This window comes from Hyperolius riggenbachi, chromosome 1 (genome assembly GCF_040937935.1).
Source record: "Hyperolius riggenbachi isolate aHypRig1 chromosome 1, aHypRig1.pri, whole genome shotgun sequence".
NCBI lineage: Eukaryota > Metazoa > Chordata > Amphibia > Anura > Hyperoliidae > Hyperolius > Hyperolius riggenbachi.
Window position 1 is genome coordinate 19,986,507 of NC_090646.1, and position 72,089 is coordinate 20,058,595.

Below are 72,089 nucleotides of genomic sequence, written 5' to 3' on the forward strand. Positions count from 1 at the left end.
TATATTTTCTTGCTGGCCTTGGCCTTCAAGCTAAGAAACATGTCAACATCTTCTAAAACTAAAACAATCTCACAAGAAGGTTTCACAGACCCAAATCATCACTAGCTTTTAAATATATTTTAAAGTAATAGATTCTATTATATAGGGTTTAACAATAACTATTTATTTCTTTAAAGGGTCTGTATTGATCATTAATATTTAGATTAATAATATCTGTGTGTAATAAATATGTGCATTTATAATTACAGCAGTAATGTAAGTTTAACTTGCTTTTCTGTCTTCACACAGAAGCCTCTTTAAATGTCAAGGCTACGCACAAGCATAAACAATAATGCTCTGGCTTTTTGTAACCAGTACGTCTATTATCTGCCAGCTTGCAAGTTAAAATAATCTCATAAGCTTTACAGCCTAAAATATGCTCAGATGTCACATAGCAATATTTTAAAGAAGTAACCCAACTTTACAGTTTACAATGAAATTTTGCATAGAACATTAAAACTTAACACATATACATATGACATCTTTTCCTGCATAAATAAAACCGCTAGAATTCCGACAATACTAGCTGGAATCGTCTTTTAAGCATGCACTGCTTCATGAACCATTTGTTTTGTTTTGTTTTTTTATCCGTTATGCAATTACTGTATTGCATTTTCTTTATGTATGTTACCCTGTGATCTCTGTTATATTTATTGTGTGTACTAAGCCCTGTTTTTTTGCTAAAACCAAATCCGGGCACGATCCAGTTGTGCTTGGCGAAAATAAAAATGATTCTGATTCTGATTGTGAAAAGTATTTCCAAAAGTCTTGCTGTTCATCAGTCCATGGTAAGACAAATTGTCTATAAATAGAGAAAGTTCAGCACTGCTACTACTCTCCCTAGGAGTGGCCGTCCTGTAAAGATGACTGCAAGAGCACAGCGCAGAATGCTCAATGAGGTGAAGGAGAATCCTAGATAGAGATGCCCCGAACACTTCGCCAGCGAGCACTATTTGTCGAGGATCAGGTATTTGTATTTGACGCAAGCGGCGCTATTCAACCCTCCTCCATACATCATCATTGGGCTAAACTTGGACCCTTTGAATCACAGTCAGCTGGCACATGGCAGCCAATCAGCCTGCAATCCCTCATGGCCCCCTCCGCCCCCTATAAAAATGCTGCAGCATCCACCATGTTCCAGTCTGTCTTCGGATGGAATAGTGAGAAGATGGGACAGAGTTTGCTGGAGATAGGGAAAGCGTTATCTAGGCTTGTTTGTTTTGATCCTCGCTGAAGGATAGCAGTTTATACACCCCAAACAGCCCTTCGGAGGGCTACTTCATCTTCTGCTGTTTCTTTTTTCTTTGTGTGTGTGTGTGTGTGTGTGTGTGTGTGTGTGTGTGTGTGTGTGTGTGTGTGTGTGTGTGTGTGTGTGTGCGACACTCAACAGCCCACAGGCACCCACCATTGTGCCCAATGTCCACTATAATTGTGTGTCAGTCACAATAGACACAAGGACAATAGTGATCTAGGGCCTCTGTTATTATCACTAATTGTGTTTGAACTGTTTCATATCCTCAGTGTCTGTCTGATGGTACACACACTGGCACTGACTCCCACCTGTGCCCACTTCTAGTGATGTTGAATCGTGTGCCACATAACAGCACACAAGCAAAGCACTATCACCACTGCCCCAGGCTCTGTGTTATCAGTGTAATGTGTTTGACCTCACCTGTTGCATATTCTCAGTGTCTGACTGATAGTCCATACACAGAGCCCACTGGCACTGACCCACACCTGTGCCCACTTTCAGTGATATAACTGTGTGCCACACAACACAGACCTGTTAGTGCTTAATCTCAGTAAATGCAGCATTTAGTCTGGCAGTGTGATGCAGACAAAAACCTTACATTACCACCATGAACATTTAAAAGCACCCCTTAATTCCTCAAATGTAGGAATGTACTGTGATTTCTGCCCGTTGGGGATTAGAACCAGTGATGCTCACCACGACCTCGTGATCACGGAATAGCAGTGATTCACAAACATCTTTTCACTATCCGACATCGTGATCCCAATTTGTGATCGCCTCAGATTCAGTTCCGAATGCACTCGTGCTCATGGTCCAAATCTGGGTCGTGATTACGGCCGCGATTAAAACCGCCAAAACCCGCTGACTTTAGTGGTTAATAGGCAAGCTCCCTTACAGGCTAGAAACACCACATTTGCAGGATATGTTAAAAAGAACAGTGGGAAAACATTTTATGTTCAGAGGGTGGGAAACGTAAAAAAAAAAATGATGTGGGGTCCCCCCTACCCAGCATATTTAACCCCTAGTCCCCATGCAGGCTGGGATAGCCAGAATGCGGAGCCCCAGCCGACTTGGGCTTCGCACCCTGAGCTATACCAGGCCAAGCCTTTCCCTCCCCCCCCCCCCCGGAGGTAGGGGGCGGCAACTCCCAGGGGGGGGGGTCACAGTGGCACCTGGGAGTCCCCTTTAAGAAGGAGACCCCAGATGCCAGCCCCCCTCCAGGAGAAATGAGTGTAGGGGTACAAATTACCCCTTACCTGTTTCCACAAAGGGTTAAATAAAATAAAAACGCAACAATGAGAAAAGTTTGATTTCGCATTGTGATTGCAAATTTTGTTGCGAAATGATGTCTATGCAAAATGTGTGCTCATCACTAGACATACAGTGCATGCGCAGTATGTATGCCCAGGGCAAAGGAAGTGAAGGCTGAAAACGGAGGCGGAGTCACTACACCTCCCTACACACTAATATAGCTTCCCTATTTTATTTCTATTTCAACTATGGTATCCTTTAAGAACTAGATGTCTTTGTCCTCAGTTGGGATAAACAGTGTCAGTCTGTCAATGCATACAAGTAGATATTGGTGAGAGATTAGACCAAATGCGTTGAAGTCTTTAGACATCAAAAAAACTCATTGTCACACATGAGCATATATATAATAATAATACTAACATTTGTATAGCGCTTTTTCCATGTCGGGCTCAAAGCGCTCAAGAGCTGCAGCCACTGGGACGCGCTCAGGAGGCCACCCTGCAATGTTAGGGAGTCTTGCCTTGAACTCCTTACTGAATAGGATTCAAACCCTGGTCTCCCATGTCAAAGGCGGTGCCCTTATCCAGTACACTCCCCAGCCACATATATATGACAATGTATGCATTTTTGACCATTTTATATATGTGCTTGCTTGCTTGGGTTATGCCAATATTAATATTCAGTGTTGGACATTTATGTAAATCAGTGGTTCTTTAGCACGTGTACCCCTTTGTGAGTCATCCCTAGGGAAAAATAACCCCTACCGAAGGTGAAAAAGTGGGTGTGACCATTGCATTATGTGGGTGGAGCCAAATACTAGCGAAATACAGGTAGTCCCTGGTTAACAAATGAGATAAGGACCGTGTCCATTTTTAACCCAAATACATTCTCTTTTGTCCCCCTCTGTTCTCTCTATGCCTCTTTTGTCCCCCTCTGTGTCACTTCAGTTTGTGCCTTTTTTTTGTACCCCTCTGTGTCACTTCAGTTTGTGCCTCATTTGTCACCCTCTGTGTCACCTCATCTCCCCGTATTATATCTGTTCTCCCTGTGCCTTTTTGCCCCCCTTGTAGGTCCCCCTGTGTCACCTGTTCACCTCCTCTCCTAGCTAGCTATAGGTGCCCAGAGTAAAGGTAGCGAGCTATATGTGCCCCAGTGTAGGTAGCCAGGTACAGATGCCATAGTGTAGGCAGAGAGGTATAGGTGCCCCAGAATAGATAAGCCAGGTACAGGTGGTGCCCCAGAATAGATAGTCATGTGTAGGTGGTGGCTCTACTTCTTTTCTCAATTTGAACCCCAGTCACCCAATAACCAACTGTACCAGGTTTGAGGCTTGTCCCATTAACAGTGCAAGAATGGTAGCAATTACATATTACCCTTGAAAATCAATAGGTGAATTTTGATTAGCTTTTGTAGGCTCCACCCACTTTTCTGAATATTAATCCCAGTCACCCAGTAACCAACTGTGCAAAGTTTGAGAACCCTACCATTAACAGTGTAGGAATGGCTGCAGTTTACATTTTCTCAGTGAAATTTGTATTTGTCTCCGCCCACTTTTTGGTTATGGGAATAAAAAGTATCCTATATGTTATTCCAGGTTATGTACTATGTGTGTGTCCTAAATTTCATTCCAATCAGTGTCATCAGTGGGCGGAGACAAATACAAAGTTCACTGGGAAACCGTAAAATGCAGCCATTCTTACACTGTTACTGGTAGGGTTCTCAAACTTTGCACAGTTGGTTAGTGGGTGACTGAGATAAATATTCAAAGAAGTGGGTGGAGCCTACAAAAGCCTATTGATTTTCAAGGGGAATATTTCATTGCTGCCATTCTTGCACTGTAAATGGCACAAACCTCAAACCTAGTACAGTTGGTCTTTGGGTGACTGGGGTCAAAATTCAGAAAAGGGGGTGGAGTCAAAGACAATCAGATTTGTTTTTTTATGCAAATTATTGATGCCAAAGACCGCCAAGCTCACAAACCCTTTTCTAGTCCTTAGCAGGAGCTAAACCATACAGTCATAGATGATGTCATGATGGATTTGATGATCACAGTGTAGAACTGCACTATTAATTTTTGTGGTAGGTCAAAGCTTTTCAGGTGTCGTAGGTGGTACATCCTCTGTTGCGCTTCCTTGATGATAGTGACATTTTAGGTTGTTGGAGATTGTTGACCCAAGAAATGTGAATGACTCTACTCAGGTAATTACTATAGATCCATTTTTAGTTAGGGGGATGTGTTAGGGGAAAAACTAAATGATGAATGGGATTAAATGGATACTGGTATGCTAAAAAGCGTTGGATCATACGAATGGCTGGATCATACAAATGGCTGGATCATACGAATGCACTGGGGCTCTCCCCTCTGCGCTCCCCCTCCTGCATCTATCTATAAGTGGCAGCAGTGGCGGCGGCAGCAGCTATAATTACCTCCATTCACCACGGAGGTCTTCGATCTGCAAGGGCTTCACATAACTTCCTGTTTTAACAGGAAGTAATGTGAAGCCCTTGCAGATCGGAGACCTCCGGTGGTGAATGGAGGTAATTATAGCTGCTGCCGCCGCTGCTGCCGCTTATAGATAGATGCAGGAGGGGGAGCGCAGAGGGGAGAGCCCGAGGTGAGGGAGGGGGGGCCTCCCCCCTTCCCGCTGATATGCAAAGCTGTCCCCTCATGCTGCAACCCCTCCTGCCCCCCAAAATGGCCATGAGCGGGTCCCAGGAAGGAGGGGGGCCCGCTCAAATTCTTGCAGGGGGGCCCGGGGACTTCTAGTTACGCCCCTGTATGAATGGCTGGATCATACGATAGGGGTTTGGTTCCTCCATTACTGGTTCCCTCCAGTTTCATAGAGTTGTTTCTATGTTTGCTTTCTAGATTTATCATCATCTAAAAAAAATCAATAATTCATTTGTTTCAAATCAGCCACTTTTTGATAAAAAGGGAGAGTTTGTTTATCACTACAGAATCACAAATGGGAGAGCTTTTGGAGTTTACAATATGACTTTTAAAGTAGTGGGGAATTTCACCACCTTGGCTCCTGAGACACAGCAGTTCCATATAAATGCCGATGACATATTATGGAAGCACAACAATAAGGTGAGAGCACAGCATTTATATGATAGTCATAGAACAAAAAATACTCTTCATAAATAAAAAGTTGTAGAATGGTACTAGAAAACATGGAGGAGTGACAACCAGGGCTGCTCATCACTACCTCGGGATCGCAGGCGGCATAGCCGTGAGTCATGAGCATTTTTTCACTATCCGACATCGTGATCCGAATCCATGTTTGCCTCTCAATCACAGATTCAATTACATGCCAGAAACACCAAAGTTGCAGGTTATCTTAAAAAGAAAAGTGGGAGCAAGGAGAATTTTTTTTTTTATCAAAAAGACCATATACAGTACTTTTTGAGAAAATCGATTTTAAAATTTTAAAAGAAAAAAGTATACATTTAAATGCGATAAAAAGATGATAGGAAAAAAATATTACTTTCTTATTTTTTTTACTGTTCAGAGTGTGGGAAATTAAAAAAAAAATGATGTGGGGTCCCACTTCCCGAACCTCTGTAAGCCCTTGTCCCCCATGCAGGCTGGGATAGCCAGAATGCGGAGCCCCGGCCGACTGGGGCTTTACACCCTGAGCTATACCAGCCCGCATGGTCCATGGTATGGGGGGGGGGGCTCCGGGAAAGAGAGGCGGCCACGACTTCCCCTTCCCCCCGGAGGGAGGGGGCACTGAGGACAGGATGGCTGGCAAATGGGGTCCATTTGGATGATAATAAGCATTGTTTGTATGGCGAGCTATAGATATTTTTTGCTTAGCTCAGGTGATAAAATAAAGGCTAACTAGTTTAGAAATTATAGGAACCAAATGTAAACAACACAAACAGAACTCAAAGGCTTTGAAGCAGAACAGATTGTCCAAATGATTGTGCAATTACTGAAGAAAAATTACCTACAGATGTCTTTGGCTAGTTTGCTGGCATGCTTTAACCCCTAACTTGCTAGCAAGCTGCTCCTGTGTGGACAAATCACAGGCAAATCATTCCTGTCCCCAGCCTGTGCCTGACGATTCTACAAGCAAGGATGGGGGAGAGACATGCATATAACTCCTTATTTCAGTACCAACGCATTGCTAGAGACTAGAACTTGCGTTTTATAGACAGGAAGTTTTGAACCAGGATAATTATCTTGATTCAAAACTTCCTGCCTGTAAAATAGATGCTCAACTTTATTGGCTAATTTAAAAGAAAAATCTTTCAGGTAGAAAGCCCTCTTCAGACTCTATATCTGTTGGATCATGAGGTACTTATGGCAAATAGACCCTTGGTTTACTTAACGCTTACATAGACTCAGGCTGACACAGAGAGATTTTTTTACAGACCCTATCCTGTTCAGTGAGCGCTGCTTGAACCTGGAAACCGGTAACTATATATTACTGAGCAGGGGGGGACACTTGGGGGGAGGGGGCATAGTGAATCTCGGTGGAGGCAGTTCCCCAGGGTGCCCCAGTGTAGCACCACCACTGAGCAGAACAGTGGTAACAAAAGGAAACACAATCAAAAAGTCCTTTTAGTTTTTGAGAAAATCCATTTTAAAGTTACAATAGGAAAAATGGCTTTAAACACTTCACCTCGAAGGGTTTTTTCCCCTCAAAAAAAAACAGAACAATTTTCACCTGTCAGCACTCCTTCCATTCATTTGCCTATAACTTTATTATTACTTATCACAATGAAACATTCTATATCTTGTTTTTTTTCCAATAAGGCTTTCTTTGGGGGGTACTTTTGCTAAGAATTATTTTATTATAACTGTGTTTTAACGGTAATAATTAGAAAAATACATGGGAAAAATGTGTTATTTATCAGCTTTCGGCCATTATAGTTTAAAAATTAAACATGCTACCATTATTAAAACCTACACATTTTATTTACCAATTCATACTAGTTATTGCAACATTTAAATTTTTCCCCTAGTACAATGTATGGCGCCAATATTTTATATGGAAATAAAGGTGCATTTTTTTCAGTTTTGCGTCCGTTCCTAATTACAAGCCCATAATTTATAAAGTAACAGTAATATACCCACTTTACACACATATTAAAAAAGTTCATTCCTTAAGGTAACTATTTATGTTTTTTTTTTAATTTGTATTTTTTTCACAGATGGCTGCGGTCATTCGCATGGGGACTTAGATCAATGAATGGGAATGATGTTCCCATTCATTGATCTAGCGGTTACGATTGGTGGTGGTAACAAGCGTGGGAGGAATGGGGGGGTTGAGCAGGGACGCATAGCGGAGGAGGAACGTAGTAGCTACGTCCCTGCACAGAGTTGTGGCATTTTGCCGGGGGAGGGTAAGTGGTTAAAGTGTGGTTAAATGACAGATAATGTATCTATCAATCAGTATTACAATTTTACATATACTGTATATTTAGACACAGCAGTGAGTTTCCAGTGAGGGTTTCCTAGTGGTCATTAGGGCAAAAGGCAGTGCTTTTGCCATGGAATGCTGCACAACATCTCTCCACTGGCTTCCTATCCAGTCCAGAATCAAATTCAAGATACTGTGTCTGGCCTATAAATCTGTCCACAGAACCTGCCCAACCTCCATTTACAATCTTACTCAGAGGTACACACCCAGCCGCTCACTCCGCTCTTCCAATGAACTTTACCTGGCTGTGCCCCCCTTCCCGCCGCATCACCCAATCCCATGCTTGCCTCCAGGACTTCTCAAGAGCTGTTCCAATACTATGGAACTCCCTACCTCCCCCATTAGGATCTCCCCCTTCTTCAACATCTTCAAGAAGGCCCTCAAAACTCAACTTATAACTTTGACCTTTCTCCCCCTCACTGGAGCTCTAAACCCTCAGCTGAGCTCTGGTCTACTACCTTTCGTGACCTCTCCCTCTAGATTGTAAGCTTTTGGGCAGGGTCCTCCTCCTTTTGTCTCCTACCTGTTCATGCACCTCCATTACCGTACACTCATCCTATGGATCTGAGTGAACTCTTGAGTGAACTCGACTTGCCTAATCTCTATGCTCCCATCCAGTGACTAACTAAGCTTTACCTTGTACTCATACCGTGCTGCGTGATCTGGTGTGCATGTAGTATTCCTGTGTTGTCTTATTGCTGTATGTCACCCCTAAATATTGTCTGTAACCTTAACCAATGTCCAGTGCTGCGTAATATGTTGGCACTTTATAATAGGGTCCTATGTTCGATTCTTGGCCAAAACACTAAGGGGATACTGGGGGTATATGGCAATAAAAGAGACACATAGGGAAGGTGGTCAGGGCTGGCTTTATTAGGAACTCTGGGGAGATATAACAATAATTGGCAATGCTGGGGTGACACATTATGGGCATGTCTATACTGAGGATTCTGCAATACTTGGGGATAGCACCACAGATTAATAGGGAACATTATTGATACACCCTATCCTTTACCCCAACTTACCGTTTGGGATAAAGGAGAGTGGAAGAAGAAAGGGAGGGGGGGCGAGCTAACAGGATTCTGTATTCTCCAGCATTTGCTGCTACCAGATTTCATCTTGGCACACGTGTGTAGAAGCTCTGTACTGCTCAGTAATCTGACCTGTTGCTCAGCTTTTAGTAAAACAACAATTAGCTTGCAACCAAAACAAAATGTTTTTTTTTTTCTTTTCTTTACCTAAGCTAAATTGGTCTGTATAGCCGGTGAATTAATGAGCTGATAACAGAAGAATTTAGCTCTGTGACTGAAAAAAAAATGCACACCATTTGAAAATCTCAGCATGGAATTTTGGAACTCTGTAGCTTTTTTCCTGTGCAATGCACACTGTTAGTGTCAGTGTAATGTATGTTGCTCAGCAAGGATGGGAAAGCCCCCCCTCACTTTGGGCCTCTTACTATGCTACTGGTTGTGATGCCCTAATAGTAGCTCTGCATGCAAGCCTGTACTATCAGGTGGCTCCAATTACCATCATCTTCCATCAACTGGGACTGAAGCCTACCCTCCCCTGCCCTGCCTGCAACCTCTGTCCCTTCACAGGGCAGGATCTTAGAATGTAGCAGAGGGTCTTTAGAGTCTAACATAGTCTGATGCTCATCCATCCTCATCACCAGCCCACTGCTCTCTGCCCTCTTTAACTCTGCGCACTAGATGTAGGTAGCAAGGTAAAGGTGCCTCAGTATAGGTAGCCAGGTATAGGTGCAGCCAGTATAGGTAGCCAGGTATAGGTGCCACAGTATAGGTAGCCAGGTATAGGTGCCACAGTATTGGTAGCTACTGTAGGTATAGGTACCACAGTATAGGTTACCCAGGTATAGGTGCTGTAGTATAGGTAGCCAGGTATAGGGGCTGCAATATAGGTAGCCAGGTATTGGTGCCTCGGTATAGGTAGCCAGGTATAGGTGCCACAGTATAGGTAGCCAGGTATAGGTGCCACAGTATTGGTAGATAGGTATACGTGCCACAGTATAGGTTACCCAGGTATAGGTGCTGCAGTATAGGTAGCCAGGTATAGGAACTGAAATATAGGAAGCCAGGTGTAGGTACCACAGTATAGGTAGCCAGGTATAGGTGCCACAGTATTGGTAGCTACTGTAGGTATAGTTGCCACAGTATAGGTTACCCAGGTATAGGTGCTGAAGTATAGGTAGCCAGGTATAGGGGCTGAAATTTAGGTAGCCAGGTATTGGTGCCTCAGTATAGGTAGCCAGGTATAGGTGCCACAGTATAGGTAGCCAGGTATAGGTGCCACAGTATTGGTAGCTAGGTATAGGTGCCACAGTATAGGTTACCCAGGTATAGGTGCTGCAGTATAGGTAGCCAGGCATAGGGGCTGAAATATAGGTAGCCAGGTGTACGTGCCACAGTATAGGTAGCCAGGTATAGGTGCTGCAGTATAGGTAGCTAGGTATAGGTGTCACAGTATAGGTTACCCAGGTATAGGTGCTGCAGTATAGGTAGCCAGGTATAGGTGCCACAGTATAGGTAGCCAGGTATAGGTGCCACAGTATTGGTAGCTAGGTATAGGTGCCACAGTATAGGTTACCCAAGTATAGGAACTGAAATATAGGAAGCCAGGTGTAATTACCACAGTATAGGTAGCCAGGTATAAGTGCCTCAGTATAGGTAGCCAGGTATATGTGCCACAGTATAGGTAGCCATGTATAGGTGCCACAGTATTGGTAGCTACTGTAGGTAAAGGTGCCACAGTATAGGTTACCCAGGTTTAGGTGCTGCAGTATAGGTAGCCAGACATAGGGGCTGAAATATAGGTAGCCAGGTGTACGTGCCACAGTATAGGTAGCCAGGTATAGGTGCTGCAGTATAGGTAGCTAGGTATAGGTGTCGCAGTATAGGTTACCCAGGTATAGGTGCTGCAGTATAGGTAGCCAGGTATAGGGGCTGAAATATAGGTAGCCAGGTATTGGTGCCTCAGTATATGTAGCTAGGTATAGGTGCCACAGTATTGGTAACTATGTATAGGTGCCACGGTATAGGTTATCCAGGTATAGGTGCTGCAGTATAGGTAGCCAAGTATTGGTGCCCCAGTATAGGTAGCCAGGTATAGGTGCCACAGTATAGATAGCCAGGTATAGGTGCCACAGTATTGGTAACTAGGTATAGGTGCCACAGTATAGGTTACCCAGGTATAGGTGCTGCAGTATAGGTAGCCAGGTATAGGGTCTGAGATATAGGTAGCCAGGTGTAGGTGCCACAGTATAGGTAGCCAGGTATAGGTGCTGCAGTATAGGTAGCAAGGTATAGGTGCCACAGTATAGGTAGCCAGGTATAGGTGCTGCAGTATAGGTAGCAAGGTATAGGTGCCACAGTATAGATAGCCAGGTATAGGTGTCGCAGTATAGGTTACTCAGGTATAGAGGCTGCAGTATAGGTAGCCAGCTATAGGTGCCACAGTATAGGTGCTGCTGTATAGGTGCTCCCCCCCAGAAATCCCTTGTGTGACCCTCCCTCCCTGCAATGATTCTCCCCAGCAATCCCCTATCCGCCATCAGCATCCTCCTCTCTCTCCTTTCCAACTACCCTGCAGCTATCTCTTCCCCTGCCTGCTATAAGAAGGGGGTCTCAGAGTGGGCGGGGGAAGATATAGGTGCAGGGTGGATGGGAAGAAGAGAGAGGAAGATGCTGGGTGAGGCCGGTAGATTGAAGGGTGGGGGATCGCTGTGGAGGGGGAGTCACTGCGGGTGGGGGATTGCTGAGGAGGATCGCTGCAGGGAGGGGAGTGCTCACTGCGGGTGGGCGGGGGATTGGCAGGAGGATCGCTGCAGGGAGGGGAGTGCTCACTGCGGGTGGGCGGGGGATTGGCAGGGGGGATTGCAGCAGAGAAGCTGCCACAACTTCTATACATCACCAGGTCTGCATGTTGGATTCTCTAGGGTGGCTGGATGGATGTTTGCACTAGTGTTAATCGAACACCCAGTTATTCGGGCTCGGGTCGGCTTGGCCGAACATGGTCCAGATGTTCGGGATATTCGGCCGAACACCGAGCCTAATTGAAGTCAATGGGGACCCGACCATAAATAGTGTGTGTGTGGGTGGGTGTGTGTGGGGGGGTATTTACACATAGATCTTAGGCTCAGAATAAAAGCAGGGACTCATGTTTGCAGAGCAGTGTGCCAATTATACTTGACTGCCAATAAAGCAAATAAAACTCCCAAAAAAACAACAGGAAAAAGGCTGCCCTCAGTGTCCTGACACAAACACGCTGTCAGTGGTTGGCCTGGGACACATATGATGGGCACGGTGGCTGCTGGCAGTGGTGAGGCAGGTGCACTGTGGCTTGCAACAACAAAGATGGGCACTGTGGCTGCTGGCAGTGCCTGCTCTCAGTGGTGAGGCAGGGGCACTGTGGCTGCTGCTGGCAGTGGTGAGGCTGGGGCTCTGTGGCTGCTGCTGGCAGTGATGAGGCTGGGGCTCTGTGGCTGCTGCTGGCAGTGATGAGGCTGGGGCACTGTGATTGCTGCTCTCAGTGGTGAGGCAGGGGCACTGTGGCTGCTGCTGGCAGTGGTGAGGCTGGGGCTCTGTGGCTGCTGCTGGCAGTGATGAGGCTGGGGCTCTGTGGCTGCTGCTGGCAGTGATGAGGCTGGGGCACTGTGATTGCTGCTGGCAGTGATGAGGCTGGGGCTCTGTGGCTGCTGCTGGCAGTGATGAAGCAGGGGCACTGTGGATGCTGCTGGCAGTGATGAGGCTGGGGCTCTGTGGCTGCTGCTGGCAGTGATGAGGCTGGGGCACTGTGATTGCTGCTGGCAGTGATGAGGCTGGGGCTCTGTGGCTGCTGCTGGCAGTGATGAGGCTGGGGCACTGTGATTGCTGCTGGCAGTGATGAGGCTGGGGCTCTGTGGCTGCTGCTGGCAGTGATGAGGCTGGGGCTCTGTGGCTGCTGCTGGCAGTGATGAGGCTGGGGCACTGTGATTGCTGCTGGCAGTGGTGAGGCTGGGGCTCTGTGGCTGCTGCTGGCAGTGATGAGGCAGGGGCTCTGTGGATGCTGCTGGCAGTGATGAGGCTGGGGCTCTGTGGCTGCTGCTGGCAGAGATGAGGCTGGGGCTCTGTGGCTGCTGCTGGCAGTGGTGAGGCTGGGGCACTGTGGCTGCTGCTGGCAGTGATGAGGCTGGGGCTCTGTGGATGCTGCTGGCAGTGAAGAGGCTGGGGCTCTGTGGCTGCTGCTGGCAGTGATAAGGCTGGGGCTCTGTGGATGCTGCTGGCAGTGGTGAGGCTGGGGCACTGTGGCTGCTGCTGGCAGTGATGAGGCAGGGGCTCTGTGGATGCTGCTGGCAGTAGTGAGGCTGGGGCTCTGTGGATGCTGCTGGCAGTGAAGAGGCTGGGGCTCTGTGGCTGCTGCTGGCAGTGATGAGGCTGGGGCTCTATGGCTGCTGCTGGCAGTGGTGAGGCTGGGGCACTGTGGATGCTGCTGGCAGTGATGAGGCTGGGGCTCTGTGGATGCTGCTGGCAGTGATGAGGCTGGGGCTCTGTGGGTGCTGCTGGCAGTGATGAGGCTGGGGCTCTGTGGCTGCTGCTGGCAGTGGTGAGGCTGGGGCACTGTGGCTGCTGCTGGCAGTGATGAGGCTGTGGCTCTGTGGCTGCTGCTGGCAGTAGTGAGGCTGGGGCACTGTGGCTGCTGCTGGCAGTGATGAGGCTGGGGCTCTGTGGCTGCTGCTGGCAGTGATGAGGCTGGGGCACTGTGGATGCTGCTGGCAGTGGTGAGGCTGGGGCTCTGTGGATGCTGCTGGCAGTGATGAGGCTGGGGCACTGTGGATGCTGCTGGCAGTGGTGAGGCTGGGGCACTGTGGCTGCTGCTGGCAGTGGTGAGGCTGGGGCACTGTGGCTGGCCTGGCTGGCAGTGCTGGCACCTAACCGCTAGCTCTGTCTCCTACCTACCCCAAGCTAAACCCCAATGTGAATGGCGGAGCCAGCCGCGCGTTCGGGTATTTATATACCCGAACACGTGACCCGCTCGGCCAATCACAGCTATGGTCACAGCCAGCTAGGCTGTGTAACCATAGCTGTGGAAAAAGCATTGTTGCTGTTTATTGGCTGCCTGCAAAGGCACCAATAAGCGAAGGAAGGAGCCTGAACAGCGCGGCCGAGAACTATGCGGTGCTCGGCTGTGCTCGACCCGAACCCGCCAATGTTCGGGGATTAACAAAAAGTGCCGAGCACTGTTTGATTAACACTAGTTTGCACACTGTGGGTAGCACAGATCACTACACACAGTGTGCCAACAGGCTTACAGCCATCCTAGCGAAGCCCATATAAGAAATAAAGAGGAGCCGGCAAAGCCTAGAACTGTTTAAATCTCACTCGCGGCATGGAAGAGCCTGACTTATCCATGCTAAACTATCTTTATATCAATCCTCTGAGTTCTGCATGGGAGGAAAAGACCGGTAACATAATCAGCCAGCAACCTAAATGAAAATATAAATATTAGCAAGCCTCTTGTATTTTGCATTTGAAACAGTGTCATGTTTTACCTCCAGGTTCCGATATCTCGGTGCTCAGCGGAATGTTTACCTGGAAGCCGGAAGAAACACGGAACATCTGTTTCTCCATGCTGTCATGAGTGTGTTTCCTGTGCAGAGGGGGAGATATCTAACACATCCGGTACAGTATCTCACTGTTGCTGGGTAGAGATGTCGTGAACATAGAATTTTCCATTTGTGAACGCAAACTTCCCCAGGCGTTCGCGAACAGGCGAATTTAGCGAACCGCCATAGACTTCAATGGGTAGGCGAATTTTAAAACCTACAAAGACTGTTTCTGGCCACAAAAGTGAAGAAAAAGTTGTTTCAAGGGGTATAACACCTGGACTGTGACATGCCGCAGGGGGATCCATGCCAAAAGTCCAACCAAAAATTACGGAGTTGACGCAAAGTCGGGTTTTAATCCCTAAAGGGCAGGAATCACATTATAAACAGTTCTGGGTGTTAGTGGGCTGTGGAGTGTCTCACACAGAGAAATGCAATAGTACTATCAGAATACAGTGACATAATAATGCACTAGAGTGGTTCTGTGTGTGCAACTTAATGAGGCAACAGCAGTAGTGTGCACACAGCTCTGGGTGTCAGTGTGCTGTGGAGTGTCACACACTAAAAAAATAACACAGGAGACCGATGTGCTAGCCCTCAAAAAGGATTTTGCAGCAAGTGAGGAACAAGAACACAGGCCTAGCTAATGCTTTCCCTACCTATCTGCAGCAAGTCTGACCCTGCTCTCACTAACAGTCAGCAGCCAGCTGAGAATTAATCCAATATGGCCACCGCAACTGCTTTTTGATAGGGGGTGGGGGGTCAGGGCGGGCTGCTAACTGATTGGCTGCCATGTGTCTGCTGACTGTGAGGTAAGGGGTCAAAGTTTAGCTCAATGATAATGTATAGGGGGTGAATCGAACACGCCAGATGTTCACTGTTCGCTGCAAATGCGAACAGCCAATGTTCACAGAATACTGCTCGCCGGCAAACAGCTTGGGCCATTTCTATTGCTGAGTAATGTTGGTTGAATAGCTTTGTGTTCAATTTGCTGGACATTAAATCAAACAGGCTGATATTTTTGGGCCGATTAAATATCTAATGTAAACACCATTAAAGCCAGTAGGGTTGAAATTTAGGCTAGTTTTCGGGACTCTGAAGAGCTTGTACAGCCTCTAAATACATTTAAAAAGCCAAGTCAAGACTCGTACAGGTCTGCATAACACTGTACAAGCCAAGAAAAAAAATCAGTAAAGATTTTTGTGCCGGTGGAGACTGGAGAGGTCATTTTATGGGATGGTCAAAGGAACATGCCAGATTTTATTCAGTCCTCCTAGTAGACGCGGAAAGTGCCCAGAAGGGATTCCTCCAGTCCAGGGGCATAACAATAGACCCTGCAAGGTATGCAGCCACAGGGGCGCCCAGAAACCACAGGGGGCCCTGTCCTGAGAGACTGACAACTAAGGAAAAGAAGAGAAAAAACTTTCTGCTCTGTGTACAATTGTTCTAATGACCGCATCTGCTCAGCCACTGATAAGAATCGTACAAAGTTTTGCAGACAAAGATTTGTAGACAGTCTCTATTCAATGTACATCAGACTCTTGTGTACAGTGCCCAGCCCCCTTGGCGGGAGGGGGCCCCATCCAATGTTTTGCAGGGGGGCCCAGTGATTTCTAGTTATGCCCCTGCTCCAGTCCAGGAATTAGTTGACAGGAGCACTGTTAAAAATGAGAGTTTGCCTGCTTCAATCCACATTTAGGGGTTTAAGAATTATGTTAGAAGTTATGTTATGTGATGCTGTTTGTTCAAAACACTTGGCCGGGTTTGACATCCTGGACTGCAACATGCCAGTGTAACCAAGTGTGAAAACTCTGAAATGTACTCTGTTACCATGTTCTGCGGTTGAACTCCTCCTGTATTTTCATTTTTAAGGCTTTTTGTGGGTTCTGCTGCACTTAAAGGCTGGATTCCACGCCTTCTCCAAGGTTAATCTACTTGTGGTTACTATATTGCAACTAGTTAACTCCCGTTAAACATTTATATACATCCAATTTGGACCTCATTAAATCAATCAGGAAATACAGGTGCATCCTGTCAATCAGCAGTGGGTTCGCTCATTTGTGACAGAACTTATATGCCAGTAATTGGTGAATAAGAACATGTGTTCCCTGAGCCAATAAAAGTGCCTGCATATGAATGAACATGAATTTTATCAGGAACCATGTTCATTCACAAAAATGAAAATAAAAAAGTCTGTTAAAAAAATTATCACATACTTCCTGGTAACCCCGGATAGTATGTAGCGTCACCTTGTGGCCAAAAACTAAAATTAAAGACAGAAAATAAGACAGAAAATGGATAATGCACTATTATTTCCAAATAATATATACATTGTACTAGGAACATATAGTAATCTAAATGTTGTGATAGTCAGGACACATGGGCAAATAAAATTTGTGGGGTTAGCTACAGTCACATTGCTTATTTAAAGAGAATTCGTACTGTGAAAATCTTACATAAATAAACATACCAGCCTGTTTGTTGTCTTCTCCTAGCTCCCTCTGTGAGATTTTCACCACTTCTGCTGCTTTCCTGGTGATAAAATCACAGTTGTATTCATTGTTTTTGTAAACAATGAAGATGGCCGCCAAACAGGATATACATCATCAGAGCCTGTTTGCAGAGGCTCCTCTCAAAGTGACTTGATTGCTGGAATGTTACTCCCATGTGTTGCCTTAGCTGCTTGTCTGAGCTCTGCACTGATCTCTCTGCACTCACATCTGTTTGAAATGTCTCAGCTCCACGAGCATTGCAGAGACGCTGGCTATGACTCATACACACACAGGAGATCCTGCCGGGGTTGTGCATAACTTCTCCCTATCACAGCAGAGAAGGGGCATTTCTCTTTGCCTCGACATGGCTTGACAAGAAAAGAAGATTAAATCTATTACAGAGACAGTGCAACTAGAAAAGGCTGCAGTAATCCAGACCACATTAGAACAGGCATAGGAACTTATAGGATAGAAGAAAGTTGCAGAGTCTCTTTAACCACTTGCCGACCGCCCACGGCCGATGGGCGGCGGCAAAGTGGACGCCGAAAGGACCGCAATACGCCCATGGGCATTGCGTCCTTTCGGCATGCCAGGGGAGCGATCGTGTCACTGGTGACGCGCGCTTCCCCCGGCAACTGGCTCCGCCCACCCGCGACGACAACCCGCCAGCTGTTCGGAAGCACCGGCGGGTTGTTAACCCCACGATCGCCACTACAAAGTGTATAATACACTTTGTAATGTGTACAAAGTGTATTATACAGGCTGCCTCCAGCCCTGGTGGTCCCAGTGTCTGAGGGACCACCAGGGCAGGCTGCAGCCACCCACTAAACACACTGATCCTGCCCCCGCTTCCCTCTGATCACCCACGGCACCCCTCAGACCCCCCCCCTTCCCACCCCCCAGACCACTGTTTGCACCCAATCACTCCCCTAATCACCCATCAATCACCCCCTTTCACTATCTGTCAACGCTATTTTTTTATTTTAGTTCCCAACCCCCCCCCCCTGTGTACTGTATGCATCTATCCCCCCTGTAATAACCCACTGATCACCTGTCAATCACCTGTCAATCACCCATCAATCACCCCCTGTCACTGCCACCCATCAATTTATTTTTTGTCACAAGTTAGCGGAAATTGATTTTTATTGGTTTTATTGGTTTTTTTTCACAAAGTGTCAATTTCCGCTAACTTGTGACAAAAAAAATCTTCTATGAACTCACCATACTCCTAACAGAATACCTTGTGGTGTTGTCTTTCTAAAATAGGGTCACTTGTGGGGTTCCTAAACTGCCCTGGCATTTTAGGGGCCCTAAACCGTGAGGAGTAGTCTTGAAACCAATTGTCTCAAAACGACCTGTGAAATCCTAAAGGTACTCATTGGACTTTGGGCCCCTTAGCGCAGTTAGGGTGCAAAAAAGTGCCACACATGTTGTATCGCCGTACTCAGGAGAAATAGTACAATGTGTTTTGGGGTGTATTTTTACACATACCCATGCTGGGTGGGAGAAATCTCTCTGTAAATGGACAATTGTGTGTAAAAAAAATCAAAACATTGTCATTTACAGAGATATTTCTCCCACCCAGCATGGGTATGTGTAAAAATACACCCCAAAACACATTATGCTACTTCTCCTGAGTATGGCAATACCACGTGTGGCACGTTTTTGCAGCCCAACTGCGCTAAGGGGCCCAAAGTCCAATGAGCACCTTTAGGCTTTACTGGGGTGCTTACAATTTAGCACCCCCCAAAATGCCAGGACAGTAAACACACCCCACAAATGACCCCATTTTGGAAAGTAGACACTTCAAGATATTCAGAAAGGGGCATGGTGAGTCCGTGGCAGATTTCATTTTTTTTTTTGGGTCACAAGTTAGCAGAAATGGAAACTTTTTTTTTTTTTTTGTCTCAAAGTGTCATTTTCCGCTAACTTGTGACAAAAAATAAAATCTTCTATGAACTCACCATGCCTCTCACTGAATACTTTGGGATGTCTTCTTTCCAAAATGGGGTCATTTGGGGGGTATTTATACTATCCTGGAATTTTAGCACCTCATGAAACGTGACAGGTGGTCAGAAAAGTCGGAGATGCTTCAAAATGGGAAAATTCACTTTTTGCACCATGGTCTGTAAACGCTATAACTTTTACCCAATCCAATAAATATACACTGAATGGTTGTTTTTTTTATCAAAGACATGTAGCACAATAAATTTGGACAAAAATGTATACAGAAATTTTACTTTATTTGACAAATGTTATCACAGAAAGTTAAAAAAATCATTTTACGAATGACAGAATGACCGAAGTATGAAAATCCCGCCAGTACAATAGCATTGCTTGACATTGGGGGCCCCCTTTGCCCAACCTTCCATCCTCATCCTGCTCTCCCCAACCCAGAGTATGGTCACTACACTTTGTGCTTGGAAGCGAAGGGGGGGGGGGGGAATGGCACAAAGTGAAACAGAGTGACAAAGGGGAGGCACAATGGGGAACAGAGCAACACAGTGGAGGCACAAAAGTGGACAGAGGGATACAGTGGAGGCACAAAAGGGGACAGAGGTACACAGTGGAGGCACAAAGGGGGACAGAGGGATACAGTGGAGGCACAAAAGGGGACAGAGGGACACAGTGGAGGCACAAAAGGTGACAGGGATACAGTGGAGGCACAAAGGGGGATAGAGGGATACAGTGGAGGCACGATGGGGACAGAGGGACACAGCAGAGACACAAAGAGGGATAGAGGGACACAGTGGACGCACAAATGGGGTAGAAGGACACAGTGGAGGCACAAAAGGGGGGCACAGAGACATATGGGAGGCACAAAGGGGGATAAAGGGACACAGTGGAGGCACAAAGGGGGCAAAGGGACACAGTGGTGACCCAAATGTGGACATAGGGACACAATGAAGGTACAAAGAGGGGCACAGGGGACAGAATTTAGGAACAAAGGAGGGCAGAGGCACACAGTTGCACAGAAGGGAATAGAGGGACACAGTGGAGGCACAAAGGACACAGAGTAAATCATTATTTTGTGGAGACTTTTTTTAACCTCTGTTTACATTTTTTTTCCTTTTTGCATTTTCTTTTTTACTTGGTAATACAAATGATTGCCTTTATTAGTAGTCAAAAAACATAAGCTACTGGAATCATTGATGAAAGTTATGAACAAGTGAAAAATGACAGGCATTAGGCCTGATTCACTAACCTCCAGCTCCTATGTCTACACGTAAATGTTATTGTCTTTTACCCAAACAACGTAAGGGGAGTTGCTCAAAAATTACAACTAGTGTGATATACACAACATGCCGGTTGCTTGAATAACACAATACTCTACTTATGTAAAATGCATTATGCTAGCAATACCTGTTTACCATAGGTTTGTGAATCAGGTCCATTGTTTAAACCAGCCTTCAAGGTCTAAGGTCCTTTCATCAAATGTTGTTGGCACAGCTTAAATAATTTGATGGGACTGATTCAGGAAAGGTGTGGTTCGTCAAGTCCAACACATTTGTCCACTTCTCATTCCATGCTAAACACTGGTTTGGGTATGCCCTTGAGGACTGGAGTTTGATACCTCATTAACCACTTGAGGACCACAGTCTTTCTACCCCTTAAGGACCGGCCACTTTTTTTCCATTCAGACCACTGCAGCTTTCACGGTTTATTGCTCGCTCATACAACCTACCACCTAAATGAATTTTGGCTCCTTTTCTTCTCACTAATAAAGCTTTCTTTTGGTGCTATTTGATTGCTCCTGCGATTTTTACTTTTTATTATATTCATCACAAAAGACATGAATTTTGGCAAAAAAATGATTTTTTTAACTTTCTGTGCTGACATTTTTCAAATAAAGTAAAATTTCTGTATACATGCAGCGCGAAAAATGTGGACAAACATGTTTTGGATAAAAAAAAACCCATTCAGTGTATATTTATTGGTTTGGGTAAAAGTTATAGCGTTTACAAACTATGGTGCAAAAAGTGAATTTTCCCATATTCAAGCATCTATGACTTTTCTGACCCCCTGTCATGTTTCATGAGGGGCTAGAATTCCAGGATAGTATAAATACCCCCCAAATGACCCCATTTTGGAAAGAAGACATCCCAAAGTATTCACTGAGAGGCATAGTGAGTTCATAGAAGATATTATTTTTTGTCACAAGTAAGCGGAAAATGACACTTTGTGACAAAAAAAAAAAAAAAAAAAAGTTTCCATTTCTTCTAACTTGCAACAAAAAAAATGAAATCTACCACGGACTCACCATGCCCCTCTCTGAATACCTTGAAGGGTCTACTTTCCAAAATGGGGTCATTTGTGGGGTGTGTTTACTGTCCTGACATTTTGGGGGGTGCTAAATTGTAAGCACCCCTGTAAAGCTTAAAGGTGCTCATTGGACTTTGGGCCCCTTAGCGCAGTTAGGCTGCAAAAAAGTGCCACACATGTGGTATTGCCGTACTCAGGAGAAGTAGTATAATGTGTTTTGGGGTGTATTTTTACACATACCCATGCTGGGTGGGAGAAATATCTCTGTAAATGACAATTTGTTAATTTTTTTTACACACAATTGTCCATTTACAGAGATCTTTCTCCCACTCAGCATGGGTATGTGTAAAAATACACCCCAAAACACATTATACTACTTCTCCCGAGTACGGCAATACCACATGTGTGGCACTTTTTTGCACCCTAACTGCGCTAAAGGGCCCAAAGTCCAATGAGTATCTTTAGGATTTCACAGGTCATTTTGCGGAATTTGATTTCCAGACTACTCCTCACGGTTTAGGGCCCCTAAAATGCCAGGGCAGTATAGGAACCCCACAAATGACCCCATTTTAGAAAGAAGACACCCCAAGGTATTCCGTTAGGAGTATGGTGAGTTCATAGAAGATTTTATTTTTTGTCACAAGTTAGTGGAAAATGACACTTTGTGAAAAAAACAATAAAAATCAATTTTCCGCTAACTTTTGACAAAAAATAAAATCTTCTATGAACTTACCATACTCCTAACGGAATACCTTGGGGTGTCTTCTTTCTAAAATGGGGTCATTTGTGGGGTTCCTATACTGCCCTGGCATTTTAGGGGCCCTAAACCGTGAGGAGTAGTCTGGAAATCAAATTCCGCAAAATGACCTGTGAAATCCTAAAGATACTCATTGGACTTTGGGCCCTTTAGCGCAGTTAGGGTGCAAAAAAGTGCCACACATGTGGTATCGCCGTACTCGGGAGAAGTAGTACAATGTGTTTTGGGGTGTATTTTTACACATACCCATGCTGGGTGGGAGAAATAACTCTGTAAATGGACAATTGTGTGTAAAAAAATCAAAAGATTGTCATTTACAGAGATATTTCTCCCACCCAGCATGGGTATGTGTAAAAATACACCCCAAAACACATTGTACTACTTCTCCCGAGTACGGCAATACCACATGTGTGGCACTTTTTTGCACCCTAACTGCGCTAAAGGGCCCAAAGTCCAATGAGTATCTTTAGGATTTCACAGGTCATTTTGCGGAATTTGATTTCCAGACTACTCCTCACGGTTTAGGGCCCCTAAAATGCCAGGGCAGTATAGGAACCCCACAAATGACCCCATTTTAGAAAGAAGACACCCCAAGGTATTCCGTTAGGAGTATGGTGAGTTCATAGAAGATTTTATTTTTTGTCACAAGTTAGTGGAAAATGACACTTTGTGAAAAAAACAATAAAAATCAATTTTCCGCTAACTTTTGACAAAAAATAAAATCTTCTATGAACTTACCATACTCCTAACGGAATACCTTGGGGTGTCTTCTTTCTAAAATGGGGTCATTTGTGGGGTTCCTATACTGCCCTGGCATTTTAGGGGCCCTAAACCGTGAGGAGTAGTCTGGAAATCAAATTCCGCAAAATGACCTGTGAAATCCTAAAGATACTCATTGGACTTTGGGCCCTTTAGCGCAGTTAGGGTGCAAAAAAGTGCCACACATGTGGTATCGCCGTACTCGGGAGAAGTAGTACAATGTGTTTTGGGGTGTATTTTTACACATACCCATGCTGGGTGGGAGAAATAACTCTGTAAATGGACAATTGTGTGTAAAAAAATCAAAAAAGATTGTCATTTACAGAGGTATTTCTCCCACCCAGCATGGGTATGTGTAAAAATACACCCCAAAACACATTGTACTACTTCTCCCGAGTACGGCGATACCACATGTGTGGCACTTTTTTGCACCCTAACTGCGCTAAGGGGCCCAGAGTCCAATGAGTACCTTTAGGCTTTACAGGGGTGCTCAAAATTTAGCACCCCGCCCACTTGCCAGGACAGTTAACAAACCCCACAAATGACCCCATTTTGGAAAGAATACACGCTAAGGTATTCCATGAGGGCCATGGTGAGTTCATAGAAAATTTTATTTTTTGTCACAAGTTAGCGGAAAATGACATTTTGTGAAAAAAAAAAAAAAAAAACACAAAACCACAATTTCTGCTAACTTGTGACAAAAAATAAAACATTCTATGAACTCACCATGCACCTCACGGAATACTTTGGGGTGTCCTCTTTCCAAAATGGCATCATTCGTGGGGTCTGTCCTGGCATTTTAGGGTCTCTGCAATCATTACATGTATGGCCAGTATTAGGAGTTTCTGCTATACTCCTTATATTGGGCATAAGGGTAATGCACTGTGGGCTGAAAGGAAAAATGAACGTCAAACAATCAATCAATGTGGATGAAAAAATATCTGCCAAAAAATTTTGAAAAAAAAAAAAAAAAAAAGAGGAGGAAGGCGTCTGCCAGGACATAGGAGCTGCCGCCCCAAAAATCCAAACCCATCAGCTCGTATGCCCTGGCAAACCTGATTTATCCATTCACACCGATCGATGTGGATGAACAAATCATTGCCAGAGTTCTTTTTTGATACAAAGTGTTTGCCAAAGCATATGAATCCCCAACACCACTCCTCGGCCCATATGCCTCGGCAAACGTATCTTTTTGACTGCGGAGGAGAAATCTCGTCCTGCAGCGCTGCATGCACCGACTTGTGTGTAAGCTGACAGACGCGCAACGTTCTGTCAGGATGCACCATCAGTACTGCAGCTGGTTAGTCATTCGCTCGGTCCACCTGGAAGGTTATTGGATGGAAAAAGAGAAAAAACCCCCCAAAAAACAAGCAAGCAGCAAAGCAATTACTTCATTAACATTAATAACCTTTGAACTTTTTTAATAAAAAACTTAACATTGCAAACCAAACATTAACTTCTTTGCTTACCTGTTTTTTGTTTTTTTTTAACTTACCTCCCGAGGACAAACCTCTCCTCCCCCATGGAACAATGTGCGAAGTGCAAATTGCACAGAGTTGTGGCAAAATACATTACGCAATTTGTCCCAAGTGAAAGGAGAGGTTTCTGGCAGCCCTGTGTATTAGGGTCTCTGGAAACCCGATGTTTGGTTTCACACTGCATATTGACATATCCGGTGGGTCGAGCCCGCCGCACCGTTTCGTCCAAAACAGACCTTCAGGCAATACCACAAGAGTAGCATTCGGCCTAGTAATGAACTGCGTCGCCATAGACTAACATGACTTCCGCGCCGATCGATATTGCCACAGAAGCCACGCAGTAACGTAGGCATGCACTAGCGTTAAGTCAAGCACTTCCGGCGTAGGGGGGGACCGCAAAGTGTGACTTTTGCTAGGCATTTTGCCCTAACGCATCGCAGCAGTGTGAAATAGCACTGAGAGACCCTTGTGTGCCTACCGCTGTGTGTGGAGTTCCCTACTCTCTAATAGTGTACCTGCTCGTGGTACCTCTCAAAACACTCCCCTAGGCATAGGCCAGGCTGGTCAGGACAGGTGGGACAATAAACAGTGGTGTCACGCCTTATTCCAGCCCTGCTGCAGACACGACAGCGTTTTCTTCGGATTCGTTGACCTGGGGTAGTCGGAATTGGATAGGCGTAATGCCTTCCATGCAGCTGGCTAGTTGCATCTTGGGGTTGGGCCACGGCACCTCCTGGATACAGGAGTTCCATCACGATCTGTTTATTAAATTGAATAAACGAGCCAGTTCTCCCAGCCTTACTGTAGAGAACAAAGCTGTTGTAAATTGCCAATTGAATGAGGTAAAAAGACACTTTTTTATACCAGCGTCTTGTTTTTCGGGCAACTAAATAGGGCGCTAACCTCTGGTCATTGAAGTCCACCCCTCCCATGTTAGTATTATACTCGTGGACGACAAGGGGTTTTTCAATGACCTTAGTTCGCCGTTGAATTTCAACTGTCGTGTCTGCGTGAATGGTGGACAGGAAGTAAACCTCCCTCTTGTCCTTCCATTTCACCGCGAGCAGGTCGTCAGCACACAAGGCGGCCCTCTGCCCCCGTTGAAGTCTGGTGGTAATGAGCCGTTGGGGGAAGCCCCGGCGACTAGGCCGCACGGTGCCACAGCATCGGATTTTTTCTATTTTTAAGTGCTGAAAGAGGGCCACACTTGTGTAATAATTGTCCACAAAAAGATGGTACCCCTTCTGGAACAAGGGTGACACCAAGTCCCACACAACCTTTCCACTGCTCCCCAGGTAGTCAGGGCATCCGACCGGCTCCAATTTTGAGTCTTTTCCCTCATAGACCCTAAAATAAGATGTATAGCCTGTGGCCCTTTCACAGAGCTTATACAGTTTCACCCCATACCGGGCGCGCTTGTTTGGGATGTACTGTTTGATGCGAAGGCGCCCGGTAAAGCGTATGAGGGACTCGTCTACGCAGATGTCCTGGTCAGGGGTATAAGCATCTGCAAATCTGGATGACAGGTGGTCTATGAGGGGTCGAATTTTGTGGAGGCGGTCAAAAGCAGGGTGGTCACTTCGATGACAGGTTTCGTTGTCATTGAAGTGCAGGAAGAGCAGGATGTTCTCAAATCGTGTCCTGGACATGGCAGCAGAGTACAGGGGAACATGATGTGCTGGGTCCGTAGACCAATAAGACCGCAACACATTCTGCTTTACTAGTCCCGTGTGAAGGAGAAGGCCCAAAAAAATTTTCATTTCGGAAACTTGGACTGGTTTCCACCGAAAAGGCTGGGCAAGGTACTTTTCCGGATTGGCGGTTATATATTGTGTGGCCTTACGGTTGGTCTCTGCCACAATTAAGTCCAAGAGATCCTGGGTGAAGAACAGATAGAAAAAGTCTAGGGCCGATCCTAGATTATCTGTCTCCACCTGGACTCCAGACTGGGCGGTGAAAGGGGGAAGTACGGGTGCGGCGGAATCAGGGGATTGCCAATTTGGGTTTGCCAGCACCTCTGGTAAATTAGGGGTAGTACGGGCCCGTCTTCTTGGTGGCTGCGACTGGGATCTTACTGCACGTGCCACCGAACCAGTTTCAACTTCCATGCTGGTGCTCGCCACTTCACCAGGGTCTACGGAAGTACTGGTGCTAGGTCCAGGAGATGTTGTGCTGCTGGTGCCTGCCCCACCATGAAATCTCAGACCAGCACGAACACCACTCTGCTGCCCTTGAGGCTGATCCTGCGCCACCTGCGGTCCAACAACATGGGGTGTGGTACGCCTGGCTTTAGCCGGGACCTCAACCTCATCATCACTATCGGTCAGTGAGCCACTGCTCAATTCAGGTTCAAACTCTGACCCGGAAGATTCGTCGAATGAGGCGTCCCAATCGTCCTCATCCGACTGGGCCATGTACCTGAGAACCTCATCATCGGAATACCCCTTTCTTGCCATGGTGGGCTGCTAAATTTAGGGGGTATTCCTCTGAGACTACGCAGAAAAAAGAGCACCTACCTAGCAAAAGGGAGTATTTGAGAGGTAGAAAGCTGTGCTCACTGAGTTTTGATAAAAAAAATAAATCAAAACTGAGGTTTACAGTGCCACAGCTATTGTACAGTGTTTTTTGCAGTGATCAGAAAAAAAATTCTGTCACTGCGGTGGGGCGGGCTGAACGCAAGTGCAGGCGAACGATCAGGCCTGATCGGGCAAACACTGCGTTTTTTTTTGTGGATCCTAGTGACCCTAATAGATCTGACTGCGATCAGTAATGATCACTTACAGATACTATATAGTACCAATGTTGATTAGCGACAGTGATGACGCTAATTAGTGACTGTGGTGCAGTGGGCTGAGCACTAACTGACACTTACAAAGGGGCCTAGCTAACTGGCCTAACTGCTAACACTAGTGATACTAAAAAAGTGACAGTTTTCACTGTTTTTAGATCACTTGGATAGTGACAGGGGGGTGGTGGCGAGTGGGGAATCGGAGGCAATCAGAAACAATCACAGGACAATCAAAGGCAATCACAGGGCAATCGCAGGCCAATCACAGGGCACTCAATTCCCGGGACAATCAAAGTCAATCACAGGGCAATCAAACCAATCACGACACAATCAAAGCCGATCACAGGCCAATCAAAGCAAATCACAGGCCAATCACAGGCCAATCACAGGGCAATCAAACCAATCACGACACAATCAAAGCCAATCACAGGCCAATCACAGGGCAATCACAGGGCAATCAAAGCCGATCACGGGACAATCAAAGCCGATCACGGGACAATCAAAGCCGATCACGGGACAATCAAAGACGATCACAGGCCAATCAAAGGGCAATCACAGGGCAATCACGGGACAATCAAAAAAAATCACGGGACAATCAAATACAATTACAGCACAATAAAATTGAATGTCAGCACAATGAAATTGAATGTCAGCACAATCAAATACAATTGCAGCACAATCAAATACAATGCACTGGGAAGGTGATTGGGGGGGGGGGGGGGGCTGAGGGCGATCTAAGGGTGTGGGGGGTTGATTAGGTGCCCGCACGGGGCAGACTGGGTCCTGATCTGGTGGGTGGCAGACACAGGGGGTGACGATAGGAGATCAGTGAGGGATTACAGGGGAAAATAGATGTAAACAATGCACTGGGGAGGTTATCAGGAGGGGGGGGTCTGAGGGCAATCTGAGGGTCTGGGTGGGTGATCAGGTGCCCCCAAGGGACAGTTTAGGGTCTGCGCTGATGGGTGGTGGTGACAAGGGGTGATAGACAGGTGATAGATGGGTGATAGACAGGTGATCAGTGGGTAAGACAGCTATATAGCTGTATACAGCATACAGGGGGGTGGTCTGGGAGGGGGGTCTGGGGGGGATCTGAGGGTAGGGGGGGTGATCAGGGGACCCTAGGAGGCAGTTAGGGACCTAACCTAGGGGATAGCGTCCCTAGATAGTGACAGGGAGTGATTGATGGGTTTTTAGGTGGGTGGTGGGGTGCAGATGCTGGTGTGCTGGTGTGGTCAGGGGGGTTCTGAGGGCTGGGGTGGGCGATCGGGGGGTCTGTGTGGGGCAAAGTGTGTTTTTTTTTACTTATCTGTGGGCTGCCTGTCCTCCCTGATGGTCGCACGACGAGTGACCATCAGCGGAGGAGGCAGCCAGTATAATACACTTTGTTACAATAACAAAGTGTATTATACTCCTCTGATTGGCCGGATCGCCGCATTTGAAACCCGCCGGCGCTGCTAATTGGCCGGCGGGTTTCCGTGCAGAGTGGGCGGAGCCTATTGCCGGCAGCGATCGCGTCATTGATGACGCGATCGCCGCACAGCCACCGCTGATGCCGCCCCCGCCGATGGGCGTATTGCGGTCGTTTGGGCCCGGTCTTTGCCGCCGCCCATCGGCTGGGGGCGGTCCTCAAGTGGTTAAACACTAACATAATTTTGAATCTACAAGACTTTTTTCAGATACTTGTGTAAATCATTTATGTGTTTTTTTTTCCTCCTGCTACAGACAGTGATAACTGCATAAAATGTCCTGATGAAGAATGGCCAAATCAGAAGAAGGACCTCTGTATTCCAAAACTGGTGGAGTTTCTCTCGTACTCTGATACAATTACCACAGCAATTTCATCTGTCTCCATTTTCTGTTGTCTTCTGGCTGGAGTAATATTGGTGATGTTTGTCTATAAACAGGACACCCCCATTGTTAAGGCTAATAACAGGAACCTGAGCTATCTACTTCTGGTGTCCATCATGCTGAGCTTCCTCTGTGTCTTCTTGTTTCTTGGTCCTCCGGTAGATGTAACCTGTTTGTTGCGTGTGACATGTTTTGTAATCATCTTCACAGTTGCTGTCTCCTCTCTACTTGCCAAAAGTATCATAGTTTGTGTTGCTTTTAAAGTCACCAAACCTGGAAATGTCTGGCGAAAATGGATGGGAGTCAAATTATCAAATTCTGTAATGTGCTTCTGTTCATCAGTTCAAGTAGTAATCTGTGTGACTTGGTTGTCTACTTCTCCCCCCTTTCAGGATAGAGACACTCACACTTATCAGGACAAGGTCGTCATTCAGTGTAATGAAGGGTCAGTTATTGGATTTTACTCTGTGCTGGGGTATATGGGAATTCTGGCAACTATAAGTTTCATTATAGCTTTCTTAGCCAGGACATTACCGGACAGCTTTAATGAGGCCAAGTACATCACGTTCAGCATGCTGGTGTTCTGCAGTGTCTGGATTGCCATAATCCCGGCCTATCTCAGCACTAAAGGGAAATACATGGTGGCTGTGGAGGTCTTTGCTATTATAGCATCAAGCGCTGGACTCCTTGTTTGTATTTTTGTCCCTAAATGTTATATTATTCTGCTTAAACCTGATCTGAATACAAAAATAGGTTTACTTGGAAGCAGATGTAAATAAATCACTAATGTATAGGTACTGTATAGATTCAAGGAAAGAGCTCATGCTATAGAAACAGCTTAGCGATAAGTCAATGTTTTTTGTACTATAAAGTCATGCCTGTGTTACTTTAATAAAAAAAAAGTTTAATTCTGAGTGTTTTCATGGAGTAAGATCTTTATACGTGTTCTGTGTGTAGTTGTACTGTTTGTAATGCAAGTTTGTGGATTTTCAGCAATTGTTGTTCCCTATCTTTGCATGTCAAGTTTGGTAACTTAGAAAATGCAGTCTGATTATTGTTGTTTTCTTATAACCAATAATTGTCATTGAATTTTAATGAAACATACACACAAATAACCAGAATGGGATAAAGGTACTGTATGTAGTTGCTAATACAAAACATGGTTCAAAAAGTCAATAATGTCAGTGATATTTGAGCTGTTCTTGCTCTTCAAGCCATGTAGCGGGTGTTCCTCTAATTATGGTGTATCTTCATGTGTATTGCGTAGTGAACTACGAATGCGTTACTCACGTCTAATTTTCCGCATGCATTTGCATGCTTACAAATTTACGCGTTGAAAAGCGGAATGTACGCATAGAAGAGTTCCCGGTATAAGCATTCACTGAAGAATTAATGCTTAAAATTTTCTGCATACGGGCATAAGCATCCGCATACACTACGCTTTGCACTACGCGTAATTGCGTATTTTAATGCGTAGTCTCCGAAATGCATACGAAGCAAATATATGATTTCGAAGCCGTAGCGTGGCGAAGCGTAATTGCGTAAAACTATGTGTAGTTCCAGCGTAGTGAAGTTAGCTGACTACGGACATCCCTACTTGGTCATTGAGTAATTGAGTAATTGTGTATTAGGGTTTGAAAAAGAGGGTGAAGCTAAAACCAGTCAAATGCATACCCGGGCAACGCCGGGCCATCAGCTATTGTGTGTATATATATATATATATATATATATATATATATATATATATATATATATATATATATATATATATATACTTGCTGGTCGCCCGGCATTGCCCGGGTATGTATTTGGCCGGTGTTGGCTCCACCCACTTTTCCAAACCCTAACACACAATTACTTAACCTCTTGAGGACTGCAGGGCTAAACCCCCCTAGTGACCAGGCAATTTTTAGTTTAAAAGGCCACTGCAGCTTTAAGGCCAAGCTGCAGGGCCGCACAACATAGCACACGAGTGATTCCCCCCCCCCCCTTTTCTCCCCACCAACAGAGCTCTCTGTTGGTGGGGTCTGATCGCTCCCCCCATGTTTATTTTTTGTTTAATAAATATTATTGTTGCCGTATTTTGAAAAAAAACCCCTCTTCCTTTAAATCCCTTCCCTCCCTCCCTCCCTCCCCACAGCTGGCCAATTACGGCGATCGGCTGTCATAGGCTTCTGCCTATGAGAGCCGATCGCTCTCTTGTCCCCCATGGGGACAGCCGTGTCTCACGGCTGTCCCCAGTGCAGCGCTGCTGCTGATCGCAGCGCTGCACAGAGTAAATAGACGGCGATCACGCCGTCTAACAGTCTCCCGAGCGGCAATAGCCGCTCGGAGACTGAAGGAGGGGCGAAGCTCCGCCCCCCAAGCAGGAGATGCGCGCGCAGCCTGTGCGCAATCTCCTGCAAAACAGAGCCCCAGGACTTTACGCCAATTGGCGTTAGGCGGTCCTGGGGCTGCCGACGCGGCCACGCCTACTGGCGTGACGCGGTCGGCAAGAGGTTAATGACTAAGTTTGTGAGTTTTGCGGTCTTTGGCATCAATAATTTGCATTGAAATAAAATAAATCTGATTGGATGTGGCTCCACCCCTTTTCTGAATTTGAAGCCCAATCACCCAATGGCCAACTGTACCAGGTACAGGTGATTAACAGTGCAAGAGGCTTGTGCCATTAACTGTGCAAGAACGGCATCAATTAAATTTTCCCCTTAAAGATTGTTAGGTGGATTTTGATTGGTTTTGTAGGCTCCACACAATTTTATGATTATTGATCCCAGTCACCCAGTGACCAACTTTGCAAAGTTTGAGAACCCTACAATTAATAGTGTAAGAATGGCTGCACTTTACATTTTTGCAGTGAAATTTGTATTTTTCTCCACCCACTAATTTCCTGACATTGTTTGGGTATGTATTTGGCTGGTTTTGGCTCTGCCTACTTTTTCTAACCCTAACACACAATTACTCAATGACCAAGTTTGTGAGCTTTGCGGTCTTTGGCATCAATAATTTGCATGGAGATTAAACAAATCCGATTGGCTGTTTGTGGCTCCACCCCTTTGTCTGAATTTGAACCCCAGTCACCCAGTGACCAGCTGTATCAGGTTTAAGGCTTGTGTCATTAACAGTGCAAGAATGGCAGCAATTACATATTCCCCTTGAAAATCAATAGGGGAATTTTGATTGACTTGTATAGGCTCCACCCACTTTTCTGAATATTAATGCCAGTCACCCAGTGACAAACTGTGCAAAGATTGAAAACTCCACCATTGACAGTGTAAGAATGACTGCAGTTTACATTTTTCCAGTGAAATTTGTAATTGTCTCTGCCCACTGACATCCTGATGTTTCCCGAGTATGTATTTGGCTGGTGTTGGCTGTGCCCACTTTTTCTAACCCTAACACACAATTAATCAATGACCAAGTTTGTGAGATTTGTGGTCTTTGGCATGACTAATTTGCATTAAAATGATACAAATCTGATTAGCTGTTTGTGTCTCCACCCCCTTTTCTGAATTTTTAACCCCAGTCACCCAATGACCAACTGTACCAGGTTTGAGGCTTGTGCTATTAACAGTGCAAGAATGGCAGCAATAACATATTTCTTTTGAAAATCAATAGGTGAATTGGTATTGGATTTTGTAGGCTCCACCCACTTTTCTGAATATTAATCCCAGTCACCCAGTGACCAACTGTGCAAAGTTTGAGAACCCTACCATTAACAGTGTAAGAATTACTGCAGCTTACATTTTCTAAGTGAAATTTGTATTTATCTCCGCCTACTGATGACCCGGCATTTCCCGATTATGTATTTGGCTGATGTTGGCTCACTTTTCCTAACCCTAACACACAATTAATCAATTACACAATGACCAAGTTTGTGAGCTTTGCGGTCTTTGGCATCAATAACCTGCATTAAAATGAAACACATCAAATTGACTGTTTGTGGCTCCACCCCCTTTTATAAATGTAAACCCCAGTCACCCAATGATCAACTGTACCAGGTTTGAGGTTTGTGCCATTAACAGCGCAAGAATGGCAGCAATGAAATATTCCCCTTGAAAATCAATAGGTAATTTTTGATTGGCTTTTGTAGGCTCCAACTGAAAACACAATGGTCCACCAGCCTCAGATTTCTGATGCAAATTCTTTGGGGAGTCCTATAAGGATGAGGGGTCCATCACACCTCTCAGTGTATACAGTTTTAGAAGCACAACGCATTCCAAACAGGACTCGACCCTCCAAGGATATATAATCCAATATTGTGTTTTATTCCATGATGGCGGATATAAAAGTATACAAAGATAGCACAACGTTTCGGGCAGTGGCCCTTTCTCAAGTGCTTAAACTTCTGACATACTCATTCAACATATATAGACATAAATAACACACCACACCCAAAGCATTGGGGGGCGGGCACATGCTTAAAGATACTTAACCCTTTCCAGGGTGCAGAGTGGCTATACCTGTCAAAGGAAACATCTGAGACTATAGTCTTCATTGAGGCCATTAGGTGATTGAGTCCCCAGTCGCTCCATCCAAAAAGTTTCTCGTCTAAGGAGGGTATTCTTATGGGGCCTACCCTCCTGGAATTTAACCACCTCCAATATCTGCCACCTGAGTTGACTGACATTATGTCTATGCTCAAAAAAATGGCGTGCTAGGGGGGACACTCTATTGCTATCTATATCACCTTCTCTAGCTTTCTTGAGTACCTGAATGTTGCTCTTGTGCTCATTGAGCCTAGTTTTAACTTCCCTGGTGGATTGCCCTACGTATCCTAGGCCACAAGGGCACTTGATGAAATATATCACACCCTTTGTATCACATGTAGCGTAATCTTTTAATGGAATGGGGACCCCTGTGCGTGGGTCCACCCACCTTTCTGAATATTAATCCCAGTCACCCAGTGACCAACTGTTCAAAGTTTGAGAACCCTACCATTAACAGTGAAAGAATGGCTGCAGTTTACATTTTCCCAATGAAATTAGTATTTTTCTCCCCCCTCTGATTTCCTGACATTGTCCGGGTATGTATTTGGCTGGTGTTGGCTCCGGCCACCTTTTCTAACCCTAACACATAATTACTCAATGACCAAGTTTGTGAGCTTTGCGGTCTTTGTCATCAATAATTTGCATTGAAATGAAACAAATCTGATTGGCTGTTTGTGGCTCCACCTCTTTTTTCTGAATTTGAACCCCAGTCACCCAATGACCAACTGTACCAGGTTTAAGGTTTGTACCATTTACAGTGCAAGAATGGCAGCAATTACATATTCACCTAAAAAATAAAGGTTAATTTTTCAGTGATTATCAGTGCAAGAAGCTTGTGCCATTAACAGTGCAAGAATGGCAAAAATTAAATATTCTCTTGAAAGTCAATAGGTTAATTTTGATTGGCTTTTGTAGGCTCCACCCACTTTTCTGAATATTAATCCCAGTCACCCAGTGACCAATTATGCAAAGTTTGAGAACCCTACAGTTAACAGTGTAAGAATGGCTGCTGTTTACATTTTCCCAGTAAAATCTATATTTGTCTCCGCCCACTTATGACCCAGCATTGCCCACTTATGTATTTGGCTGGTGTTGGCTGTGTCCACTTTTCCAACCCTAACACACAATTAATCAATTACCAAGTTTGTGAGCTTTGCTGTGTTTGACATCAATATTTGCATTGGAATGAAACAAATCTGATTAGCTGTTTGTGGCTCCACTCCCCTTTCTGAAATTGAACCCCAGCCACCCAATGATCAACTGTACCAGGTTTGAGGCTTGTGCCATTAAAAGTGCAAGAATGGCAGTAATTACATATTCCCTTTGAAAATCAATAGGTGAATTATGATTGGCTTTTATAGGCTCCATCCACTTTTCTGAATATTAATCCCAGTCACCCAATGACCAACTGAGCAAAGTTTGAGAACCCTACCATTAACAGTGTAAGAATGGCTGCAGTTTACATTTTCCAGTGAAATTAGTATTTGTGTCCACCCCCTTTTTGGTTATTGGAATAAAAAGTATCCTATACTTTATTCCAGGTAATGTGCTATGTGTGTGCCAAATTTCATTCAAATCCATTCAGCCATTTTTGCGTGATCGAGTAACAAACATCCAAACATCCGAACTTTCCCATTTATTATATTAGTAGATACTAGCTGATGGCCCGGCGTTGCCCGGGTATGTATTTGGCGGGTGTTGGCCCGGCCCTTTTCCTAACCCTAACATACAATTACTTAATTACTTAATGACCAAGTTTGTGAGCTTTGTGGTCTTTGGCATCAATAATTTGCATTGAAATAAAATAAATCTGATTGGCTGTGGCTCCACCCCTTTTCTGAATTTGAACCCAAATCACCCAATGGCCAAGTGTACCAGGTACAGGTGATTAACAGTGCAAGAGGCTTGTGCCATTAACAGTGCAAGAATGGCAGCAATTAAATATTCCCCTTAAAAATCAATAGGTGGATTTTGATTGGCTTTTGTACGCTCCACCCACCTTTCTGAATATTAATCCCAGTCACCCAGTGACCAACTGAGCAAAGTTTGAGAACCCTACCATTAATAGTGTAAGAATGGCTGCAGTTTACATTTTCCCAATGAAATTTGTATTTTTCTCCACCCACTGATTACCTGACATTGTTCGGGTATGTATTTGGCTAGTGTTGGCTCCGCCTACTTTTTCTAACCCTAACACTCAATGACCAAGTTTGTGCGCTGTGTGGTCTTTGGCATCAATAATTTGCATTGAAATTAAACCAATCTGATTGGCTGTTTGTGGCTCCACCCCTTTGTCTAAATTTGAACCCCAGTCACCCAATGACCCACTGTACCAGGTTTAAGGCTTGTGCCATTAAAAGTGCAAGAATGGCAGCAATTACATATTCCCCTTGAAAATCAATAGGTGAATTTTGACTGGCTTTTTTAGGCTCCACCCACTTTTCTGAATATTAATCCCAGTCACCCAGTGACCAATTATGCAAAGTTTGAGAACCCTACCATTAACAGTGTAAGAATGGCTGCCGTTTACATTTTCTCAGTGAAATGTGTATTTGTCTCCGCCCACTGATGACCCGGTATTGCCCGATTATGTATTAGGCTGGTGTTGGCTGCAACCACTTTTCCTAACCCTAACACACAATTACTCAATTACTCAATGACCAAGTTTGTGAGCTTTGCGGTTTTTGGCATCCATAACCTGCATTAAAATGAAACAAATAAGATTGTCTGTTGGTGGTGTCAGGAACCGGCCTGCAGCACGCCTGCGTATACGGTTCCTGACTGCGGGTTTGACCAGATCAATCGGGGAGCAGCCTTATTTAAGCTACAAACAAGGCTGGGACCCCTCAAACACTTCCCACTGCCACCACTAGCCGTTGCTAGACACGTCCACTCAGTTGTCGAGTGCTTAACATGCAATCTGCGTTTTCGTATTTGGGTCAGCTTTGCACTTTAGGCCGAATACGAGAACGCCACGCACACACACACAGTTGCAATCTGACATGGTAGTGAAGCAAAACCACTAACATTCGTTCCGAACGATACTGTTAGACTTCCCACTCGGCTGTCGAGCGCAGAAGTGCCCCATACACACAATGCAATTACAGTCTCATACGGTAGTGTCGCTCAATCATACAATCAGGCATGAACTTATACACGGTTACACGTCAGTCTCTTCTAGGCTATGAGTGTTAGTTTAGTACAGCAGAAGTCAATCTTATTAAAAAACAATTTAATATTCCAGAAAAAAAATGAAACAATGCAGAAAATAATATATACAGAAGATGTACAAAAAACAAAGTAAAAAAGTTACAAAGTAAAAGTTACAAGATACACACAAGGACAGTTGCGTAAAATAAACGGGGGAAACGTTACCAGCTTAGGTTAGAACGTAGTTGTTGGGAGCACGCTGTTTTTCGATCAGGAGTCGAGATCATTACTAGCTATGAGCTATCTCCAGGAAAAGATACCTGTGACTGTCCTGGACCAACTTAAATAGTCCGAAGTGTCCCCTGGGGCATTTAATGCCCAGCCCCCAGGAACTAATGCAATTTCCCAGTTTGTGACATCACGGTCTGCCGAGCCCCTTGTAACATGCGAATTTCAAGGCTTTTCCTGTCACACTTCGCAGACTCGCAGACTTCAAAGCAATCCTGTGTTTGTTAAAAATCCAATTCCCACAGGCAGACGTCTACAGTTTGACAGGTCTAATTCATACATCAAAAGATTGCATTTTGGTTAAAGGTAGCAGTTTGCCTGTAATTGCCTGTAAACAGACACAGACAATCACATCCGAGATTGTCTGCTATTGTTCTCCCTCAAATGGCTGCTAATTAGCAGTACCCTGCTACCCCAGGAATACAAAGCAAATTTAGTTTCACAGACAATCACACCTGGGACAGCAGATCAAAGGTGACTGCTAGTGGCCTAATGAGCCACTTCCTTGCCCGAGGCTAGCACCCAAGGTAACAGCTTCCGGCTAGCAGACATACATGTGACACAGCAGACAGGAAAATGAAGAAATATGTTCATGTATTATCCTTACATCATAAGCACCCCAGTATATCACCACACCTCCGCCGTTAACTTGGTGCAAGGCAGGTGATCTTCCCAGATCATCCTGCCAGCGCCTACACTGTTGGTTCTGCTTGAAGGAACAGCCCATCCGCATTCCCATGATTGCTCCCCTTCCTATGTTGAATAGTGAAGCTATATTGTTGGAGAACTAAGCTCCATCTCAGCAATTTGCCATTGTCACCAGAAACCCGATGTAACCAACTAAGAGGGTTGTGGTCGGTGACGACCGTGAATACACGACCGTAGAGATAGTGCTGCAGCTTTTGTAGGGCCCATAAAATTGCCAAGCACTCCTTCTCTATGGTGGCGTAAGCTACCTCCCGAGGTAGCAGCTTCCGACTTAAATACAGAATCGGATGTTCTTCCCCAGTTTGGTTTACCTGGCTTAACACAGCACCTAGGCCAAAGGCTGAGGCGTCCATCTGGACTACAAACCGTCGGCTGAAGTCTGGCACTTGCAACACAGGAGGGCTGGCTAGGGCCCTCTTCAGAGCTGTGAATGACTGTTCACCTTCTGGCATCCAGAGAATCTGCTTGGGCAGCTTCTTTTTGGTGAGATCTGTCAATGGCTTGGCGAGGGCACTGTAGTTGGGGACAAACTTTCTATAGTACCCAGCAGTTCCTAAGAAGGACTGAATCTGTTTCTTCGTTTGAGGGGTGGGCCAGGACACAATGGTATCTACCTTCCCAGTATCTGGACGAAGCCCCCCCCCCCCACCACATGTCCCAGGTACTGTACCTGTTTCATACCTATCTGACACTTGCTAGGCTTGACTGTTAGTCCGGCTGCAGTGATGCATCCCAAAACCTGTGACAGCTGCTAAGTGGTCTTTCCAGTTGGCACTAAACACGGCGATGTCATCTAGGTAGGCAACAGCGCAGTGTTCCAAGCCTTCCAGGAGACCATTTACAACCCTTTGGAAGGTGGTCGGGGCATTTTTCATTGCAAAAGGCATTACATTAAATTCAAACAGACCTGAGGGGGTGATAAAGGCAGACCTCTCCCGTGCCTCAGCTGTTAGAGGGACCTGCCAGTATCCCCGACTCAAATCCACGATTGTTAGATATTGCGTGCCAGCTAGCTTATCTAAAAATTCATTGACCCTCGGCATTGGGTAAGCATCTGACGCAGTTATCAAATTTAGTTTTCGATAATCTACACAGAACCGAGTGGTCTGATCCCGTTTGGGTACTAGTACTACAGGTGATGCCCATGCGCTGTGCGACAGTTGGATCACCCCTAGTGACAGCATTTCCTCAATCTCCTTGCTGATGTGGGCCTGAATCTCAGGGGAGACTCTATATGCTGACTGTCTAACCGGCTTGTTATTTCCAGTGTCAACATGGTGTACGGCCAGCCTGGTCAGACCAGGGCGGGCTGTAAAGGTACCATGGTAAAGGGTCAGCACATCGGATAGCCCAGCCTGCTGCTCTGCTGTCAACTCCGGATTGATCTGCACCTCGGTAACAGAGTCGGTTTCCTGGGTGGAAGCCAGGATGTCAACCAGGGCCTCTGCTTCACCATCCGGTAGCAAACTGCAGACAGGGAGAGCGCAAGCGGTTCTATCATGATGTTACTTTAACATATTGACATGGTACGTTTTCAGCTGCTTACCTCGGTCATCCAGCGCGACCACATAGGTCACATCACTAATCTTCCTATGTATGGTATAGGGCCCATCCCAAGCGGCCTGCAGCTTATTCTGTCGCGTCGGGTTTAGGACCCATACCTTGCGACCTACCTCATAAACTCTCTCCCTAGCCCCGTGGTCATACCACTGCTTCTGGGTGGCCTGGGCTTGAGTAAGATTCTCTCGCACTAACCCCACAAGGGTGTCCATCTTTTCCCGGAACTTTAGAACATATTCCCCTATGGAGACCCCGGGACCCATATCCTGCCCCTCCCAGACCTCTCGAATGAGATCGAGGGGTCCGCGTACCCTCCTCCCGTATAAGAGCTCAAAGGGCGCGAACCCGGTGGATGCCTGGGGCACCTCACAATAAGCAAACAGTAAGTGGGGCAGGTATCGCTCCCAGTCTCTCCCTTGCGACTCAACAAACACCCTTAGCATCTGTTTCAGAGTACCATTGAACCGCTCACATAACCCATTTGTCTGCGAGTAGTAAGGGCTGGCCATGATGTATTCCACCTGCATTTGCTTACAGAGGCATTCCATTAGGCGTGACATGAATTGCGGGCCGTGATCGGTGAGCATTTCGTGTGGAAAACCACGTCCGCAACCTTTTCTGCCCGTATGGAGCTCAGGGCTTCATCTTCAGGGTAGCGAGTGGCATAATCTACCACCGTAAGAATGAAACGTTTCCCTGTGCTGCTGGGTATTGCTAGAGGCCCAATTATGTCAACAGCAACCCTTTGGAAGGGCACCTCTATTATGGGTAATGGCCTCAGTGGGGCTTTGTCTGTGTCACCTGCTTTGCCGATCCGCTGACATGCGACGCAAGACCCGCAAAAATCGGCAATATCTGTCCTCATGTGGGGCCAATAAAAATTGTGGGCAAGACGGGATTTGGTCTTGCGGATCCCCAAGTGACCAGCCAGGGGCACCTCATGTGCTATTCTTAATAGCTGCTCCCTGTACCTGTGAGGAACAATCAACTGCCAGTCTGCCTCCTCCACTTCAGACGGCTCACAGGGAATAACCTCTCTGTACAGTCTGCCTTGCTCCCAGTACACCCTCACTCTGTCGCCCTCAACCGGTGCCCTGTCCACCAGACCCCTGAGCTCTTCCAGGCTGCTATCAAGTCTTACAGCCTCGGAGAACTCAGCGCTGTCGGCCACAGGCACCAGGGAGGTGGCAAACTGAGAGGCCTCTGGGTCCTCAGAGCCAGGCTCTGAAGTGGAAGAGCCCGACCCAGTGACATCAGCCCCTTCAGTGGACAATTCGTTTGCTGCAGCCCGGTGAGCACTGCGGGTCACCACTGCAGCTGACGGAGTGTTCACTGTACACATGTCATTATGCAACACATCACATATCACATCAACATTATCTGCATTCATGGTAACAAAGTGTCCCCCTCCAGGCCTGGGCACTGGAGACTCACTAGGGTTGGCTCCTAGTACACAGTCCATAGCCCTTGGGGCCTCACCAGCATTCCCCACTTGCACAGCATTATCAAACAGTACTTTGCAAGAGTCCTGAACTTCTGCTGGGGATGCAGGCTCCACGGGGTTTGGAGTAGGCTCATACCGGGCCACTAACCGTCCCAGGTCAGTACCCAACAAAACATTTGTGGGGATGGCATCCGTTACCCCCACTTCTTTCATTCCGCTGCCGGCCCCCCAATCCAGGTGGACCAAGGCGATGGGTATGGTGGGGGTGACACCCCCAACTCCTTTGACAGCCATAGTCTTGCCAGGAATGTACTCCTCGGGGTTCACAAGCTGGGGATGCACTAGAGTCACCTCTGCTCCAGTGTCTCTCAGACCGGTGCTAACTGTATCCCCAACCGTGACAGGTTCCAGATTCTCTGCATAGCTACCTGCATTCCTGGTGGCACACAACGCATTTAAGGCCCTGCCAGAGTTTGGGGCTTCCTTCTTCTTTTCTGGGCACGTAGCACTGATGTGACCCGGTTTGTTACAGGCAAAACATCTCCGCGTGTCAACGGTGGCTGTTCTACCTCCAGGCGGCTGCGGGACTTTGCTTCGCTGGGTGCTCAGAGGAGACGGTCTGGCGGTTTTTTCTCCCTTCCAGCTGGGCGCCGTAGTCTTCCGAAAATCGGATGCACGATTGGAAGTGTAGGAATCAGCGACTTTCACGGCCTCATCCACAGTCTTCAGCTCTCGGTCCCATACAAACTGCCGGACCTCAACAGGACAAGTGTGGAGGAACTGGTCTTTTATTGTCAGTTCATGCAGGGCATCAAAGGTTTCAACCGCCAGTCCTTTTACCCACTGCTGGAAGGCAGTGTGCAGGTTGCACGCATGATCCAGGTAACTGTCATTAGGACCTCGCTGCACTGTCCTGAAACGTTTGCGATACACCTCTGGCGTGAGGTGGTATTGCGCAATGATGGCTTTCTTAATTTCCTCAAAGTCTGTTTCTTCCTCCTGGGGGAGACTCACAAACGCCTCCAGGGCCTTGCCTCTCAGCCCTGGTGTGAGGTATCTTGCCCACTGCTCACGGGGAACCCCATACTGACGACAAGTCCTTTCAAACCCCTGTAGGAAAGTGTCTATGTCAGAGTCCTTGTCCATAGCATGGAACTTATCCAGGGGGATTCTGTGGACTCGCTCACCTTCGCGTTCTGCGGGTCCAGCAGATCGGTTCTGCTGCTGAAGTTTAGCCAGCTCCAGCTGGTGTCGCCGTTCAGCACTTTCCCTCTCGGCCTGGTGTCGCTGTGCAACTTGTTCCCTCTCGGCCTGGTGTCTTTCACTCTCGGCCTGGCGTCGCCGTTCAGCTCTCCCCTCCTCTGCCTGTCGGTGCAGTAGGATCAGCTTTAGGCGCAGTTCGGGATCAGCCGAGTTCAGTAGCTGTAGATCAGCTTCCAGAGATGGCATCTCCCTGCTCGGTGGATCGTCCAGGACATCGTCTCCACTCGCATTCTTTGGCGGGAGCGATTCCTTCTCTGGCGTGTCGTGATCTGCATCCGCTGGCATTGTAGCACGGGCTTGCTCTGCCTCATACTCCTTGAGGGCATGAACTAACTGCTCCTTAGTCTGGCCGCTCGCCGTCTCGATGCCTTTGTGCTCACACAGGTTGAGTAGTATTCTTTGCTTTGCCTTGCATAGCTGGATGCTTTCTGAGCCATCGTGTTGCAAAATAAAAAGAAAAAAAGGGGGGAGGGAAGGCATAATACCAAGTGTGTATCTTTGAGAAAAAAAAAAGTATATAGATTCTGCACTGAGTAGACTTCTGTAAGCTAGTCGCTTCTAGCAAGCTTCCAGCCTTTAGTACTCAGAATAGCGAGCTAAACTGCGTACTAATGTACTAAACGTTCCCACCACTGCCAGCCAATTATGTCAGGAACCAGTCTGCGGCACGCCTGCGTATACGGTTCCCGACTGCGGGTTTGACCAGATCAATCAGGGAGCAGCCTTATTTAAGCTACAAACAAGGCCGGGACCCCTCAAACACTTCCCACTGCCACCACTAGCCGTTGCTAGACATGTCCACTCAGTTGTCGAGTGCTAAACACGCAATCTTACACTTCAGTCTCTTCTAGGCTATGAGTGTTAGTTTAGTACAGCAGAAGTCAATCTTATTAAATAACAATTTAATATTCCAGAAAAAAAATGGAACAATGCAGAAAATAATATATACAGAAGATGTACAAAAAACAAAGTAAAAAAGTTACAAAGTAAAAGTTACGAATAGCTTCAATGACCGACACCACACGAAGAGTATTATAGCTCAATCACTTTATTCTGCCATCCAATCGCAACGACAGACTGCTGTTTCGACCATATCCTGGCCTTTGTCAAGTTGCAGATAACATACAAAATCACAGTGCTCATATCAAACATTATAAAGGAGATAAAACACACCCATAACATCCCACAACCAATCCCAGCAGCTGAACACAAACGGACCTGATGGGAGACTGCATAGCCGTTAAGGCTACCCATCAGTGACAAAAAGTTCAAAAAACAGCCAACCAATGGGGAGCAGCGCGAAACCGCCGCTCCAATAACTGCATCATCCGCATCAGGGCACTCATTACTCCGCCGACATCCTCCGTACAGCCGGAAGTGATGTCATGGTCACATGACCTAGTGCGGGCCAATTACCGCTCCCCTCTGCCGTCCAATACAGTTAGAGCGTAATGCAAGCGTAGAGGCAGTGGGTGGAGCGGCCAACAAAACGTAACCATAGCTACCAATAGTACCATGCCGCTAACATACTCACACCCATCTCCATACGCCGCATTCGGAATTCCGCTGCTCCATCACATTGCAGGCTGCTAAGAGAATCCGGGCTGCCGGGTGTCTGTAAAACATGAGTAAAAACAATCAGAATTAAGAAATAGAGTACAACACATCTTATAAATACACAGACAAAGCAAGTTAATACTATCTAACCTAAATACAGAAGCACAAGTTGTATTCTCTGTTTAAACCTGTCCTACCCATAGCATCAAGTCTCCTGATCCACCCAGCCTCCCTGCGTAGAAGTTCCTTCACACGGTCACCTCCCCTCCAGGAGCAAGGAACCCCATCAATAGCCATAACTTTGAGTTGGGATACACTGTGGCCACACTGCGTGAAATGGTCAGATACTGCCTGTCCAGTAGTGTGGTTTCTGATTGCGGACTTATGTGCAGAAATATGTGTTTTTAAATTCTGTGTGGTCATACCCACATAGATATAGCTACAGGGACATTTAATCAAGTAGACAACGTAGGAAGAATCACATGTGTATCTCTCTTTAATATAAAAGATGGTACCCATTGTTGGATGTTGGAATCTATTCCCCCGCATGGCATTGCCACACATGTGGCATGACATGCAAGGGAACATACCAGGTTTGCCGACCGAAGCCCGTGCTCCAGAGGCATTCCTGACCCGTAATTTATCTCTAACCGTAGGGGCCCGACGAAACGACATGAGAGGTGGATATCGAAATTCGGGTACCCGAGGCAAACCGTCACGCAGAATGTACCAATGCTTGCACAGACTCCTGGCCAATACATTGCTACACACATTGTAAGTCGACACAAAAGGGATAAGTTTAAACGATCTCGATTTTCGTCGTCGGGTAACCGTCCGTGTATCCAAACATCCAACTGGGTAACCCCTAGATCTAAATCTATTAGACATTTCAACTTTGCGAGCCTCGCAAAGCCTCAGTGTCACTTACTATCCTATCCACTCTTGCATACTGGCTACGTGGGATACTGTTCTTAGTACCCTCAGGGTGGAAACTTAGATAGTGCAGCGTGGCGTTCCTATCCGTGTGTTTCATATATAAATCCGTGTAGATGGTATTATTGCGGCGGCAAACCAAAACATCAAGAAATGAAATACAATCACGGCAGAGGGAGCGGTGATTGGCCCGCACTAGGTCATGTGACCATGACATCACTTCCGGCTGTACGGAGGATGTCGGCGGAGTAATGAGCGCCCTGATGCGGATGATGCAGTTATTGGAGCGGCGGTTTCGCGCTGCTCCCCATTGGTAGGCTGTTTTTTGAACTTTTTGTCACTGATGGGTAGCCTTAACGGCTATGCAGTCTCCCATCAGGTCCGTTTGTGTTCAGCTGCTGGGATTGGTTGTGGGATGTTATGGGTGTGTTTTATCTCCTATATAATGTTTGATATGAGCACTGTGATTTTGTATGTTATCTGCAACTTGACAAAGGCCAGGATATGGTCGAAACAGCAGTCTGTCATTGCGATTGGATGGCAGAATAAAGTGATTGAGCAATAATACTCTTCGTGTGGTGCCGGTCATTGAAGCTATTCATTATTGTTACCCTTTGGTACTGGGGTGGGACCGTGGCACACTTCAACTTTGGAAGCCAACATTGGTGCTCCTGGGTCTGTTTTTCTTCGAAGTAAAAGTTACAAGATACACACAAGGACAGTTGCGTAAAATAAACGGGGAAACGTAACCAGCTTAGGTTAGAACGTCGTTGGCGGGAGCACCAGGAGTCGAGATCATCCCTAGTTATTCTCCTGGAGAAGATACCTGTAACTGTCCTGGACCAACTTAAATAGTCCGAAGTGTCCCCTGGGGCATTTAATGCCCAGCCCCCAGGAACTAATGCAATTTCCCCGTTTGTGACATCACGGTCTGCCGAGCCCCTTGTGACATGCGAATTTCAAGGCTTTTCCTGTCACACTTCGCAGACTCACAGACTTCAAAGCAATCCTGTGTTCGTTAAAAATCCAATTCCCACAGGCAGACGTCTACAGTTCGACAGGTCTAATTCATACATCAAAATATTGCATTTTGGTTAAAGGTAGCAGTTTGCCTGTAATTGCCTGTAAACAGACACAGACAATCACATCCGAGATTGTCTGCTATTGTTCTCCCTCAAATGGCTGCTAATTAGCAGTACCCTGCTACCCCAGGAATACAAAGCAAATTTAGTTTCACAGACAATCACACCTGGGACAGCAGATCAAAGGTGACTGCTAGTGGCCTAATGAGCCACTTCCTTGCCCGAGGCTAGCACCCAAGGTAACAGCTTCCTCCTAGCAGACATACATGTGACACAGCAGACAGGAAAATGAAGAAATATGTTCAAGTATTATCCTTACACCATAAGCACCCCAGTATATTACCACAGGTGGCTCCACCCCCTTTTATCTAATTAAACCCCAGTCATCCAATGATCAATTGTACCAGGTTTGAGGCTTGTGCCATTAACAGTGCAAGAATGGCAGCTATGCAATATTCCCCTGAAAAATCAATAGGTAATTTTTGATTGGCTTTTGTAGGCTCCACCCACTTTTCTGAATATTAATCCCAGTCACCCAGTAATTAACTGTGTAAAGTTTGAGAAACCTACCATTAACAGTGTAAGAATGGCTGCAGTTTACATTTTCCCAGTAAAATTTGTATTTGTCTCCGCCCACTTATGACCTCGTGTTACCCACTTATGTATTTGGCTGGTGTTGGCTGCGCCCACTTTTCTAACCCTCACACACAATTACTCAATTACTTAATTACCAAGTTTGTGAGCTTTGCGGTGTTTGTCATCAATAATTTGCATTGGAATGAAACAAAACTAATTGGCTGTTTGTGGCTCACCCCCGTTTCTCAAATTGAACCCCAGTCACTCCAGTCGCTGGGTGACTAGGATTAATATTCAGAAAGGTGGGTGGATTCTATAAAAGCCAATCAAAATTAACCTATTGATTTTCAAGGGGAATATTTACATTACTGCCATTCTTGCACTGTTAATGGCACAAGCCTCAAACCTGGTACAGTTGATCATTGGGTGACTATGGTTCAATTTCAGAAAGGGGGTGGAGCCACAAACAGCCAATTCGATTTGTTTCAATCCAATGCAAATTATTGATGCCAAACGCCGCAAAGTTTACAAACTTGGTAATTGATTAATTGTGCGTTAGGGTTAGAAAAGTGGGCACAGCCAACACCAGCCAAATACATAAGCGGGCAACACCGGGTCATAAGTGGGCGGAGACAAATACAAATTTTACTGGGAAAATGTAAACAGCAGCCATTCTTACAATGTTAATGGTAGGGTTCTCAAACTTTGCACAGTTGGTTACTGAGTGACTGGGATTAATATTCAGAAAAATGGGTGGAGTCTATAAAAGCCAATCAAAATTAACCTATTGATTTTCAAGGGGAATATTTACATTGCTGCCATTCTTGCACTGTTAATGGCACAAGCCTCAAACCTGGTACAGTTGATCATTGGGTGACTATGGTTCAATTTCAGAAAGGGGGTGGAGCCACAAACAGCCAATTCGATTTGTTTCAATCCAATGCAAATTATTGATGCCAAACGCCGCAAAGTTTACAAACTTGGTAATTGATTAATTGTGCGTTAGGGTTAGAAAAGTGGGCACAGCCAACACCAGCCAAATACATAAGCGTGCACTGCCGGGTCATAAGTGGGCGGAGACAAATACAAATTTTACTGGGAAAATGTAAACAGCAGCCATTCTTACAATGTTAATGGTAGGGTTCTCAAACTTTGCACAGTTGGTTACTGAGTGACTGGGATTAATATTCAGAAAGGTGGGTGGATTCTATAAAAGCCAATCAAAATTAACCTATTGATTTTCAAGGGGAATATTTACATTACTGCCATTCTTGCACTGTTAATGGCACAAGCCTCAAACCTGGTACAGTTGATCATTGGGTGACTATGGTTCAATTTCAGAAAGGGGGTGGAGCCACAAACAGCCAATTCGATTTGTTTCAATCCAATGCAAATTATTGATGCCAAACGCCGCAAAGTTTACAAACTTGGTAATTGATTAATTGTGCGTTAGGGTTAGAAAAGTGGGCACAGCCAACACCAGCCAAATACATAAGCGGGCAACACCGGGTCATAAGTGGGCGGAGACAAATACAAATTTTACTGGGAAAATGTAAACAGCAGCCATTCTTACAATGTTAATGGTAGGGTTCTCAAACTTTGCACAGTTGGTTACTGAGTGACTGGGATTAATATTCAGAAAAATGGGTGGAGTCTATAAAAGCCAATCAAAATTAACCTATTGATTTTCAAGGGGAATATTTACATTGCTGCCATTCTTGCACTGTTAATGGCACAAGCCTCAAACCTGGTACAGTTGATCATTGGGTGACTATGGTTCAATTTCAGAAAGGGGGTGGAGCCACAAACAGCCAATTCGATTTGTTTCAATCCAATGCAAATTATTGATGCCAAACGCCGCAAAGTTTACAAACTTGGTAATTGATTAATTGTGCGTTAGGGTTAGAAAAGTGGGCACAGCCAACACCAGCCAAATACATAAGCGTGCACTGCCGGGTCATAAGTGGGCGGAGACAAATACAAATTTTACTGGGAAAATGTAAACAGCAGCCATTCTTACAATGTTAATGGTAGGGTTCTCAAACTTTGCACAGTTGGTTACTGAGTGACTGGGATTAATATTCAGAAAAATGGGTGGAGTCTATAAAAGCCAATCAAAATTAACCTATTGATTTTCAAGGGGAATATTTACATTGCTGCCATTCTTGCACTGTTAATGGCACAAGCCTCAAACCTGGTACAGTTGGTCATTGGGTGACTGGGGTTCAATTTCAGAAAGGGGTTGGAGCCACAAACAGCCAATTAGATTTGTTTCATTTCAATGCAAATTAGACAAATAGACAAAGAAAAAGACAAATAACATTTATATTGCGCTTTTCTCCTTGCGGACTCAAAGCGCCAGAGCAGAGCAGCAGCCACTAGGGCGCGCTCTATTGGCAGTAGCAGTGTAAGGGAGACTTGCCAAAGGTCTCCTACTGAATTAGTGCTGGCTTACTGAACAGGCAGAGCCGAGATTCGAACCCTGGTCTCCTGTGTCAGAGGCAGAGCCCTTAACCATTACACCATCAGCCAAATTATTGATGCCAAACACCGCAAAGATCACAAGCTTGGTAATTGATTAATTGTGTGTTAGGGTTAGAAAAGTAGGCACAGCCAACACCAGCCAAATACCGCATATACTCGCATATAAGCCGACCCGCATATAAGCCGACCCCCCAACTTTTCCCTGAAAAACCAGGGAAAAATTATTGACCCCCATAAAAGCCGGGGGTAGGAAATGCTGCATTGGTGCAGCACCCCAGTGTGTCCCAGTATAGCTAGTATAGTGCCCACTGCCCAGTTTAGCTAGTATAGTGCCCAGTATAGATAGTGTAGTGCCCAGTATAGCCAGTATAGTGCCCAGTATAGCCAGTATAGTGCCCAGTATAGGTAGGTAGTGTCCAGTATAGCTAGTATAGTGCCCAGTATAGCTAGTAAAGTGCCCAGTTTATCTAGTATAGTGCCCAGTATAGCCAGTATAGTGCCCAGTATAGCCAGTATAGTGCCCAGTATGGGTAGGTAGTGCCTCAGTATAGCTAGTATAGTGCCCAGTTTAGCTAGTATAGTGCCCAGTTTAGCTAGTATAGTGCCCAGTATAGCTAGTGTAGTGCCCAGTATAGCCAGTATAGTGCCCAGTATAGCCAGTATAGTGCCCAGTATAGGTAGGTAGTGTCCAGTATAGCTAGTATAGTGCCCAGTATAGCTAGTAAAGTGCCCAGTTTAGCTAGTATAGTGCCCAATTTAGCTAGTATAGTGCCCAGTATAGCCAGTATAGTGCCCAGTATAGGTGCGCAGTGTCCAGTATAGCTAGTAAAGTGCCCAGTTTAGCTAGTATAGTGCCCAGTTTAGCTAGTATAGTGCCCAGTTTAGCTAGTATAGTACCCCAGTATGGCTAGTATAGTGCCCCAGTATGGCTAGTAAAGTGCCCAGTTTAGCCAGTATAGTGCCCAGTATAGCCAGTATAGTGCCCAGTATAGCTAGTATAGTGCCCAGTATAGGTAGGTAGTGACCCAGTATAGCGCTCCCCCCTCCCCGCTCCCCCCGCAGCCGCCGATGCTATTACCTACTTAGGCAGCGGCCGCTTCCTAATCCATGCTTCCCTTCTCATGTTGCAGAGTGTATCCCAGCCGAGCGCCTGGCGCTGCTGCTGTGATACACTCTGCAACATGAGAAGGGGAACGCGGATTAGGAAGCGGCCGCTGCCTAAGCAGGTAATAGCAGCGGCGGCCGCGGGGGGAGCGGGGAGGGGGGAGCGGGGAGCGGGGTGCTGACCACCAAACCACTAGACCACCAGGGTAGACTCGCATACAAGCTGACCCCCCAACTTATGACCCCCTTTTTATGGGTCAAAAATTCGGCTTGTATGCAAGTATATACGGTACATAAGCGGGCAACGCCGGGTTATAAGTGGGCGGAGACAAATACACATTTTACTGGGAAAATGTAAAGAGCAGCCATTCTTACACTGTTAATGGTAGGGTTCTCAAACTTTGCACAGTTGGTTACTGAGTGACTGGGGTTAATATTAAGAAAAGTGGGTGGAGTCTATAAAAGCCAATCAAAATTAACCTATTGATTTTCAAGGGGAATATTTACATTGCTGCCATTCTTGCACTGTTAATGGCACAAGCCTTAAACCTGGTACAGTTGATCATTGGATGACTAGGGTTCAATTTCAGAAAGTGGGTGGAGCCACAAACAGCCAATTAGATTTGTTTCATTCTAATGCAAATTATTGATGCCAAACACCGCAAAGCTCACAAACTTGGTAATTTAGTAATTGATTAATTGTGCGTTAGGGTTAGAAAAGTGGGCACAGCCAACACCAGCCAAATGTATAAGCGTGCAACACCGTCGGTAGTGGGCGGAGACAAATACAAATTTTACTGGGAAAATGTAAACAGCAGCCATTCTTACACTGTTAATGGTAGGGTTCTCAAACTTTGCACAGTTGGTTACTGGGTGACTGGGGATATTATTTAGAAAAGTGGGTGGAGCCTACAAAAGCCAATCAAAAATTACCTATTCATTTCTCAGGGGAATATTTAATTGCTGCCATTCTTGCACTGTTAATGGCACAAGCCTCAAACCTGGTACAGTTGATCATTGCGTGATTGGGGTTTACATTCATAAAAAAGGGTGGAGCCACACACAGCCAATAAGATTTGTTTCATTTCAATGCAGGTTAATGATGCCAAGGACCGCAAAGCTCACAAACTTGGTCATTGAGTAATTGATTAATTGTGTGTTAGGGTTAGGAAAAGTGGGCGCAGCCAACACCAGCCAAATACATAATCGGGCAATGCCGGGTCATCAGTAGGCGGAGTCAAATGTAAATTTCACTGAGAAAATGTAAACTGCAGCAATTCTTACACTTTTAATGGTAGGGTTCTCAAACTTTGCACAATTGGTCACTCGGCGACTGGGATTAATATTCAGAATAGTGGGTGGAGACTATAAAAGCCAATCAAAATCCACCTATTGATTTTTAAGGGGAATATTTAATTTCTGCCATTCTTGCACTGTTAATCACCTGTACCTGGTACAGTTGGCCATTGGCTGATTAGGGTTTAAATTCAGAAAAGGGGTGGAGCCACATCCAATCAGATTAATTTTATTTCATTGCAAAATATTGATGCCAAAGACTGCAAAGCTCACATAATTGGTCATTAAGTAATTGTGTGTTAGGGTTAGGAAAAGTGGGCAGAGCCAACACTAGCCAAATACATACCTGGGCAACGCTGGGCGTCCAACTAATATAATAAATGGGAAAGTTTGGATGTTTGGATGTTTGTTACTCGATTACGCAAAAAGGGCTGAATGGATTTGAATGAAATTTGGCACACACATAGTACATTACCTGGAATAAAGTATAGGATACATTTTATTCCCATAACCAAAAAGGGGCGGAGACAAATAAAAATGTGACTGAGAAAATGTAAACTGCAGCCATTCTTACACTGTTAATGGTAGGGTTCTCAAACTTTGCACAGTTGCTCACTGGGTGACTGGGATTAATATTCAGAAAGGTGGGAGGAGCCTACAAAAGCAAATCATAATTCACCTATTGATTTTCAAGGGGAATATATTTACATTGCTGCCATTCTTGCACTGTTAATGGCACAAGCCTCAAACCTGCCATACAGTTGATCATTGGGTGACTGGGGTTCAATTTGAGAAAGTGGGGTGGACCCACAAACAGGCAATTAGATTTGTTTCATTCCAATGCAAATTATTGATGCCAAACACCGCAAAGATCACAAATTTGGCAATTGAGTAATTGATTAATTGTGTGTGAGGGTTAGAAAAGTGGTCACAGTTAATTACTGGGTGACTGAGATTAATATTCAGAAAAGTGGGTGGAGCCTACAAAAGCCAATCAAAAATTACCTATTGATTTTTCAGGGGAATATTTCATTGCTGCCATTCTTGCACTGTTAATGGCACAAGCCTCAAACCTGGTACAGTTGATCATTGGGTGACTGGGATTTAAATTGATAAACGGGGGGCAGAGCCACAAACAGACAATCTTATTTGTTTCATTTTAATGCAGGTTATGGATGCCAAAAACCGCAAAGCTCAAAAACTTGGTTATTGAGTAATTGAGTGTTAAGGTTAGGAAAAGTGGCGCAGCCAACACCAGCCAAATACATAATCGGGCAATACCGGGTCATCAGTGGGCTAAGACAAATACACATTTCACTGAGAAAATATAAACTGCAGCCATTATTACACTGTTAATGGTAGGGTTATCAAACTTTGCACAATTGGTCACTGTGTGACTGGGATTAATATTCAGAAAAGTGGGCGGAGTCTACAAAAGAAAATCAAAATTCACCTATTGGTTTTCAAGGGGAATATGCAATTGCTGCCATTCTTGCACTGTTAATGGCACAAGCCTCAAACCTGGTACAGTTGATCATTGGGTGACTGGGGTTCAATTTCAGAAAAGGGGTGGAGCCACAAACAGTTAATCTGATGTGCTTCATTTTAACCTACAAAAGCCAATCATAATTCACCTATTGATTTTCAAGGGGAATATTTACATTGCTGCCATTCCTGCACTGTTAATGGCACAAGCCTCAAGCCTGGTACAGTTGATCATTGGGTGACTGGGGTTCAATTTGAGAAAGGGGGTGGAGCCACAAACAGCCAATTAAATTTGTTTCATTCCAATGCAAAATATTGATGCCAAACACCATAAAGCTCACAAACTTGGCAATTGAGTACTTGATTAATTGTGTGTGAGGGTTAGAAAAGTGGGTACAGCCAACACCAGCCAAATACATAAGCGGGCAACACAGGGTCATAAGTGGGCAGAGACAAATACAAATTTTACTGGGAAAATGTAAACTGCAGCCTTTCTTACACTATTAATTGTAGGGTTCTCAAACTTTGCACAGCTAATCACTGGGTGACTGGGATTAATATTTAGAAAAGTGGGTGGAGCCTACAAAAGAGAATCAAAAATTACCTATTGATTTTTTCAGGGGAATATTTTATTGCTGCCATTCTTGCACTGTTATTGGGCACAAGCCTCAAACCTGGTACAGTTGATTATTGGGTGACTGGGGTTTAAATTGATAGAAGGGTGTGGAGCCACAAACAGACAATCTTATCTGTTTCACTTTATTGCAGGTTATGGATGCAAAAAACCGCAAAGCTCACAAACTTGGTCATTGAGTAATTGAGTAATTGTGTGTTAAGGTTGGGAAAAGTGGGCGCAGCCAACACCAGCCAAATACATAATCGGGCAATACTGGGTCATCAGTGGGCGGAGACAAATACACATTTCACTGAGAAAATGTAAACTGCAGCCATTCTTACACTGTTAATGGTAGGGTTCTCAAACTTTGCACAATTGGTCACTGAGTGACTAGGATTATTTTCAGAAAAGTGGGTGGAGCCTACAAAAGAAAATCAGAATTCACCTATTGATTTTCAAGGGGAATATTTAATTGCTGCCATTCTTGCACTGTTAATGGCACAAGCCTTAAACCTGGTACAGTTGGTCATTTGGTGACTGGGGTTCACATGTAGACAAAGGGGTGGAGCCACAAACAGCCAAATTTGTTTAATCTCAATGCAAATTATTGATGCCAAAGACCGCAAAGCGCACAAATTTGGTCATTGAGTAATTGTGTATTAGCTTAATACATACCTGAACAATGACAGGAAATCAGTGGGCGGAGAAAAATACAAATTTCATTGGGAAAATGTAAACTGCAGCCATTCTTACACTGTTAATGGTAGGGTTCTCAAACTTTGCACAGTTAGTCACTGGGTGATTGGGATTAATATTCAGAAAGGTGGGTGGAGCGTACAAAAGCCAATCAAAATCCTCCTATTGATTTTTAAGGGTAATATTTAATTGCTGTCATTCTTGCACTGTTAATGGCACAAGCCTCTTGCACTGTTAATCACCTGTACCTGGTAAACTTGGCCATTGGGTGATTTGGGTTCAAATTCAGAAAATGGGTGGAGCCAAAGCCAATCAGATTTATTTTATTTCAATGCAAATTATTGATGCCAAAGACCGCAAAGCTTACAAACTTGGTCATTAAGTAATTGTGTGTTAGGGTTAGGAAAAGGGGGTGGGGCCAACACCAGCCAAATACATACCCGGGGTTGCAAAAGCATTCGGTCCCCTTGAAGTTCTCCACATTTTGTCACATTACTGCCACAAGCATGCATCAATTTTATTGGAATTCCACGTGAAAGACCAATACAAAGTGGTGTACATGTAAGATGTGGATCGAAAATCATACATCATTCCAATCATTTTTTACAAATAAATAACTGCAAAGTGGGGTGTGCATAATTATTCGGCCCCCTGAGTCAATACTTTATAGAACCACCTTTTGCTGCAATTAAAGCTGCCAGTCTTTTAGGGTATGTCTCTACCAGCTTTGCACATCTAGAGACTGAAATCCTCTGCCCATTCTTCCTTGCAAAACAGCTCCAGCTCAGTCAGATTAGATGGACAGCGTTTGTGAACAGCAGTTTTCAGATCTTGCCACAGATTCGCGATTGGATTTAGATCTGGACTTTGACTGGGCCATTCTAACACATAGATATGTTTTGTTTTAAACCATTCCATTGTTGCCCTGGCTTTATGTTTAGGGTCATTGTCCTGCTGGAAGGTGAACCTCCGCCATAGTCTCAAGTCCTTTGCAGTCTCCAAGAGGTTTTCTTCCAAGTTTGCCCTGTATTTGGCTCTATCCATCTTCCGATCAACTCTGACCAGCTTCCCTGTCCCTGCTGAAGAGAAGCACCCCCAGAGCATGATGATGCCACCACCATATTTGACAGTGGGGATGGTGTGTTCAGAGTGATGTGCAGTGTTAGTTTTCTGCCACACATAGCGTCTTGCATTTTGGCCAAAAAGTTCCATTTTGGTCTCATCTGACCAGAGCACCTTCTTCCACATGGTTGCTGTGTCCCCCACATGGCTTGTGGCAAACTGCAAACGGGACTTTTTATGCTTTCTGTTACCAATGCCTTTCTTCTTGCCACTCTTCCATAAGGCCAACTTTGTCCAGTGCATGACTAATAGTTGTCCTATGGACAGAGTCTCCCACCTGAGCTGTAGATCTCTGCAGCTCGTCCAGAGTCACCATGGGCCTCTTGACTGCATTCCTGATCAGCGCTCTCCTTGTTCGGCCTGTAAGTTTAGGTGGATGGCCTTGTCTTGGTAGGTTTACAGTTGTGCCATACTCCTTCCATTTCTGAATGATCGCTTGAACAGTGCTCCGTGGGATGTTCAAGGCTTTGGAAATCTTTTTGTAGCCTAAGCCTGCTTTAAATTTCTAAATAACTTGATCCCTGACCTGTCTTGTGTGTTCTTTGGACTTCACGGTGTTGTTGCTCCCAATATTCTCTTAGACAACCTCTGAGGCCGTCACAGAGCAGCTGTATTTGTACTGACATTAGATTACACACAGGTGCACTTTATTTAGTTATTAGAACTCATCATGCAATGTCTATGAGCAACTGACTGCACTCAGATCAAAGGGGGCCGAATAATTATGCACACACAACTTTGCAGTTATTTATTTGTAAAAAATGTTTGGAATCATGTATGATTTTCGTTCCACTTCTCATGTGTACACCACTTTGTGTTGGTCTTACATGTGGAATTCCAATAAAATTGATTCATGTTTGTGGCAGTAATATGACAAAATGTGGAAAACTTCAAGGGAGCCGAATACTTTTGCAACCCACTGTATATATATACTAGCTGGTTGCCCGGCGTTGCCCGGGTATGTATTTGGCCAGTGTTGGCTCTGCCCACTTTTTCTAACCCTAACACACAATTACTCAATGACCAAGTTTGTGAACTTTGTGGTCTTTGGCATCAATAATTTGCATTGAAATAAAATAAATCTGATTGGCTGAGGCTCCACCCTTTTTCTGAATTTGAACCCCAATCACCCAATGGCCAAGTGTACCAGGTACTGGTGATTATCAGTGCAAGAAGCTTGTGCCATTAACAGTGCAAGAATGGCAGAAATTAAATATTCTCTTGAAAGTCAATAGGTGGATTTTGATTGGCTTTTGTAGGCTCCACTCACTTTTCTGAATATTAATCCCAGTCAACCATTGACCATTGAACTATGCAAAGTTTGAGAATCCTGCCATTAACAGTGTTTAAAATGGCTGCAGTTTACATTTTCACAATGAAATTTGTATTTGTCTCCGCCCATTGATGACCTGGCATTTCCTCGGAATGTACTTGGCTGGTGTTGGCTGTGGCCACTTTTTCTAACCCTAACACACAATTACTCAATGACCAAGTTTGTGCGCTTTGCAGTCTTTAGCATCAATATTTGCATTGAAATGAAACAAATCTAATTGGCTGTTTGTGGCTCCACCCCCTTTTCTGAATTTGAACCCAGGTCACCCAATGACCAACTGTACCAGGTTTAACCACTTAAGGACCAGGGGGATTCTAACTGATCTGTGCTGCGTGGGCTCTCCAGCCCACAGCACAGATCAGCAGGCACACAAGGCGATCAGACGTCCCCCCTTTTTTCCCCACTAGGGGGATGTCCTGCTGGAGGGGTCTGATCGCAGCCGCTCACATGTGCCTAGTGGGGAGGGGGGGGGGGGCTCCTCAAAGCCCCCCCTCTGCAGCGTTTTCCGCCCTCCCTGGCTTTTCCTCCCTCCCCTCCCTTCCTTGTTGTGTTGGTGGTATAATGGTTAGGATAGCAACCTACAGAGCGGTAGGCCTGAGTTCTATTCCTGGCCAATGTGAGTTGGCTTTTGACATACTACAAATCCTTAAGCAAGACCATTTTTCTCTTGGATATATGATAATGGTACATGCTAGGCTGGCTTCAGCATGTAGTGTTAGTGGTAGTATAGTGGTGAAGTGAGCTACTCACCACGCACTCAGACCTGGGTTCAATTCCCAGCCAAGGTATGTAAGCTGGCTTTTGAAATACTACAATTCCCTGGAAGATGAGACCCTCCTCCCTCCAGGAGGAGTGAGAGGGAAAAATACAAGGAATAACAATCAGGAACAAGCCTACAAGAGCCTAAATAAACTCTCCCTAGCACAGTCTGTCAGCAGCTGTCCCTTAACTAATTACTGTAGGCAGACGAGTGAGTAAAACGACGGGAGAACCTTGCCTTTTATAAGGGGTGAGGGGGGCTCCAGGAGTAAGTGCAGTCTGATTGGTAACAATGTACCTGCTGACTGTGATGTACAGGGTCAAAGTTCTGCTCAATGGAGCATTATGGGGGCGAATCGAACTTCCGCAAAAGTTCACCTCCGCCGGTGAACGCGAACCACCTAAAGTTCACCTGGAACCGTTCGCGGTGAACCGTTCGGGCCATCTCTATTAACAGTGCAAGAATGGCTGCAGTTTACAGTTTATCAGTAATAAACCACCACCTTTTATCTATGTAAACCCCAGTCACCCAATGACCAACTGTACCAGGTTTGAGGCTTGTGCCATTAACAGTGCAAGAATGGCAGCAATTAAATATTTCCCCTTAAAAATCAATAGGTGAATTTTGATTGGCTTTTGTAGTCTCCACCCACTTTTCTGAATAATAATCCCAGTCACCCTGTAACCAAATGCACAAAGCTTGAGCACCCTACCATTAAGAGTGTAATAATGGCTGCAGTTTACATTTTTCCCAGTGAAATTTGTATTTTGTCCCCACCCACTGATGACCCGGCGTTGCCCGGCTATGTATCTGGCTGGTGTTGGCTGCGCCCACTTTTCCTAACCCTAACACACAATTAATAGGTTAATCAATTACTAAGTTTGTGATCTCCACCCTCTTTCTTAATTTGAACCCCAGCCATCCAATGATCAACTGTCCCAGGTTTAAGGCTTGTGCCGTTAGCAGTGCAAGAATGGCAGCAATGTAAATATTCCCTGAAAAAAATCAATAGGTGATTTTTTATTGGCCTTTATAGGCTCCACTCACTTTTCTGAATATTAATCCCAGTCACCCAGTGACCAACTGTGCAAAGTTTGAGAACCCTACCATTAACAGTGTAAGAATGACTGCAGTGAAATTTGTATTTGTCTCCGTCCACTTATTTATTATTGGAATAAAAAGTATCCTATACTTTATTCCAGGTAATATTCCAGTAATGTAATGTGTGTGGCGAATTTCATTTAAATCCGTTCAGCCATTTTTGCGTGATCGAGTAACAAACATCCAAACATCCAAACATCCGAACATCCGAACTTTCCCATTTATAATACTAGCTGGACACCTGGCGTTACCCGGGTATGTATTTGGCTGGTGTTGTCCCCGCCCACTTTTCCTAACCCTAACACACAAATACTCAATTACTTAATGACCAAGTGTGTGAGCTTTGCGGTCTTTGGCATCAATAATTTGCAATTAAATAAAATAAATCTGATTGGCTGTGGCTCCACCCCTTTTCTGAATTTGAACCCCAATCACCCAATGGCCAACTGTATCAGGCGCAGGTGATTAATATTGCAAGAGGCTTGTGCCATTAACAGTGCAAGAATGGCAGCAATTAAATATTACCCCTTAAAAATCAATAGGTGGATTTTAATTGGCTTTTGTACGCTCCACCCACCTTTCTGAATATTAATCCCAGTCACCCAGTGACCAACTGTTCAAAGTTTGAGAACCCTACCATTAACAGTGAAAGAATGGCTGCAGTTTACATTTTCCCAATGAAATTAGTATTTTTCTCCCCCCTCTGATTTCCTGACATTGTCCGGGTATGTATTTGGCTGGTGTTGGCTCCGGCCACCTTTTCTAACCCTAACACATAATTACTCAATGACCAAGTTTGTGAGCTTTGCGGTCTTTGTCATCAATAATTTGCATTGAAATGAAACAAATCTGATTGGCTGTTTGTGGCTCCACCTCTTTTTTCTGAATTTGAACCCCAGTCACCCAATGACCAACTGTACCAGGTTTAAGGTTTGTACCATTTACAGTGCAAGAATGGCAGCAATTACATATTCACCTAAAAAATAAAGGTTAATTTTTCAGTGATTATCAGTGCAAGAAGCTTGTGCCATTAACAGTGCAAGAATGGCAAAAATTAAATATTCTCTTGAAAGTCAATAGGTTAATTTTGATTGGCTTTTGTAGGCTCCACCCACTTTTCTGAATATTAATCCCAGTCACCCAGTGACCAATTATGCAAAGTTTGACAGCCCTACCATTGACAGTGTAAGAATGGCTGCAGTTTACAGTTTATCAGTGAAATTTGTTTTTGTCTCCGCCCACTGATGACCCAGCATTGCCCGCTTATGTATTTGGCTGGTGTTGGCTGCGCCCACTTTTCTAACTCTAACACACAATTACTCAATTACTCAATGACCAAGTTTGTAAGCTTTGCGGTGTTTGGCATCAATAATTTGCATTGGAATGATACAAATCTGATTGGCTGTTTGTGGCTCAACCCCCTTTCTCAATTTTAACTCTAGTCACCCAGTGATCAACTGTACCAGGTTTGAGGCTTGTGCCATTAACAGTGCAAGAATGGCAGCAATGTAAATATTCCCCTTGAAAATCAATAGGTGAATTTTGATTGGCTTTTATAGGCTCCTCCCATTTATAATATTAGTAGGATTAGTAGAATATATACACATGGGCGATCAGTGAAAATAAAATAAATTCAGCATCACTAATATAATTTTTTTCCCACTCACCGATGACGTCATGCCGCCCAACGTTATGCCGCACTGCCGCAAACCACCGCTCGGCTGTCCTGATTGGCCGCCGGAAGAAGAACGGAGCAGAAGAGGATCCCAGCAGCCAGGGCAGGATTTGTACTCTTAACCGCCCAAAGCCACTGTCAGCAGCCACCCCCCCTCTAGTATAGGCAACCAGATGACCCTTCCTCCCTCCTCTAGTTTTGATAGCCTGATGACCCCCCCTTCCCTCTAGTATAGGTAGACTGATGACCCCTCCCCTTTCCTTTAGTATAAGAAGCCTCCAGTATAGGTAGCCAGGTTACCCTTCCTGCCCCCACCCAGTATAGTCTGCTGCCAACCCGCCCTTGATCCTGTGGTGCCCTAGGCCATGGCCTATTTGGCCTTGCCTTAAATCCCGCCCTGCCAGCAGCTTGTGGGAGATGCCCAAACATACCCAAAACTGCCAGCCCGAGCTGAGCTCAGGATTACCGCTCTGGTGAGTGAAACCCAGCCCGAGCTCATCTCGCGAATACCGCCAGGGGGGTTAATAAATAGCCCAGTGAGAAAATGTCAACCACATTTGTCAACAAATGGCTTTTTTTCTTTCTTTCTTTTTTTTCCCTTTTTCAATACACTTCACCATTTTATTATCACAAAAGTAAATGTGGAAGCCTATATTCAGAACAATAGGAAAGTACGATCACTGAACTGTATAAAAATGTAAAACAGAGGAGAGGATGTGAGAGTCTCTGCAGATACGGCTCTGATGTCTCCGAGTTCTGTGCAGCATCACAACATAGACTTCTACACACACTATGGCACTATGTTCCTGATGGGCTTCTTACAAGCTACACACTACAAGTTAAGAATCCCAGCTGAAGCTTTTTATGCACATGCAGTGCAGATCTGTGGGATTGTCCTGTGGATGACATTTTACATACACGGGACTCAGAGTGCGGTCCCGGCCTGCTACCTCACATCAAAACCAGGAAGGTATGTTAAATATAAGGAGGGGGACTTAATCATTGGAGGCGTTTTCACACTATCTTCAACTACTACAAATGAGGGTAACACAGAAGACATTATCGAAGGATTTCTTTGTGGTGTGTAAGTAGCATTTTACTCTTATTTTATGTTCTTTTGCAGGTGCAATGTCACTTCTACTGATTACAAATGTTGCATTAGTCCTTGTATCTGTATATTGTTTGCTGTCAGTTTGCAGTTTGGACAGACAGCCAATGATGCTATGAGTAAGGCATGGTGCACACCAAACGGTTTTTGAAGCGATCCGCAAACCGCTTCTGCCTTCGAAAACGCATGGCCTAATGTATTTCAATGGGCTAGTGCACACCGGTGGTTTGCGGTTTTTAGCAAATCACAAACGTGGGTCCTGCATGCACTTTTGCGGTTTGCACAAGCGTTTCCGCCTCAATGTAAAGAATAGGAAAAGCTCAAACCGCTCTGGAAAATGCTAGATCAGAAAAGTTTTCCAAGCGTTTTTGTTACAGGACCTGTTCAGTAATAGCTTTACTGTAACAATATATGACATCTGCTACACAAAAACGCTCCAGAAACCGCCAGGCATGTTTAGAAAACCTCTCTAATCATGCCTAGAATCGCTCTGAAATCTGGTTCAAAAATCTCTAGCGTTTTGCAGATCTGCTAGAGATTTTGGTGTGCACTGGGCCTGATTATGTGATGTGGTCTTGTGTTACATTACATACACATTTTCAACTTTTTTTTTTTTTTTTTTTATATTTAGTGACACTTTATAAAATTGTGACATCTGTACAGCAGACCAAAATCATAATCGCCTTGTTTGTCCAACCTGAAATGATACAGATTCTTATGCACGCTGCGCAGGAGTGCCATGGATTATAGTTAAAGTGAACCCGAGGAGAGAGTAATATGAAGGCTGACATATGTATTTCCTTTTAAGAAATACATGTTGCCTGGCTGTCCTGCTGATCCTCTGCCACAATACTTTTAGCCACAGCCCCTGAACAGGCATATGCAGATCATGAAAATATTGTCAGAACTGACAAGATTAGCTGCATGTTTGTTTATGGTGTGATTCAGACACTACTGCAGCCAAAAAGATGAGCAGGGCTGCCAGACAAATGGTTTTGTTTAAAAGGCAATAAACACGGCAGCCTCCATATCACTCTCACCTCGGGTTTACCTAAACTCAGTGACTTAACTCAGGATTTATCTCTCTTGTCCCATATGCAATTTACTTTTTCTCCTAGGAGATCATATTTATCTTTTCCTTATAATAACTTTTAATAATTTTACAATTGAATAAGTGTTGTATATACTCGCATATAAGCCGAACCGCATATAAGCAGTGATGTCGCGAACCTCCGATTTTCGGTTCGCGAACCCCGTTTGCGAACTTCCGCGGAAGGTTCGGTTCGCGAAAAAGTTTGCGAACCGCAATAGACTTCAATAGGGAGGCGAACTTTGAAAACTACAAACATTTATGCTGGCCACAAAAGTGATGGAAAAGATGTTTCAAGGAGTCTAACACCTGGAGGGGGGCATAGCGGAGTGGGATACATGCCCAAAGTCCCGAAAAAAAATCTGGAAGGCTCCCTGCACACTGCAAATCCGTTTTCCGATTCCGATTCCGATTCCGTTTCCGATTCCGATTCCGTTTCCGATTTTCCTTGAATACATTCAACAGAAAAACGGATCAAAAAACGCAGCATGCAGTTAAGATTAAAAATCTGAATCGGAATCGGATGTAAAAACAGATTAAAAAGCGGAATCGGAATCTGAAATGCATGCAGTGTGCAAGAGGCCGAATTCATGCAAAGCAGCGTTTTAAGGGCAGAAATCAAATTGAATGCTAAATTGTCGGCCTAAAGTGCTTTAACTTCTTTACCCCCAGTGGTACGGATTTCTCCGTCCCTTTTTCCACCCTGTTACCACCAAGGGACGGAGAAATCCGTACCTGACGCCGCTCCCGCCGTTCCCACCGCTCCCACCGATTTCCGCGCTCCCGCTCGCCCGTCGGCGCCCCCGTGCTCATGCACGCTGCCACCCGCTCGTCTGGAGATCAATGAATGGGAAAAATATTTCCCGTTCGTTGATCTCTGCCCCCCGCAATGATCATCTGCTTCTACGAGAAGCAGCGATCATTGTAAGAAAAAAAAACAGCCTCCTAACTCTTCCTGCAAGCGTACTTCATGTACCTTGCAGGTCGCATAAACAAAAACTCACAGTGGCCATCTTGTGGCCAAATAGTAAAACTACACCCTAAAGCATTTTTCATATACAGATACATTACTTTTACACTAAAAATTCACTCTTTACCTCCTACACTCCCCAATTTTTTATTTTTTGTAATTAAAAAAAAATTACAATTAAAAAAATACATAAATAGTTACCTTAGGGACTGAACTTTTTAAATATTTATGTCAAGAGGGTATAACACTGTTACTTTATAAACTATGGGCTTGTAATTAGAGATGGATGCAAAACTGAAAAAAATGCACCTTTATTTCCAAATAAAATATTGGCACAAAACATTGTGATAGGGACATAATTTAAACGGTTTTATAATTGGGACAAAAGGGCAAATACATTTCATGAGTTTTAATTACAGTAGCATGCATTATTTAAAAACTATAAAGGCAGAAGACTGAAAAATAATACATTTTTCCCACATTTTTTCTTATTTTCCCATTAAAACACATTTAGAATAAAATAATTCTTGGCATAATGTCCCACCTAAAGAAAGCCTAATTGGTGGTGAAAAGAACAAGATATAGTTCATTTCATTGTGATAAGTAATGATAAAGTTATAGACGAATGAATGGAAGGAGCGCTGAAAGGTGAAAATTCCCCTGGTGCTAAAGGGGTAAAACCCCTCAATTGTGAAGTGGTTAAAACATCTTGCATGTGTATACATCAATCAGGTAGTGTAGAGTACTGCTTCACACTGACACACCAAACTCACTGTGTAACGCACCACAAACAGCTGTTTGTGTAGTGACGGCCCTGCTGGACTGGTGCGCACCATGGTGAGAGTGCACGCCGTGGCGGTTTTCCAGCCCATATGGTCGCCGGGCTGTGGTAGCTCAATGATAGAAAGAACAACAGTGACTGTCCAGCTGATCAAATTTGGTCTGACCACAATGAAGCAACGACCTTATTATATTTGGTGTGCCACCCCCACCCGAGACACTCATATAGCCGGTGGTCATTGCTTCATTGTGATACACAAGCCCCTTCACTGCGGCAAGGTAATGATCATGAAGGAGGATGGGCACATGTACATGCCCATCCCCCTTCATGATTTTGTTGCAGCCGCCCGCAGTGCAGCCAGAAAAATTAGTATAGCGGCCGCTGCTAGCAGCGGCCTTAAAAATTCAGGAATCCGCCTAGAGTCCTGGAGGCTGTTGGTGGTGGCGGAGAAGGCAAGCAGCCTGCAGGCAGAGATGCTGTGTGTGGGGACTGACTTAGTCTTCGGTCGTGCAGTAGCCCTCCGGGATCCATGCCTCATTAATTTTGATAAATGTCAGGTACTGAACACTGTCGTGACTTAGGCGACTTCTCTTCTCAGTGACAATGCCTCCAGCTGCACTAAAGGTCCTTTCTGACAGGATGCTTGCGGCAGGGCAAGAGAGAAGTTGGATGGCAAAGTGGGACAGCTCTGGCCACAGGTCAAGCCTGCGCAACCAGTAGTTCAAGGGTTCATTGTCGCTGCTCGCAGTGTCTACATCCACACTCAAGGCCGGGTAGTCGGCTACCTGCCGGTCCAGGCGTTGGTGGATGGTGGACCCGGAAGGGCTATGGCGAGGCGTTGGACTAAAGAATGTCCGCATGTCCGACATCACCATGAGATCGCTGGAGTGTCCTGTCCTTGCCTGCGTGGACTTGGGAGGAGGAGGATTACTGCCAGTGGTACCTTGATTGCGTTGTGCTGTCATATCACCCTTAAATGCATTGTAAAGCATCATTGCCAGCTTGTTCTACAAGTGCTGCATCCTTTCCGCCTTCTGTTGAGTTGTGAACAGGTCTGCCACTTTCTGCCTGTACTGAGGGTCTAGTAGCGTAGCCACCCAGTACAGGTCATTCCCCTTGAGTTTTTTGATACGGGGGTCCCTCAACAGGCTGGACAACATGAAAGAGGCCATCTGCACAAAGCTGGATGCAGACGTACTCTCCATCTCCTCTTGCTCTTCCTGAGTGACGTCACGCAAGTCCTCTTCCTCCCCCCAGCCACGAACAATACCATGGGAATGTGGAGCAGCAGAAGCCCCCTGTGACGGCTGCTGAGGTTGTTCTTCTTCCATCGCCTTTTCCTCCTCCACAGAAAAACCTTCCTCATCATCAGCATCCAAGTCTGACTCTTCTCCTTCCCCACACGACTCCTCTTCTTCCTCCTCCTCCCCCCTCTGTGCTGCCGCAGGTGTTGAGGAAACATCTGGTTCGGATGAAAATTGCTCCCACGACTCCTCCTGCCGTAACTGTTCTCGTTCACGCTCCTCCACAGCTTTATCCACCACTCTATGCACGGCATGCTCCAGGAAGTAAGCGTAGGGGATCAAGTCGCTGATGGTGCCTTCAGCGCGACTCACCAGTTTAGTCACCTCCTCAAAAGGCTGCATGATCCTGCATGCATTTCGCATCAGTGTCCAGTTGTTGGGCCACAAAATCTTCCCAGATTGTGTCCTTCTACTATAATTGTAGAGGTACTGGGTGACAGCTTTCTCCTGGTCTAGCAGGCGAGAGAACGTGAGCAGGGCGGTATTCCAGTGAGTTGGGCTATCGCATATCAAGCGTCTCACCGGCAAGTTGTTTCTCCGCTGAATGTCCGCAAAGCGTGCCATGGCCGTGTAAGACCGCCTTAAATGCCCACACAACTTCCTGTCCTGCCTCAGGATGTCCTCTAAGCCTAGGTACTTTGACACAAAACTTTGCACGACCAGATTCAGCACATGTGCCATGCAGGGTACATGTGTTAGCTTTCCCAAATTCAACGCGGAAATGAGATTGCTGCCATTGTCACACCAGCTGGTGCTGGGTCAGCCATTGCTCCACCTGTTTGTTAAGAGCAGCCAGGAGAGCTGCTCCAGTGGGACTCTCTGCTTTGAGGCAAGACATGTCTAAGATGGCGTGACACCGTCGTACCTGACATGCAGCATAGGCCCTGTGCGGGGGCTGTGTAGCTGGAGGAGGAGGAAGATGACGACAGCGAAGAGGATGTAGCAGGTGGAGAGGAGGCGGCAGGAGGCCTGCCTGCAAGCCGTGGAGGTGTCACAAGTTGGTCCGCTGCGCAGCCTCGTACTCCCTGCTTGCTGCCATCGGTCACCAGGTTGACCCAATGGGCTGTGGACATAATGTAGCGGCCCTGCCCGTGCTTGGCAGACCAGGCATCCGTGGTCAGGTGGACCCTTGACCCAACGCTCTTCGCAATAGATGACACCACTTGCCTCTCAACTGCATGGTAAAGTTTGGGTATGGCCTTTCGTGAAAAATAATTTCGGCCTGGTATCTTCCACTGCGGTGTCCCAATGGCCACAAATTTACGGAAAGCCTCTGCCTCCACCAGCTTATATGGTAATAGCTGGCGAGCTAAAAGTTTCGCCACGCCAGCTGTCAGACGCCGGGCAAGAGGGTGACTGCCAGAAATGTGCTTCTTATGCTCAAATACTTCCTTCACGGACACCTGGCTACTGCTGTGGGCAGAGGAGAAGGAACCACTCAAGGGCAGAGTCGGTGTGGAGGAGGGTGGCTGTGAAGGTACAAGGGCGAAAGCGGCTGAAGAAGATGATGCACCTGAAGTAGGAAGAGGAGAAGGAGGGTGGCTTGTCTTTTGGGTGCTGCTTTTCCTCAGGTGTTCTTGTCATAGCTGTTTGTGCCTTTTCTCCAGGTGCCTTCGTAAGGCACTTATCCCTACGTGAGAGTTGGCCTTTCCACGGCTCAATTTTTGCTGGCAGAGACAACAGATGGCTTTGCTCTGATCTGAGACACACACGTGAAAAAATTTCCAAACCGCTGAGCCCCCATGGGGTGATGGCGCTACGGTGGCATCAGCAGCTGACGTTGAAGGGCATGTTGGCTGGCTTTCCATAGCTGGCGATACATGGTGCCGGACACTGCCCCCAGCTATTTCTGAGGACCAGCTCCCTCTGCTTCTTTCATGGACTCGTCTCCTCCTACTCCTCTCTGACTCCCTCTCCGAACTGTCCCCCTTGTCATCTCCTCTATTGGGAACATACGTCGCATCCGTATAATCGTCATCATAATCCTCCTGCCCAGCTTCGCTTTCCTCAGACACTTCCACAACTGCACCAACATCAGGTGATTCATGATCCCCCTCTTCACACGTTGCGTCCATACTATCGCCACCCAACTCAGACTTATGAGGTGGTGTAACTTGCTTAGCGCCTTCATCTTGTTGTAGCAGTATTGGCTGTGAATCAGTGATTTCCCCACCAAATAACTCCTGCGAAGTGTCAAATGCAGTGGATGTGGTGCTTGTAGTAGCGCTGGTGGCTGCGGGAGATGAGGTGTTCTGTGTTGCTAAATAGTCAACCACGTACTGACAATCTTGGGAAGTGATGGGACGTGCCTTCATCTGAGCACTGTACTTTGGGCCAGGGCCGCACGAAATCACATCTATATGACCTCGCACAGACCTGCCAGGTGGCCTTCCTCTTGGTCTGCCACTACCTCTTCCTCTACCTGCTTTGTCCATTTTGTCCATCTCGGAGGGATGCTAGGTATATGCAGTGAGGTGGGTTTACTGAACAGTAAAGGTAGTTGAATGCAGTGAGGTGGGTTCACTGAACAGTTAAGGTAGTTATATGCAGTGAGCTGGGTTCACTCAACAGTAAAGGTCGTTAGATGCAGTGAGGTGAGTTCACTCAACACAAAAGGTAGTTAGATGCAGTGAGGTGGGTTCACTGAACAGTAAAGGTAGTTATATGCAGTGAGATGTGTTCACTCAACAGTAAAGGTAGTTAGATGCAGTGAGGTGGGTTCACTGAACAGTAAAGGTAGTTAGATGCAGTGAGGTGGGTTCACTGAACAGTAAAGGTAGTTATATGCAGTGAGCTGGGTTCACTCAACACAAAAGGTAGTTAGATGCAGTGAGTTGGGTTCACTGAACAGTAAAGGTAGTTAGATGCAGTGAGGTGAGTTCACTCAACACAAAAGGTGGTTAGATGCAGTGAGGTAGGTTCACTGAACAGTAAAGGTAGTTATATGCAGTGAGCTGGGTTCACTCAACACAAAAGGTAGTTAGATGCAATGAGGTGGGTTAACTCAACACAAAAGGTAGTTAGATGCAGTGAGGTGGGTTCACTGAACAGTAAAGGCAGTTATATGCAGTGAGGTGGGTTCACTGAACAGTAAAGGTAGTTATATGCAGTGAGCTGGGTTCACTCAACACAAAAGGTAGTTAGATGCAGTGAGGTGGGTTCACTCAACTCAAAAGGTAGTTAGATGCAGTGAGGTGGGTTCACTGAACAGTAAAGGCAGTTATATGCAGTGAGGTGGGTTCACTCAACAGTAAAGGTAGTTATAGGCAGTGAGCTGGGTTCACTCAACACAAAAGGTAGTTAGATGCAGTGAGGTGGGTTCACTCAACACAAAGGTAGGTATATGCAGTGATGAGGTGAGTTAAGTAAACACAACAGGTACTAGTAGGTATATGCAGTACTGGGTAGTACAATGTGCAGCTCCCTGTCACACACACAGGTAGTCACTGAATATGCTGGGCTGCTGGCAGTGGCACACACAGTATGAATTAGCAAGGATGTGTATGCAACAAAAGTGTCAGTTTGACACACAGAAAAAATTCAAAGAACAGGATTAGCTCTGAAAAGAGCTGTTGAGGGGTGTTATTAAAGCAATAATAATCAGCCAGGAGCAAGCTGAGAAGCCAAGAGCCTAACTAATCTTTCCCTACGAGAACAATTCTGCAGCAGCTCGTCCTAGTCTGTCTCTAGCAGGCAGACAAGTGAGTGTAATGACCAGCGAGCCTGCCTTATATAAGGGGGGGTGGGGCTCCAGGACTGAGTGTAGCTGGATTGACGAAGGCGAACGCGAACCACCCGAAGTTCGCCTGGAACCGTTTGTGCCTGGAACCGTAATGGTATAAGCTCCTCCCCAGTATAGACCCCTCCACAGTAGGCAGATGTGCTCCCTGTGCAAGTCAGCCACCCTCCCCATAGCCTGCTGTGCCCCAAGGATTATACAGCTGTGTTTCAAGACGCCACTAGATGGCGTCATAGATATGAGACACAGCGATTGCCAGACAGGAAGAATTCCTGTTCATTGCACCGCTGACACATTGCTTGCAATGCTTGAGCAGTTCACTCTGCACACCATGCAGGGGATGGGGGGCATGGACACAGCAGGGAGCCAGCTGCCAAGGATCACTAATGTATGATCCTCTGCCAGTAACAAAATCTGCTCCACCATCCCTTCTGCTCCACTGACTCGCATATAAGCCGAGGGGGGTAACTTTTCAGCACATTTTTTTGTGCTGAAAAATTAAGCGTATAAGCAAGTATATACGGTACCTAAAAGTTGATTAAAAAGTAGAATCAAAATTATTCTGAGTATGTTCTTCCTTGCTGCTGGTTTAAAAGGCATTTTATCACAAAGGCCCATATGCAATTAACTTTATTTACTAGGTGATATTTTTAAACTTGACAATAAAATGCCTTTTAACCACTTGAGGACCACAGTCTTTTCACCCCTTAAGGACCAGAGCCTTTTTCTCCATTCAGACCACTGCAGCTTTCACGGTTTATTGCTCGGTCATACAACCTACCACCTAAATGAATTTTACCTCCTTTTCTTGTCACTAATACAGCTTTCTTTTGGTGCTATTTGATTGCTGCTGCAAGTTTTAGTTTTTATTATATTCATCAAAAAAGACATGAATTTTGTTTAAAAAAATGATTTTTTTTTTACTTTCTGTGCTGACATTTTTCAAATAAAGTAAAATTTCTGTATACATTTTTTTCCAAATTTATTCTGCTACATGTCTTTGATAAAAAAAAAAAAAACATTCAGCCTATATTTATTGGTTTGGGTAAAAGTTATAGCGTTTACAAACTATGGTGCCAAAAGTGAATTTTCCCATTTTGAAGCATCTCTGACTTTTCTGAGCACCTGTCATGTTTCATGAGGTGCTAAAATTCCAGGATAGTATAAATACCCCCCAAATGACCCCATTTTGGAAAGAAGACATCCCAAAGTATTTACTGAGAGGCATGGTGAGTTCATAGAAGATTTCATTTTTAGTCACAAGTTAGCGGAAAATGACACTTTGTGACAAAAAAAAAAAAGTTTCCATTTCTGCTAACTTGCGACAAAAAAAAAAATGAAATCCGCCACAGACTCACTATGCTCCTCTCTGAATACCTTGAAGAGTCTACTTTCCACAATGGGGTCATTTGTGGGGTGTGTTTACTGTCCTGGCATTTTGGGGGGTGCCTAATTGTAAGCACCCCTGTAAAGCCTAAAGGTGCTCATTGGACTTTGGGCCCCTTAGCGCAGTTAGGCTGCAAAAAAATTGGCACACATGTGGTATTGCCGTACTCAGGAGAAGTAGTATAATGTGTTTTGTGGTGTATTTTTACACATACCCATGCTGGGTGGGAGAAATATCTCTGTAAATGACAATTTTTGGATTTTTTTTACACACAATTATCCATTTACAGAGATATTTCTCCCACTCAGCATGGGTATGTGTAAAAATACACCCCAAAACACATTATACTTCTTCTCCTGAGTACGGCGATACCACATGTGTGGCACTTTTTTGCAGTCTAGGTGCGCTAAGGGGCAGGGGCGTAGCAATAGGGGGTGCAGAGGTAGCAACCGCATCAGGGCTCTTGGGCCAGAGGGGCCCCAAAAAGCTCTCCCTCAAATACAGTATTAGCTCTCTATTGATGCTGTGCTCATAATAATCACTTCTATAGATACTTTGAATAGTGGTAATTATTAGCAAACTGTTCCCCATCCCCTTCTTGCACCTCTGACACTGTAGTTGCCATTGGCAGGTTTTGGTGCGCCGTGTCAATTGTTATGTATAGAGTGCATGGGGGGCCCCATTGTAAGACTTGCATCGGGGCCCACAGCTCCTTAGCTACGCCACTGCTAAGGGGCCCAACGTCCTATTCACAGGTCATTTTGAGGCATTTGTTTTCTAGACTACTCCTCGCGGTTTAGGGCCCCTAAAATGCCAGGGCAGTATAGGAACCCCACAAGTGACCCCATTTTAGAAAGAGGACACCCCAAGGTATTCCATTAGGTGTATGGTGAGTTCATAGAAGATTTTATTTTTTGTCACAAGTTAGTGGAAAATGACACTTTGTGAAAAAAACAATCAAAATCAATTTCCGCTAACTTTTGACAAAAAATAAAAACTTCTATGAATGCGTCATACACCTAACAGAATACCTTGGGGTGTCTTTTTTCTAAAATGGGGTCACTTATGGGGTTCCTATACTGCCCTGGCATTTTAGGGGCCCAAAACCGTGAGTAGTCTGGAAACCAAATGTCTCAAAATGACTGTTCAGGAGTATAAGCATCTGCCAATTTTGATGACAGGTGGTCTATGAGAGGGCGAATTTTGTGGAACCGGTCATAAGCAGGGTGGCCTCTTAGATGACAGGTTGTATTGGGCCTGATCTGATGGAAAGGAGTGCTAGGGGGGTGACAGGAGGTGATTGATGGGTGTCTTAGGGGGTGGTTAGAGGGGAAAATAGATGCAATCAATGCACTGGGGAGGTGATCAGACGGGGGTCTGAGGGGGATCTGAGGGTTTGGACGAGTGATCAGGAGCCCACACGGGGCAAATTAGGGCCTGATCTGATGGGTAGGTGTGCTAGGGGGTGACAGGAGCTGATTGATGGGTGTCTCAAGGTGTGATTAGAGGGGGGAATAGATGCAAGCAATGCACTGGTGAGGTAAACAGGGCTGGGGTCTGAGGGCGTTCTGAGGGTGTGGGCGGGTGATTGGGTGCCCTAAGGGCAGACAGGGGTCTAATCTGATTGGTAGCAGTGACAGGAGGTGATTGATTGGTGATTGATGGGTGATCAGTGGGTGATTAGATGGCAGAACAGATGTAAACAATGCACTTTGGAGGTGATCTGAGGGTTGGTCTGCGGGCGATCTGATGGTGTGGGAGGGTGAGCAGATGCCCGTAAGAGGCAGGTTAGGGTCTTATCTGATTGGAGGCAGTGACGGGTGATTGACGGGTGATTGACAGGTGATTACAGGGGAGAATAGATGTATACAGTACACAGGGGGGGGAGAGGTCTGGGGGGGGGGGTCTGAGGTCGTTCTGAGGGTGTGGGCGGGTGATTGGGTGCCCTAGGGGCAGATAGGGGTCTGATCTGATTGGTTGCAGTGACAGGGGGTGACAGGGGGTGATTGATTTGTGATTGATGGGATCAG

The 72,089-nt window shown here is 45.4% G+C and overlaps 1 pseudogene; it reads right to left on the reverse strand.

The window, feature by feature from the left end:
- Positions 1-38,288: 38,288 nt before the first annotated feature.
- LOC137517218 (uncharacterized) lies at positions 38,289-42,297 on the reverse strand (annotated as a pseudogene).
- Positions 42,298-72,089: the final 29,792 nt, after the last annotated feature.